The following is a 68,670-nucleotide window of genomic DNA, read 5'->3' on the forward strand; positions in this document are numbered from 1 at the left end:
TTCCAAATGTATGTGTGCAGTTCATATTAATACATATTAATGGGTAAATACACCGTGGCCCATCTACTGTTGCTAGCCCCAATTCTGATTTGTGCTCTGATATCTGCTTCAGTGATTTCTGCTCTCGTTAAAGCCTGGGTGTTCTGCTAGTTAACACTAAAAACATATTACCTACAATTGATCAATTTAAAGTGTGGGTTCACAGCTCCAATTCAGATGTTGGTCATTAATTGTTAAGAGATGTTGTTAAGAAAGAGTGTTTTGAACACTGATCTTAACCTTTCTGGTTATAACCTTTTTCAGTAAGACGTATAGTATCTTCCAAAGGGGGTGGAGTGAAAATCTTTACCAAGGAACACCTTCAGTGCTCGGTTGTCTCCACCAAGTCTGACCCCAAACAATTTGATTTGCTGGTTTTACGCATTACATTTCAAATAACTCTTTGTTGACTGTTGCTGGGTGTTATCGCCCACCATCAACACCAGCCTGTACCCTACCTGCCGTAAGCTCTCTCCTGGCCCCTGACACTAAGTCTGAATTTGTCCTGCTAGGTGACCTAAACTGGGACATGCTTAAACCACCTGACCAAGTCCTAAAACAATGGGACTCCCTAAATCTTTCTCAGATTATTACCAATCCCACAAGGCATGACTCCAAACACCCAGAAAAGGCTACTCTCCTTGATGTTATCCTCACAAATAATCCTGATATGTATCAGTCTGGTATTTTCTGTAATGACCTTATGTTCAGTTGTATTGTTAACAAATACGCCCCCATAAAGAAAATAAGAATTAAAAACAGGTTCAGCCCCTGGTTCGACCGTGATCTGGCAGAGTTACTCCACCTCAAGAATTCCATTTGGCAATTCGCTCTGCACATGCATACTCAGTCTGACTGGCTCTCGTTCAGGCATATTAGAAATAAGTGCACTCATGCTATCCATAAGGCCAAAGTTAGTTATTTTAAGGAGCAGTTCTCTCTCTGTGAGTCTATCCCCAAGAGGTTCTAGAAAATGGTTAAAGACCTGGAGAATAAACCCTCCTATTCACAGCAGCCCATTTCCTAAACGATATCATAACAGCCATTGGTAAAAGGCCGTACTGTGCAGCCGTATTCATCGACCTGGCCAAGGCTTTCGACTCTGTCAATCACCACATTCTTTTCGTTTTTTTTTGGTTTCTCAAATGACTGCCTCGCCTGGTTCACCAACTACTTCTCAGACAGAGTTCAGTGTGTCAAATCGGAGGGCCTGTTGTCCGGACCTCTGGCAGTCTCTATGGTGGTGCCACAGGGTTCAATTCTTGTGCTGACTCTTTTCTTTGTATACATCAATGATGTCGCTCTTGCTGCTGGTGATTTTCTGATCCACCTCTACGCAGACGACAGCATTCTGTATACTTCTGGCCCTTCTTTGGACACTGTGTTAACTAACCTCCAGACGAGCTTCAATGCCATATAACTCTCCTTCCATGGCCTCCAACTGCTCTTAAATGCAAGTAAAACTAAATGCATGCTCTTCAACCGATCGCTGCCCGCATGTCCAGCATCACGGTTCTGACTTAGAATATGTGGACATCAACAAATACCTAGGTGTCTGGTAAGACTGTAAACTCTCCTTCCAGATTCACACGAAGCATCTCCAATCCAAAATTAAATCTAGAATTGGCTTCCTATTTCGCAACAAAGCCTCCTTCACTCATGCTGCCAAACATACCCTCGTAAAACTGACTATCCTACCGATCCTCGACTTCGGTGATGTCATTTACAAAATAGTCTCCAACACTCTACCCAGCAAAATTGGATGCAGTCTATCACAGTGCGTGCCATCTGTTCTGTTACCAAAGCCCCATATACTACACACCACGGCGACCTGTATGCTCTCATTGACTGGCCCTCACTACATATTCATCGCCAAACCCACTGGCCAAACCCACTGGCTCCAGGTCATCTATAAGTCTAGGTAAAGCTCCGCCTTATCTCAGCTCACTGGTCACCATAGCAGCACCCACCCGTAGCATGCACTCCAGCAGGTATATCTAACTGGTCACCCCCAAAAACAATTCCTCCTTTGGCTGACATCCCTTCCAGTTTTCTGCTGCCAATGACTGGAACGAATTGCAAAAATCACTGAAGCTAGAGACTCATATCTCCCTCACTAACTTTAAGCATCTGCTGTCAGAGCAGCTCACAGATCATTGCACCTGTACATAACCCATCTGTAAATAGCCCATCCAACTACCTCATCCCCATATTGTTTTTGCTCCTTTGCACCCCAGTATCTCTACTTGCACATTCATCTTCTGCACATCTTTCAATCCAGTGTTAATTGCTAAATTGTAATTACTTCGCCACTACGGCCTATTTATTGCCTTTACCTCCCTAATCTTACCTCATTTGCACACACTATATGTAGATTTTTTCTATTGTGTTATTGACTGTACATTTGTATATTCCATGTGTAACTTTGTGTTGTTGTTTGTCGCACTGCTTTGCTTTATCTTGGCCAGGTCGCAGTTGTAAATGAGAACTTGTTCTCAACTGGCCTACCTGGTTAAATAAAGGGGAAATTAAATATAAAATAAAAACAGCTGCCCATGTCCTTTAATGTTGATGATGTGGTTGTTACTGACAAGGAGCACATGGCTGAGCTCTTCAATCACCACTTCATTAAGTCAGGATTCCTATTTGACTCTGCAATGCCTCCTTGCTGTCCAACATTTCCTTATCTCCCACCCCTTCTAATGTGACTATCCCTGATGCTCCTCCCTTTTTTCCCTCTTCCACACTACAAAGTTTCTGAGTCCGAGGTGCTAATGGAGCTCCACCAGATGGTTTAAACCCTTTCTTCTTAAAGGTTTCTGCCCCTATCATCGCCAAGCCTATATCTGACCTTTTTAACCTGTCTCTCCTCTCTGGGGAGGTTCCCATTGCTTGGAAGGCAGCCACGGTGCATACTTTATTTAAAGAGGGGATCAAGCTGATCCTAACTGTTATAGGCCAATTTCTATTTTGCCCTGTTCATCAAAAGTGTTGGAAAAACAGTCAATAATCAACTGACTGGATTTCTTGATGTCTATAGTATTCTCTCAGGTATGCAATCTGGTTTCCTCAGGTTATGGATGTGTCACTGCAACCTTAAATATTCTAAATTATGTTACCATTGCCCTTGATTCTAAGCAATGTTGTGCTGCTATTGTTATTGACTTGGTCAAAGCTTTTGATATGGTAGACCATTACATTCTTGTGGGCCAGCAAAGGAGTATTGGTGTCTCTGAGGGGTCTTTGGCCTGTTTTGCTAACTACCTCTCTCAAAGAGTGCAGTGTATGAAGTCAGATCATCTGCTGTCTCAGCCACTGCCTGTCACCAAGGGAGTACCCTAAGGCTCGATCCTAGGCCCCACACTCTTCTCAATTTGCATCAACCCCATAGATCAAGCAGTAAGAAGCTCTCTCATCCATTTATATGCAGATCAAATCAAATCAAATCAAATGTATTTATATAGCCCTTCGTACATCAGCTGATATCTCAAAGTGCTGTACAGAAACCCAGCCTAAAACCCCAAACAGCAAGCAATGCAGGTGTAGAAGCACGGTGGCTAGGAAAAACTCCCTAGAAAGGCCAATACCTAGGAAGAAACCTAGAGAGGAACCAGGCTATGTGGGGTGGCCAGTCCTCTTCTGGCTGTGCCGGGTGGAGATTATAACAGAACATGGCCAAGATGTTCAAATGTTCATAAATGACCAGCATGGTCGAATAATAATAAGGCAGAACAGTTGAAACTAGAGCAGCAGCACAGTCAGGTGGAAGTTGAAACTGGAGCAGCAGCATGGCCAGGTGGACTGGGGACAGCAAGGAGTCATCATGTCAGGTAGTCCTGGGGCATGGTCCTAGGGCTCAGGTCCTCCGAGAGAGACAAAGAAAGAGAGAAGGAGAGAATTAGAGAACGCACACTTAGATTCACACAGGACACCGAATAGGACAGGAGAAGTACTCCAGATATAACAAACTGACCCCAGCCCCCCGACACATAAACTACTGCAGCATAAATACTGGAGGCTGAGACAGGAGGGGTCAGGAGACACTGTGGCCCCATCCGAGGACACCCCCGGACAGGGCCAAACAGGAAGGATATAACCCCACCCACTTTGCCAAAGCACAGCCCCCACACCACTAGAGGGATATCTTCAACCACCAACTTACCATCCTGAGACAAGGCTGAGTATAGCCCACAAAGATCTCCGCCACGGCACAACCCAAGGGGGGGGGCGCCAACCCAGACAGGATGACCACAACAGTGAATCAACCCACTCAGGTGACGCACCCCCTCCAGGGACGGCATGAGAGAGCCCCAGCAAGCCAGTGACTCAGCCCCTGTAATAGGGTTAGAGGCAGAGAATCCCAGTGGAAAGAGGGGAACCGGCCAGGCAGAGACAGCAAGGGCAGTTCGTTGCTCCAGAGCCTTTCCGTTCACCTTCCCACTCCTGGGCCAGACTACACTCAATCATATGACCCACTGAAGAGATGAGTCTTCAGTAAAGACTTAAAGGTTGAGACCGAGTTTGCGTCTCTGACATGGGTAGGCAGACCGTTCCATAAAAATGGAGCTCTATAGGAGAAAGCCCTGCCTCCAGCTGTTTGCTTAGAAATTCTAGGGACAATTAGGAGGCCTGCGTCTTGTGACCGTAGCGTACGTGTAGGTATGTACGGCAGGACCAAATCAGAGAGATAGGTAGGAGCAAGCCCATGTAATGCTTTGTAGGTTAGCAGTAAAACCTTGAAATCAGCCCTGTATCAGATGATACAGTCTTATGCTCAACTGGCACTTCCCCGGATTTTGTGTTAAACGCTCTACAATAAAGCTTTCTTAGTGCCCAACAAACTTTCTCTGCCCTTAACCTTGTTCTGAACACATCCAAAATAAAGGTTATGTGGTTTGGTAAGAAGAAGGCCCCTCACCCCACCGGTGTGATTACTACTGTACCTCTGAGGGTTTAGAATTTGAGGAGTACCTCATACAATTACTTGGGAGTATGGCTAGACGGTACACTGTCCTTCTCTCTTTACATATCAAAGCTGCAGGCTAAGGTTAAATCTAGACTTGGTTTCCTTTATCGTATTCGCTCCTCTTTCACCACAGCTACCAAATTTTAAGTTGCCAATGCAACTGTTAAGTTGCATTGGCAACCGTTGTTCCTGTTTGAGTACATCTTTGGGCTTAAGGTCCTTGAGGGCTGTAGGCAGCAGAAAGTGTGGGAGCTTTAGATGGGATGATAGATGTCAGTCAGGGATGCCAATTACAGGAGAGTGGATCCTCAGCATATGTGCTAAATGGAGCAGAACGTCCATCCCCTGAGTGCACCACGGCAGAGCCGACGAGTGGCCACTTGGGACCCAGCCAAAGACCCACCCATCCCATAGCTCATCTCTGTCTCTCAGTGTCACTCTGTGTCTCTCTGTGCCACTCATATAAGTATGTAGGCCTACCATACCCATCTCTGAGGGACATGGATAAGCAATGGGTTTAGGGTGTGAAACTCATTGCGAGGTTCCAGCACAACTGCATCAGCCAAACACTGGCATCACTGTACAACTTGTATCCCACATTATCTAAGATATGAGGATGTATTAATCTTCAACACTCCATAATATGTCTGTGCCAGATAAGGTCAGGAATGCAATGGGTAGTTTCATAGTAAAATATTCTATAAAAAGAAACCAGCAGAGTAGCCCAGACTCCTCCAGCAGAGTAGCCCAGACTCCTCCAGCAGAGTAGCCCAGACTCCTCCAGCAGAGTAGCCCGGACTCCTCCAGCAGAGAAACCCAGTCCTCCACCAGCAGAGTAGCCCAGACTCCTCCAGCAGAGTAGCCCAGACTCCTCCAGCAGAGTAGCCCAGACTCCTCCAGCAGAGTAGCCCAGACTCCTCCAGCAGAGAAACCCAGTCCTCCACTAGAGAAACCAGCAGAGTAGCCCAGACTCCTCTAGCAGAGTAACCCAGACTCCTCTAGCAGAGTAGCCCAGACTCCTCTAGCAGAGTAGCCCAGACTCCTCCAGCAGAGTAGCCCAGACTCCTCCAGCAGAGTAGCCCAGAATCCTCCAGCAGAGTAGCCCAGACTCCTCCAGCAGAGTAGCCCAGACTCCTCCAGCAGAGAAACCCAGACTCCTCCAGCAGAGAAACCCAGACTCCTCCAGCAGAGTAGCCCAGACTCCTCCACTAGAGAAACCCAGAGTCCTCCACTAGAGAAACCCAGAGTCCTCCACTAGAGAAACCCAGAGTCCTCCACTAGAGAAACCCAGAGTCCTCCACTAGAGAAACCCAGAGTCCTCCACTAGAGAAACCCAGAGTCCTCCACTAGAGAAACCCAGAGTCCTCCACTAGAGAAACTCAGAGTCATCCGCTGGAGAAACCCACACTCCTCCAGCAGAGAAACCCAGAGTCCTCCAGCAGAGAAACCCAGAGTCCTCCACTAGAGAAACCCAGACTCCTCCAGCAGAGAAACCCAGAGTCCTCCACTAGAGAAACCCAGACTCCTCCAGCAGGGAAACCCAGAGTCCTCCACCAGAGAAACACAGACTCCTCTCAATCCGTTGTCTCATTTGCATTTTAGTCTCACTAGAGCTTGATCAATTCCACCTCTTCATGTGACACAGGGATAATGGGTCGCTGGTGCAGGCTGTGGCCAGGTACTCCTCTATAACTACCCAGGCTAGAGAGATAGGAGCTAGCGATGCTATCTGTGGACCACATTAAAAACAAAAGGGTGTCGTGAAGACGCCCAGTGGGAAGTGACATGAACTTGACACGAAGTGGTCTCATCTGATGCAGCCTACAGTCTCCTGTGGATTCTCAAGACAGGCCTGTGAGACAGTGAAAAAATGTTCATCGCTACTCTCCAGCCTGGAGTCTACAAATGTAATTCTACGACAGCAGCGATATCAGCCCAGATGCACTCCTTTTTTTGGTTGTTCATCAATCAAATGCCAAGCAGAAAAATCATCCAGAGACAGTACACTTGAGAAATCTGGCGCTACAGGACTTGACTGCAAATACCATAATATTTGTGATTTATTCAAAAATGCATTAATGATGCTTATTCTGAATATGCCATTCTGTCAGTGATATGATTTATCATACACAGTGAGGGCATGGTCATTTACTAAAGTATGACAGAATTAGGTTATTGAGCTGATTTCATTTCCAGAGGGAACTACCCCAGTGGGGGAAAAAAACATGATTTGCCAATTAACAATAATCTCTCCTGTCCTTTTCAGGGACATTACAATAACTGCAATAGCTTTTTAAAGCTAGAGGTTTAAATGAAGGCACAAAGTATGTCCATAATCATGAGTAAACTCTGTGAAAATTACAGAAAGTTAGTTGTTATATGCTCATTAGTTTGGTAAAGACCACACTAGGTTAACCTGTACATACAGTACTTTATGATAAATCACACTAATATGATCAGTTCATAATTGCAATGAAACAGACAAACGAGGATATTACAATAATCAGAATAAGCACCATTTGCTTTGACATCAACCGAATACAGAATATAAGGGAAATTATGATAATGAATTAGTGAACTATCAAGTGCATAAAGTAGGCCGTCATTGGAAATAAGAATTTGTTCTTTAACTGACTTGCCTGGTTAAATAAAGGTTAAATATTTAACCCAGTTTAAAAAAATAAATAAACGCCTGTAGTTAATGCAGAACAGGATGGTAAACAAAGTACATTATTTCCCGGCTGTCAGCAGAGCTACTGATGTGCCATTCAAACCCCTGCAACACAGTGAGGATGCTCTGACAAGGGGAAAATCAGAAAGATGACAAGTAAATCCTTAAAAATACTTATGCTGAAGATAATTTGTCATCTCTGCATACAACCATGAGTGGAATACCAAGTAGCTAGGCCGACAGCAAAATATATTTGAACATTAATTTTATGTGTATATTTTTGTAGTTTTTGGGTCATCTTGAAATGGGGGGCCATTTTAATCAGGCAAGGGGAAACTGCTTAAAAAAATATGGTTTGGATTTTGAGTTGAGAGCTAATGTATTTTGCTGACACATCTGCCTGGCTCCATCACAGAGCTTATGGTCTGGAGGTCCCAGCTGTATGCCAGCACAGAGTTCATGCTTTAGTGCGTTAGTGTGAAATTTTAGTGTGTTTGTGTGTGCGTGCGTGCGTGCTCGCATATGGAAATGTTCGTGTATGTGTTTGTTTAAGAGAGAGTAAAACCAAATTGTGTATGTTTTACATGGTTGGGACATGGGAAATGTGAGGGGGACTTGTGCTTTCATAGCTCCTGTCTTGTCTTGTACACCTCCATTTTTCAATTGCCTTCTGTTGCTGTAATAGGGCACAGAGGGCAGGAAGGTGGATTTGACCAAATCCATGTTTTGAAGACCAACATACAGTACCAGTCAAAGGTTTGGACACACCTACTCATTCAAGGGTTTTTCTTTATTTTTAAGGCCACCCTTTGCCTTGATGACAGCTTTGCACACTCTTGGCATTCTCTCAACCAGCTTCACCTGGAATGCTTTTCTAACAGTCTTCAAGGAGTCCCCACATGTGCTGAGCACTTGTTTACTGCTTTTCTTTCACTTTGCATTCTAACTAATCCCAAACCATCTCAATTGGATTGAAGTCGGGTGATTGTGGAGGCCAGGTCATCTGATGCAGCACTCCATCACTCTCCTTTGACATTTTCTTAAAGTGCAGTCACAAAAACCATGAAGTGCTATGATGAAACGGGCTCTCATGAGGACAGCCACAGGAAAGGAAGACTCATAGTTACTTCTGCTACAGAAGATAAGTTCATTAGACTAAACTGCACCTCAGATTGCAGCCCAAATAAATGCTTCACAGAGTTCAAGTAGCGGACACATCTCAACATCAACTGCTCAGAGGAGACTGCTTGAATCAGGCCTTCTTAGTCAAATTTCTGCAAAGAAACCACTACTAAAGGACACCAATAAGAAGAAGAGACTTGCATAGCCAAGAAACACAAGCAATGGACAATAGACTGGTGGAAATCTGTCCTTTGGTCTGATTAGTCCAAATGTGAGATTTTTGGTTCCAAACCGCCATGCCTTTGTGAGACGTAAAGTAGGTGAATGGATAATCTCCTCATGTGTGGTGGTTCCCACCGTGAAGCATGGAGGAGGAGGTGTGATTGTGTGGGGCTGCTTTGCTGGTGACAGTCTGTGATTTATTTAGAATTGAAGGCACACTTAACCAGCATGGCTACCACAGCGTGAAGGAAAAATAGCCAACAATTGCTCAGCATATGCTTCAAGAAAAGCATTCCAGGTGAAGCTGGTTAAGAGAATTCCAAGAGTGTGCAAAGCTGTCAACATGGCGAAGGGTGGCTACTTTGAAGAATCTCAAATGTAGAACATACTCTGATTTGTTTAACACTTTTTTGGTTACTACGTGATTCCAGATGTGTTGTTTCCTAGTTTTGATGTCTTCACTATTATTCTACAGTGTAGAAAATAGTCAAAATAAAGAAAAATCCTGGAATGAGTCGGTGTGTCCAAACTTTTGACTGGTACTGTACAAAGCGAAAAACCTAGCTATAATGTTACAAGCTGTATAACTGAATTTCCCATTCACTTGAAGGGAAAGATTTGTAATACATCCATATATGATGTACCCATACATGTGTTATTCATACAGTGAGCTTCATTTTCTCTCAGTTAATTGAAAATGCTGTGTTAATTATTGAATGGTATTCCTCAAGAACATCTGACTACTGCAGAGACTACTGATAAAATAGCCAAGGACATTTTGGTTACTTGTACAGCATGTTAGGCTACAGCAAAGAGCATTACAGATTGAAAGGCTTTTGTGAATGTTAATTTAGGAGCCTTGACCAGTGAAATAGCTGTTTCTCTTCCTTTTTCTGCAACAGTAATTTCTGAGCCTCACTTTGTTCTGTACCTGGACAGAAAGTGCTTATTTCAGGCAGAAAGCCTATTATGTTCTTCGTATTCAACATCCTGATACGGTCTCCTACTGTCAGTGATGGCTTTATCCCGTTCCCCCAAAAGCACATTACCATATGTATATGTTCAATGGAAGATAGAGCGAGTCATTCTATTTGCACAGCCTACCTTGCCGGCATCATTGCTATTGTCCAATCTTTAACTGAGCAAAAAAATTGAATGGATCTTGAATTATGTCGTTTTACCACTTTTTGGGGGAACTTTAACTATTTCTTCTTTCTGGATGTTTGTAAACCCTGTGATTTTCCTAAATAATGTTGCAGCACTCGTTGCCTGTCTTTGATAGAGTGGAAGATTTATATTACATCTGACGAATGAGATGCTGAAGTGACCAGCCCTTGTCAATACTGTTTACATGTCTGGACATGCATTCCTCTAATAAAACTGAACATATTCTCTCTGTTTTGTATTTTTTGAAGTTGTATTGTGCTATCTATTGTTCTGTGACAATATGACCATGGAACGAATCTCCATGGTGACTACCCTTAAATTCACCTGCAGTTGATTCAGTAAAGCAAGGGCTTCGTGTTGTACTATTCCTGATGTGCAGTTTAGCTCCCTTTCACTGACCTGCTGTCCCGTGTCTGAGAGGACTGGTGAAATGCTGAGTGGTCTGATTGAAGGTCCAGAGAGACCCCCCTGCCCAGATGGAATGAGCTAGCCTGTAATGAATGGGGTGTGGGGAGAATGGTTACTGCCTCCCTTGGGGGGGGGGGGTCAATTGATAATAAGGTCTTTGAAAGAACTTTCAAACATTTCTTCACATGTTGTCACCCCATTAGATAGCAGTAATTTTGGATTTCACAGGGTCTTGCACTGTTATGCCCCCCATGTTTATGCTTGCTTTGGCACATAACTAATTCTAATTTGACTGTATTACACTGTCTTTTAGTGGGCAAAGACCAAGTATATTTATATTGCAGTGTTAGCAGGTTCACTACATATCCGGGTTCGATTCCGGGCTGTGTTGCGACCGGGAGACCCATGAGGCGGCGAACAATTGGCCCAGCGCCATCCGGGTTAGGTGTGGGTTTGGCCGGCCGGGATTTCTGTGTTCCATCGCGCTCTAGTGACTACTGTGGCGGGTCGGGCACATGCAGGTGGACACGGTTGCCAGGTGTATGGTGTTTCCTCCGACACATTGGTGCTTCTGGCTTCTGGATTAAGCGAGCAGTGTGTCAAGAAGCAGTGTGGTTGGCGGGTCGTGTTTCAGAGAACGCATGGCTCTCAGACTTCACCTCTCCTGAGTCCGTACGGGATTTGCAGCTATGGTACAAGACTGTAACTACCAGTTGGAGAGAAAAAGGGGTAACAAAATATATACACTGCTCAAAAAAATAAAGGGAACACTAAAATAACACATCCTAGATCTGAATGAATGAAATATTCTTATGAAATACTTTTTTCTTTACATAGTTGAATGTGCTGACAACAAAATCACACAAGAATTATCAATGGAAATCAAATGTATCAACCCATGGAGGTCTGGATTTGGAGTCACACTCAAAATTAAAGTGGAAAACCACACTACAGGCTGATCCAACATTGATGTAATGTCCTTAAAACAAGTCAAAATGAGGCTCAGTAGTGTGTGCGGCCTCCACGTACCTGTATGACCTCCCTACAACGCCTGGGCATGCTCCTGATGAGGTGGCGGATGGTCTCCTGAGGGATCTCCTCCCAGACCTGGACTAAAGCATCCGCCAACTCCTGGACAGTCTGTGGATGGAGCGAGACATGATGTCCCAGATGTGCTCAATTGGATTCAGGTCTGGGGAACGGGCGGGCCAGTCCATAGCATCAATGCCTTCCTCTTGCAGGAACTGCTGACACACTCCAGCCACATGAGGTCTAGCATTGTCTTGCATTAAGAGGAACCCAGGGCCAACCGCACCAGCATATGTTCTCACAAGGGGTCTGAGGATCTCACCTCGGTACCTAATGGCAGTCAGGCTACCTCTGGCGAGCACATGGAGGACTGTGCGGCCCCCAAAGAAATGCCACCCCACACCATGACTGACCCACCGCCAAACCGGTCATGCTGGAGGATGTTGCAGGCAGCAGAACGTTCTCCACGGTGTCTCCAGACTGTCACGTCTGTCACATGTGTTCGGTGTGAACCTGCTTTCATCTGTGAAGAGCACAGGGCGCCAGTGGCGAATTTGCCAATCTTGGTGTTCTCTGGCAAATGCCAAACGTTCCTTACAGTGTTGGGCTGTAAGCATAACCCCCACCTGTGTACGTCGGGCCCTCATACCACCCTCATGGAGTCTGTTTCTGACTGTTTGAGCAGACCCATGCATTTTTGTGGCCTGCTGGAGGTCATTTTGCAGGGCTCTGGCAATGCTCCTCCTGCTCCTCCTTGCACAAAGGCGGAGGTAGCGGTCCTGCTGCTGGGTTGTTGCCCTCCTACGTTCTCCTCCACTTCTCCTGATGTACTGGCCTGTCTCCTGGTAGCGCCTCCATGCTCTGGACACTACGCTGATGTGCCATCCTGGATGAGCTGCACTACCTGAGCCACTTGTGTGGGTTGTAGACTCCGTCTCATGCTACCACTAGAGTGAAAGCACCGCCAGCATTCAAAAGTGACCAAAACATCAGCCAGGAAGCATAGGAACTGAGAAGTGGTCTGGTCACCACCTGCAGAACCACTCCTTTATTTTGGGTCTTGCTAATTGCCTATAATTTCCACCTGTTGTCTATTCCATTTGCACAACAGCATGTGAAATGTATTGTCAATCAGTGTTGCTTCCTTAGTGGACAGTTTGATTTCACAGTAGTGTGATTGACTTGGAGTTACATTGTGTTGTTTAAGTGTTCCCTTTATTTTTTTGAGCAGTGTATATATACAGTTGAAGTCGGAAGTTTACATACACCTTAGCCAAATACATTTAAACTCAGTTTTTCACAATTCCTGACATTAAATCCTAGTAAAAAGTCCCTGTCTTAGGTCAGTTAGGATCACCACTTTATTTTAAGAATGTGAAATGTCAGGATGATAGTAGAGAGAATTATTTATTTCAGCTTTTATTTCTTTCATCACATTCCCAGTTGGGTCAGAAGTACATACACTCAATTAGTATTTGGTAGCATAGCCTTTAAATAGCCTTTAAATTGTGTAACTTGGGTCAAACATTTTGGGTAGCCTTCCACAAGCTTCCCACAATAAGTTCGGTGTATGTTTGCCCATTCCTCCTGACAGAGCTGGTGTAACTGAGTCAGGTTTGTTGACCTCCTTGCTCGCACACTTTCAGTTCTGCCCACAAATTTTCTATTGAGGTCAGGGTGTTGTGATGGCCACTCCAAGACTTTGTTGTCCTTAAGCCATTTTGCCACAACTTTGGAAATATGCTTGGGGTCATTGTCCGTTTGGAAGACCCATTTGCGAGCAAGCTTTAACCGCCTGACTGATGTCTTGAGATGTTGCTTCAATATATCCAAATAATATTCCTCCCTCATGATGCCATCTATTTTGTGAAGTGCACCAGGCCCTCCTGCAGCAAAGCACCCCCACAACATGATGCTGCCACCCCGTGCTTCACGGTTGAGATGTTATTCTTCGGCTTGCAAGCATCCCCCTTTTTCCTCCAAACATAACGATGGTCATTATGTCCAAACAGTTTTATTTTTGTTTCATCAGACCAGAGGACATTTATCCAAAAAGTATGATCTTTGTCCCCATGTGCAGTTGCAAACCGTAGTCTGGTTTTTTATGGCGGTCTTGGAGCAGTGGCTTCTTCCTTACTGAGCAGCCTTTCAGGTTATGTCGATATAGGACTCGTTTTACTGTGGATGAAGATACTTTGTACCTGTTTCCTCAGCATCTTCACAAGGTCCTTTGCTGTTGTTCTGGGATTGATTTGCACTTTTCGCACCAAAGTACGTTCATGTCCAGGAGACAGAATGCGTCTCCTTCCTGAGCGGTATAACAGCTGCGTGGTCCCATTGTGTTTATACTTGCGTACTATTGTTTGTACAGATGAACGTGGTACCTTCAGGCGTTTGGAAATTGCTCCAAAGGATGAACCAGACTTCTGGAGGTCTACAATTTTTGTTCTGAGGTTATGGCTGATTTCTTTTGATTTTCCCATGATGTCAAGCAAAGAGACACTGAATTTGAAGGTAGGCCTTGGAATACATCCACAGGTACACCTCCAATTGACTCAAATGATGTCAATTAGCCTCAGCCTCAGAGGCGTCTCAAGCCATGACATCATTTTCTGGACATTTCCAAGCTGTTTAAAGGCGCAGTCATCTTAGTGTATGTAAACTTCTGACCCACTGGAATTGTGATACAATGAATTATAAGTGAAAAAATCTGTCTGTAAACAATTGTTGGAAACATTACTTGTGTCATGCACAAAGTAGATGTCCTAACCGACTTGCCAAAACTATAGCTTGTTAACAAGAAATGTGTGGAGTGGTTGAAAACGAGTGACTCCAACCTAAATGTATGTAAACTTCCGACTTCAACTGTATATAAAGTAACATATGATGGAAAAGTGACTTACAGAAATGTTTAACATTTTGGCAGACGCTCTTATCGAGAGCGACATACAGTAGCAATTTGGGTTAAGTGCCTTGCTCAAGAGCACATGGACAGATTGTTCACCTAATCAGCTTGGGGATTCGAACCAGCAACCTTTCGGTTACTGGCCCAACTCTCTTAACCACTAGGCTACCTGCTGTGTGCGTCCACCTTAAGCAATTCTAGCCAATAAAAGAAAATATACATAATGACACGTCACACTCAAACACACACACACACACACAGATACATTGATATTTAAAGGGCTTTGGGTCACGCAAAGAACCTACTATAGCTGACCCTATATAGCAACACATTTCACTGCACCAGTGTATGTGACACTAAAACATATATTTTTTTGTTTTTTTGTATAAAGTGCTGGTCATTTGTGAAATGTGTTTCTGCATGGCTGGGTAGTCAGTGGGCCTGAAAAATGAACAGTGTTCACGCTGATGATAGCGCCATTATGGGAACTCCTTGGAGAGGGACAACAGAAACTCCGGTCTTCCTTGCTGGCTGCAGCTATTACACTCCATCTAAATGGCTCTCTGGGGGAAGAGGATGATGAAGAGTACTAGAGGGGGAAGCAAATATTAAAAGACAATACATAAGACTTGAGTAGACCTAAAAGTTCAGGCAACAGATCTTGGGTGCCTCAATGAAACCATTAATGAGATGGTCTCATCTCAAGTCCATACAGGAATACGTGAAATGACTGTGATCAAATAATGACCCTAGTAATATCTGTTATTATAATGTCCTATTCAATCATACCGCTCTCTCCACCACCAATCTTTAATGAGAACATGGAGCTTATATTCCCCAAAAGTTCTTCAGTCGATGATGAAACAATTTTTCCTAGTAATGGGGGTGAATCCTGAATCCAGAATGTCCAGTCAACAAGTTTCCAAAATAAATGGGAGCCTAGCAAAACATGGCTAAAGGGCTGAGAGCACATTTTTTAATTAATTTAACCCAGAAGTAGCAGCTTGTCCTCCCACCCTGCCATCTGTGTGCTGGCCACCGGCCCGCTCCTCCAGGCAGACAGCAGGACCAGGTCGACCAGGCAGGTCCGCAACACTACACTGTGTTCCTTCTCACAGAAACACAAGCTTTACATTGACATGAGAGTGTCATACTGTTCTCTTGATGTCACTGTACAAACAGGCACTCTATGGTGGTGGTGAATTCCCTATGGGTCCTAACTGAGGATGAGGAAACTGTTGCTCTAAGCATTTTATTAAAATAGATATACATTTTTAATTGAATATTAAAACATACAGTCTACCTGCTCAACATTTACATTGCATTCAGTCATCTAGCAGACACTCCCATCCAGAGCGACCCACAGGAGCAACCTGGGTCTAGCGCCCCGCCCAAGAGCACATCGACAGATCTCCGACCAAGTCAAATCGGGAACCCGAACCACACGCCATATATCTTTCAACTATGCTGGGGTTAACATAGATTCAAATTGTATCTAATCAAATACAATCCACAGATTGTGAGTTGAAGATAGATAAATACTTTTACTAAGAGTATTCGTATATTAGTAATTGACTGAGCAGGTCTCTCCAGATCTGCCAACAATGCTATTTCTAGGGTCAATTTTAGATTAATGGTATGCTTTTTCAGCCATTCCTGAACCTGAGACCAGAAACAGGCTACCTGAGGGAAATACCAGAACAAATGGTCTATTGATTCTGTATCCTCACGATAAATTATGAAGAGCTGCGATGATTGTATGTCACCGATATTCAATATTTTTTTGGTGGCAAGAATTCTGTACAATAATTTTAGCCGAAAGGCACGAAGTCTTGAATCTTGTGTAATTTTATATATCAGCTCAAACACCCTGTGCCATGGAATCGGTACATCAAAAATCTCTTACCAGCTGTTTTGCACAGCTGCTCAGGTGCCAACCTCCTGGTCCTTAAATTAATCTGGTATACTTTCCTATTTATGCAATTTTTGTTCCTCTGACAGTTTTGGTCCTTTATATTGGGCAGACAGACCAGTTTCTTACCTCCTCCCGCTGCCACCTGCCTCCTCCATTTTTGGGGTAATGCTATAATCGGTTGTAATATTGGATTGAGTAGACCTTCCCATACAATTCCAATAGCCCCATAAAGGACGTAATTTTACCATTACAATTTACAATATAATTTAAAAAGAAAATACCCTTTTATTTTAGCGAAATACCGGTCTTTTATCAACCAGCACATTTGAGTTCAACCATAATATTTGTTGTAATATATTTTCTGGGGATGAAATTACAATTGTAACCAGCTCTGCCATGCTAGTTTGAAAAAGAGAGATACTTTGAACAAGGTTTCAATTTTCAATTAATTGAAAATGAGACATGGAAATCTGCACAAAGGCAAAAATGCAATTTTTAACAAGGGATGAGCTTTTCTTAGTAATCTACTTGAAAACCATTTTGGGTTCAAGTAAAACTTTTTTATTCGTGAAGCTTTTAGAGAGAGGGTTAGTGCTTTGATATTTAATAATCTCAGTCGAACCAGTTCATATTCATTAAATAGATAGGCACACTTTATCTTGTCTGTTTTAGCATCCCAGATAAAGCTAAATGTTTCTAGTTTTCTATTGGAATTCATTGTGGAGAGCTCATTTATATATTTTGTGATATGAATACCAAGTATGTCTACTTCACCGTTAGCCAATTTTTTAGGTAAACTGTAGGGTAATGTAAAAGTTGTGTGTTTTAAAGATATATACGTTCAATATACATATACATATTTTATGTTTTAGTCGAGAGACATTGCATGGACCTAGAGTTCCGACTTAATATAAAACTTGAGTCATTGCCATACATGGATGAGTTTATTTTTAAGCCTTGGATTTCTAATCCTCTAATGTTGTTATTTGATCAAATTTTAATAGCTAGTATTTCGATGGCCATTGCGAATAGATATGGTGACAGCGGATACCCTTGTTTAACTCCTCTTGACTGTTCAAAACTCTCTGAAAAGTAGCCGCTATTTACTATTTTACACCTGGGGTTGCTATACATTACATTTCGCCATTGAGTAAGAGACTCACTGAAATTGATTTATATAAATAATCCAGTCTGACTGTATCAAAGGCCTTTTCAAAATCCACCTTGAAGAACAGGCCTGGCTTCTTAGATGTTTTGTGGGGTTCTATTCTGTCTGTTTCCTAGTTGTGTTGTAAAGTTTTGACTAACTTAAGAGCAATCAGATCAGAACCAGAATATCAGTTGAATCCAGTGTATATGGTAACTTCCATTCTATTGGACAGACTTTCTCTTACTAACTATAACTTTCAGAACATTCCCAACTAAATGTACAAGAGCATAGTTACTCATCTAATGTGTGGCTGAGACAACTTACGAAATGAGAGAGATTTTTTTTTGTCAATAATGCATGCGTGGGCCTCCTGGGTGGCGCAGCGGTCTAAGGCACTGCATCGCAGTGCTAGCTGTGCCACCAGAGATTCTGGGTTCGAGTACAGGCTCTGTCGCAGCCGGCCGTGACCGGGAGGCCTGTGAGGCGGCGCACAATTGGCCCAGCGTCGTCTGGGTTAGGGAGGGTTTGGCCAGCAGGGATATCCTTGTCTCATTGCGCACTAGCAACTCCTGTGGCGGGCCGGGCGCAGTGCACACTGACCAGTTTGCCAGGTGTTTCCTCCGACACATTGGTGTGGCTGGCTTACGGGTTGGATGTGCATTCTGTCAAGAAGCAGTGCGGCTTGGTTGGGTTGTGTTTCGGAGGATGCATGGCTCTCGACCTTCACCTCTCCCGAGTCCGTACGGGGGTTGCAGTGATGAGACAAGACTGTAACTACTACCAATTGGATACCATGAAATTAGGGAGAAATAAGGGGTAAAATAATAATTTTAAAAAGATATATAATAATGCATGTGTACTGACATTTCATGAAGGTAGGATGATCAAAGAAGACTGGCATCCACCAGGATGTGCACTTGTTTAACGTAAGGTCAGCAAATCAAAGCCCTGATGATCTTCGGTAGGAAACCAATTCCATTGATCCTGAGGTTCAAACTCCACCCACCCCGGAACATTAATGGGTGAGCTCAATCAAGTGCACCTACACCTACAATAAGCATGTAGAAGTCACTCAGGTTTAAATTAAAGCACCTGCTGTCAGAACATCAGCTTGTGAACACATTGTCCAATGTTAACATAGCAGATATAACTACAACCGCTGCCTCATGCTGACAGACAGACGGCTCACACTCTGATGTTCACTAAGTCCAAAGCACCATTAATTCTCAGTGTACATGATTTGACAGAACTAGCTTGCCAGGGGGATCACGCTCTCGATCTGAAAGCAACTCTCCATATAACCTGACCTGCAATCTCCCACAGAATACCTGTTTGTTCCTCTCAGATACAGTACATCTTCCATTTTACTTCATTAGTCTGGATTTAGCTCTAATTGTGTAACTGCAGAAAATATTGATTTAAAAATAGATGGATGAAAAGCTGGCTTTCGGAAGGCAGGAAACTGCCAATTTTAATCAATTCCAGGAAATCCACTTCCATGCAGCTTTTTTCTGTAAATCATCCTGATCCACAGATGAAATTGCTTGTCATTTCAGGGATTAGGATGTTCCAATCAAATGACATCTCCAAAGGCCCTGTGTGTGAGTGAGACAATAGAAATTCTATAATTTCAAAATTGCTCCCAAGTAGAGTTCTTCACGGTCTGAAATTCATATTTTCTATTGGGATCGGATCTGGATCTGATTATCCTCTGGTCTGTTTGGGTCCAGGTCCAACTTTTTGGACCCGAGAAGTCCTCTACTTCACAGCCCCTCAATGTAAACTGCACAGTACATCCCCAAGGAGGTGTCACACATTAGTCTGCATCTTTACTCTGCTGCTATTAAACAATATCATATCTCAGTCATCTACATTATAGCACACTTCAAATCAAATCAAATTATATTTTTCACATGTGCCGAATACAGTGAAATGCTTAACCAACAGTGCAGTTTTAAGAAAATACCTAAAGAAAGTAAGAGATAAGAATAACAAATAATTACAGAACAGCAGTAAATAACAATAGCGGGGTTATATAAAGGGGGTGCCGGTACAGAGTCAATGTGCGGGGGCACCAGTGTCGAGGTAATTGAGGTAATATGTACATCTAGGTAGAGTTATTAAAGTGACTATGCATAGATAATAACAGAGAGTAGCAGCATCTTAGAAGAGGGGGGGGGGGGGTAATGCATATAGTCTGGGTAGCCATTTGATTAGATGTTCAGGAGTCTTATGGCTTGGGAGTAGAAGCTGTTTAGAAGCCTCTTCGACCTAGGCTTGGCGCTCTGGTACCGCTTGCCTTGCGGTAGCAGAGAGAACACTCTATGACTAGGGTGGCTGGAGTCTTTGACAATTTGTTGGGCCTTCCTCTGACAACACCTGGTATGGAGGTCCTGGATGACAGGAAGCTTGGCCCCTGTGATGTCCTGGGCCGTATGCACTACCCTCTGTAGTGCCTTGCGGTCAGAGGCCGAGCAGTTGCCATGCCAAATCTTTTCAGTCTCCTGAGGGGGAATAGGCTTTCTCGTGCCCTCTTCACAACGGTCTTGGTGTGCTTGGACCATGTTAGGTTGTTGGTGATGTGGACGCCAAGGAACTTGAAACTCTCAACCTGCTCCACTACAGCCCCGTCGATGAAAATGGGGGCTTGCTCGGTCCTCCTTTTCCTGTAGTCCACAATTATCTCCTTTGTCTTGATCACATTGAGGGAGAGGTTGTTGTCCATGCACCACACGGTCAGGTCTCTGACCTCCTCCCTATAGACTGTCTCATCGTTGTCGGTGATCAGGCCTACTACCACTGTTGTGTCATCAGCAAAGTTAATGATGGTCTTGGAGTTGTGCCTGGCCGTGCAGTCATGAGTGAACAGGAAGTAGAGGAGGGGACTGAGCAGGCACCACTGATGGGCCACCCGTGTTGAGGATCAGCATGGCGGATGTGTTGTTACCTACCCTCACCACCTGGGGGTGGCCCATCAGGAAGTCCAGGATTAAGTTGCAGAGGGAGGTGTTTAGTCCCAGGGTCCTTATTTTAGTGATGAGCTTTGAGGGCACTATGGTGTTGAACGCTGAGCTGTAGTCAATGAATAGCATTCTCACATATGTGTTCCTTTTGTCCAGGTGTGAAAGTGCAGTGTTGAGTGCAATGAGATTGCATCATCTGTGGATCTGGGGTTTCTGGGACAATGGTGTTGATGTGAGCCATGACCAGCCTTTCAAAGCATTTTTATGGCTATAGACGTGAGTGCTACGGATTGGAAGTCATCTAGGCAGGTTACCTTAGTGTTCTTGGGCACAGGGACTATGGTGGTCTGCTTGAAACATGTTGGTATTATAGACTCAGACAGGGAGAGATTGAAAATGTCAGTGAAGACAGTTGCCAGTTGGTCAGCGCATGCTCAGAGTACACGTCCTGGTAATCCGTCTGGCGTGAATGGCCTTGTGAATGTTGACCTATTTAAAGGTCTTACTCACATTGGTTGTGGAGAGTGTGATCACACAGTTGTCCGGAACAGCTGATGCTCTCATGTATGTTTCAGTGTTGCTTGCCTTGCCTCAAAGCGAGCATAGAAGTTAGTTAGCTCGTCTGGTAGGCTTGTGTCACTGGGCAGCTCTCAGCTGTTCTTCCCTTTGTAGTCTGTAATAGTTTGCAAGTCCTGCCACATGTAGTACATTTCAATCTTAGTCCTGCATTGACGCTTTGCCTGTTTGATGGTTCTTTGGAGGGCATAGTGTGATTTCTTATAAGCTTCCCACTCCTTGAAAGCGGCAGCTCTACCCTTTAGCTCAGTGTGAATGTTGCCTGTAACCCATGGTTTCTGGTTGGGGTATGTACATACAGTCACTGTGGGGACGACGTCATCAATGCACTTATTGATGAAGCCAGTGACTGATGTGGTGTACTCCACAATGCCATCGGACTAATCCCGGAACATATTCCTGTCTGTGCAAGCAAAACATTCCTGTATTTTAGCATCTGCTTCATCTGATCACTTTTTTATAGACTGAGTAACTGGTGCTTCCTGCTTTAAATTTAGCTTGTAAGCAGGAATCAGTACGATAGAATCATGGTCAGATTTGCCAAACGGAGAACGAGGGAGAGCTTTGTTCACGTCTCTGTGTGTGAAGTAAAGGTAGTCTAGAGTGTTTTTCCCTCTGGTTGGGTTCGGGTTAGGGTTAGGGTTAAAACTGACTTTAGTTTCCCTGCATTAATGTCCCGGGCCACTAGGAGAGCCGCCTCCGGATGAGTGTTTTCCTGTTTGCTTATGGCGGTATACAGCTCCTTTAGTGCGGCTTTCGTGCCAGCATCGGTCTGTGGTGGTATATAGACAGCTACGAAAAATACAGATGAAAACTCTCTAGGTAGATAGTGTGTTCTACAGCTTATCATGAGATACTCTAACCTCAGGCGAGCAAAACCTCGAGACTTCCTGAGATCATGCACCAACTGTTGTTTACAAATATACATAGGCCCCTGTCCCGTGTCTTACCAGAGGCTGTTGTTCAAACCTGCCGATATAGTGTAAACCCGCCAGCTGTATGTTTTTAATATCGTCATTCAGCCACGACTTGGTGAAACATAAGATATTACAGTTTTTAATGTTCAGTTTGTCCCATTTATTTTCCAGCTATTGAACGTTAGCTAACAGTACGGATGGCACAGGGAGATTAGGCACTCGTCGCCTGATCCTCACAAGGCACCCCGATCTCTTTCCGCCAAATCTCTGTTTGTTTCTCCAGCGACTGGGACCGAGAGACTGAAAAACAACTTCTATCTCAAGGCCATCAGACTGTTAAACAGCCACCACTAACATTGAGTGGCTACTGCCAACACACTGTCAATGCCACTGACTCTACTCCAGCCACTTTAATCATGGGAATTGACGGGAAATGATGTAAATATATCACTAGCCACTTTAAACAATGCTACCTTATATAATGTTACTTACCCTACATTATTCATCTCATATGCATACGTAGATACTGTACTCTATATCATCGACTGCATCCTTATGTAATACATGTATCACTAGCCACTTTAACTATGCCACTTGGTTTACATACTCATCTCATATGTATATACTGTACTCGATATCATCTACTGTATCTTGCCTATGCTGCTCTGTACCATCACTCATTCATATATCCTTATGTACATATTCTTTATCCCCTTACACTCTGTATAAGACAGTAGTTTTTTTTGGAAATTGTTAGTTAGATTACTTGTTCGTTATTACTGCATTGTCGGAACTAGAAGCACAAGCATTTCGCTACACTCGCAATAACATCTGCTAACCACGTGTATGTGACAAATAAATTTGATTTGATTTGATTTGAATGAGGGCCTGTTTGTGTGTTTGCAGTATATCCTTCCCGTCCATCTCATTAAAGAAAAAATATTTGTCCAATTCGAGGTAAGTAATCGCTGTTCTGATGTCCAGAAGCTCTTTTCGGTCAAAAGAGACAGTAGCAGTAACATTATGTACAAAATAAGTTACAAACAATGCGAAAAAACAAAACAAAATAGCACGGTTGGTTAAGAACCAATAAAATGGCAGACAACCTCTCCGGCTCCGTCTTTCTAAAAGCAAACAGGGACTTGACTTTGAAGTCTGTAATCTTAAAACGACTCATGATGGAGAATGAGTTGCAGTGTAGCATCCACTTGGACTTTCCCTCTGCAGGCTGGCCAAGTTCTATTTGTACTTTTTGCCATACAAAGGAAATGATGCTAAATGTTGGAAAGTGGAGTAAATTGCTTTTCTTTGACAGCCTACTGGGAGTGCAAACCTTAGACCGTTAGCTGTTATGAATTACATTGGCCTATTTAAATGAACTTTCTGTTGAATCCATCAGAACGTAGGTGCTTTTGTTTGAACAGTTTTCTGTCCAAAATAGTGAGTGGCCCACTTCCTCTCACTGAAAGGTTGTCCTTTTATTAGACTGGACGTTCGGATCTGGAATGCTGCGTAGGCCTACATACAGTACATTCAAGCATACACAGACACACACACACGTTTGTGCTGGGTCACTATATGATTTCAAGAATAGTTTTTTTCTCTCTCTCAGCGCTAATGGTGCTCTCTCTCTCTCTCTCTCTCTCTCTCTCTCTCTCTCTCTCTCTCTCTCTCTCTTTCTCTTTCTCTTGCTCTCTCTGCAGTCAAATGAAACACATCAGTCTTTCTTCCACTTCTGACGTGAGATGTCATGAAGGTTATCCTGCACCTGCAGAGCCTGAGATCAATGAACAAACAACCACAGAGATGCACTTCCTTTCTTTTTCCAGAACGACATATTTTTATTCTTTGGAGCAGATAGTTCTAGAAGAAAAAGTTGAATACTTTAACAAGATCAATAATAAGATGTCTGTGCTGTGGTTGTTTTTGGAATGTTATATAGCAGGAGATATTTATACTCTATGAAGTTTAATCCAAAATTGGAACCTCAGTTTTGGTCAGTGAACCTATAACCTACCCCCTGGGCATAGACGTCAGTTCAACATCTAGTTTTGATTTACATTTGGTTGTGAATTCAATGTGAAATCAACAATCATAAAATCACCATGTCATTGGATTTAGGTTAAACATTGGGTGAAAAAATAATAATAATCCCTTACGTTCATGACTTTTTTCAAATCCAATTAGTTTTCCATGTTGATTCAATGTTATCACATTGACTTTTTTGTTTGAAATGACATGGACATAACGTTGATTCAACCAGTTTTTTTCCCCAGTATCTTCACTCTGAGGCTAGAAGATGTGAAATACAATGCTCCTTATGGGAAGCCTGGGTGTCAGCATCACAACAGAAGCAGTGCATTATAATACAGTAACTCCTGCTTCAGTGTGGCCTTAATTACTGGAACATTAACTGTAGTAATTAGGCCAAGCACATAGCAGGTGAGACAGTGGCAGTTGGAAGGTTGTCTGGTGTCGCGCCATTGTCATTAAAGAGGGTTTGTGTAAAAATTATAACAGGCTGTCACACTGTTGATATACAATGTCTTACTGGGTTTCTAGGTTAATACTCAAGTGTTCTGCAAAATGAAACGAAAATAGCATGGCTTTAGGACAAAAATAACCTTTACATATTGAAACCCTATTTGCTTAGCTTTTGAGCAAGGTCGGTTCGTTGAATGTAGTTCATTCACCTAATAAGGATCAATGACACAGCCTCAATACCCTTTAGGACCCTTAACACCTCTCAGCAAATTACACCTGACCTTAGAGTGACGTTTGTCAGCAGCAGACATTTAAACTAAAAGGGATGACAAACAAAGGGGCCAAACTCTAAAATTGAGCATAGATGTCTGGACATGAGTCATGGATGCCAAAGTAGTTCTGTGAACAGTGAAGTTTCATTGCGACATGATTAATCAGATGAGCAGTCTGGATTAGTCTGAGTCGGGTCTCTGTTGGCAGCATCTGTGGTCTTGCTGAGACCAGATAATGCTTCTTGAGCAGATGTCCTTGTTTCATAAGCACAGATAGCAAAACAAGGTATTCCAGATGGTCTCAGAACACAACCACTCATAGCATTAGAATCACTGTGCAACAACTTGCTAGTCTCAGCGAGCCTCTTCCAACATATGGGTGTTAAAGGGATATTTCAGCCAAATTATGAAATTTCATATTTGTTTCCTTACTTTGAAAGCAGTCTACGGACAAGGAGGGACTGCAAAAGAATCCACACTATGGGTTTGTTTACCTAGCCACTGCCACCAACTGCTAATAGTTACTGGGAGTCCTGTCCTGCACAATGGCATCCCATTAAAGATAAGACATGGAAAGATTTTCTTTGACTAATTGCTGTCCAGGTGCCGACTAGGTGCGCTAGTCAGTCACACTCAGATCCAGCCATTTAAACAACTACATCAACTACACCAACTTTTACTACACCAACTTTAAACATCTGCGATCTGAGCAGCTAACCGATCGCTGCAGCTTACATAGTCCTTCGGTATATACTGTAGCCCACCCAATTTACCTACCTCATCCCCATATAGTTTTTAGTTTATTTACTTTTCTGCTCTTTTGCACACCAGTATCTCTACCTGCACATGTTCGTTCATCTGATCATTTATCACTCCAGTGTTAATCTTCTAAATTGTAATTATTCACTCCTATGGCCTATTTATTGCCTACCTCCTCATGCCTTTTGCACACAGTGTATATACATTTTTTTTCTACTATGTTATTGACTTGTTTATTGTTTATTGTTTACTCCATGTGTAACTCTGTGTTGTTGTCTGTTCACACTGCTATACTTTATCTTGGCCAGGTCGCAGTTGCAAATGAGAACTTGTTCTCAACTAGCCTACCTGGTTAAATAAAGGTTAATTAAAATACACAGGAACGATTCCTGTTCTATATTTATCCAAGCTGAAGCAGGAGATTAGCTCGTACTGACCACTTCACATGAGAGTGACATAGGCACTTCAACAGCTGCCATCTCCATCTGTAATAAGACCGCAGTCAGCACGTCAATATTGGCTAATCTCCTATACGACTGGCTGGATGGTGGAGAATTTATTAAGAGGCTCCTACAGCCAATGGTAATGACTCAATGAGCAACGTTAAGTCTGGCAACTGTTTTGAAAATCATCTCTTAAACGTCTCAAAATGTTGCTCACTGTCTTAGAAAATGTTTTACAAAATCTAAACTCTACTCAAATAACTTTATTGTAAAAAGTCATATTTAATCTGATTAGCTAGATAAAGTGGGTTAAAACCGGTAGAAGAAAATAAATCCTCTGTTTCTTAACTTGCCCCACTCAATGGCCAATTTGAAGATGGAAAAGAATGTAGCTGAGGGTCCCGATAGTACCTCTAAAGTACCTGTAAAGACCTTCTGTTTGAGCAAACATTTAATGTGGCGCTGACACCATCGCCTCGCTGCTGATGGATGGTGTCGAAGGAGAACAATCTCCATAGAAAGAGGTCAGCTGAGTTTTGTGTGTCAATAAAAACGTCCAGGGACAGATTGGGCTGTAATGAAGAGCCATCTCAACATGAAGAAAAAGGTAGGGCTCTTCTCCGGCTGATAGATGAGCTAACAGGGCTGCTAAAAGATCACGCTAGACAGCCAGGTTAACTCTCACTGCAGGGAACAAGGGTTTGGGGTTTTATTAGCTAAGTTGAATGCATGGGAACACAATCAGTCTAGACTGAATGGCTGCAAGTGGATGCTGTTCAAAGGAATTTCTGCAAGTTTACGATGATCTATGCAGCCTCCTGTATGTTCACTAGAAATGTTGACTGGATGAATGACCGATTGGGTTCTAACCTGGGTCTCCTTTGCGTCGGGTGACACAAGTGTTAGCCCTCTAAGCTAAAGCCTAATCATAGTAAGATCAAGAGAAATGCAACATTCAAATAATGCAACCATGGATATACTGTACCTCACCACAAAAAATCTTGAGAAGAAACAGATTTATTGTAAATATGATTTTAGATGTGTACAATACAATGGAGTTTGAGCTTCCCAACTTGCACATACATTTATGACAAGTAATATTTCATTTTGTTAGGATACAAAATCAGTTGTGCTTCATGAATAACATGATCCACTGACAAAGAGCACCATCGTCTTCCCACTCCTAAAGGGTGGAACCAAGACCACTAGCTGCATCATGAATGCAATTCAGCCTCAGCCAGGGGCACAATTTAGTTCAATGAGGATTAGGTGGAGAATGTTTTGATTTAGATTGAGAAATGAGCAAAGTTTGGATGTAAATAGTTAAATAATTTCATAGGACATGATTTAGAGTCAATTGTCATTGTGCTATTACTTTACAGTATGCCATTATGTAGCATGATGACCAGTCAGCTGGAATGTTAATCTACACGTCATGTACATGTTTTATGCTATTATATCAGTGGAAGCTATTTGAGTGAGGGAGTTCTACTTCACTACTACACATATAAGTGTTACTCTAGGTTCCCTCCATGACTGGAACAGTATAATAGGTGCACTCTATCTACAATCAATGGAGCGGTGGACTTCTGCACATGTTTTAACACTGAGAAACCAGATACATTTTCTGGTGATTATACTTTTTTTTAAATGAACTCTTGTTGGATATGATATTGATATTGAGAGGGTCCTTTGAAGTGGAACAGTGATTTCATATCATGCTATACGGTATAATATTAGGCATCAATCTGTTCCTAGACCAGTCAGTATTTGGACAATTAAATCAGGTGCACATTTGTTTTGGACACAAGGCACAGACTTATTCTATGGCCCTACCAAAACATCACCTTAACTATGTACTGTACAGCCATACTAAATACGTCTCTATATTTATGACCTAAAGAATCAGCCCTTTTGCAATCAATGCAAATTTGCAGTATTTTTCCTTACCATTTTCATTGTTGGACATTGTTTTGTATAGATAAATGTAATACACAAATATGCATCCATTTTTTTGCATCACATCATTGGTATTCTGAAGTCTTCTGTATTATTGGTGCAAATGTTGAACTGATATGCATTGCATATATGCCAAAAACAGCATATATGACGAGTCTAGTCTAGACAATTCTCCAAACAAGTGTCTTGAAACAACAATACAACGTGTTGCAGTTTGTGTGACTGTGAGTTACGTCAAGCAATAGCAAAATAAAGGTTTGAACATATTTATTATGAGAAATGAGATGGTGCGTTGGTTGTTAGCATATTGCAGCAATCTACAGTATTGGTGCATTACGATTCACTGACAATGTGATAACACACTCAAAACATATAGTTGTGTGCCTGACTATACAATACATACAGTATCTGGTTCAAATGTGGTTAAAAATACAAGCACGTATTGTATAGTAGGCCTTAGCAAATCAGTATTGAGGATTGTTCCCGTCGTCTAGTTTTTCGTACTGTACCAACCACAGAATAAAAAGACTTTTTGTCCACCTCTAATGCTTTCCAAAGTTCTAAAAGTAGGGAATGTGACTCACGGCTATTCTTACCAGATCTCATGTGGTGAGTAAGAGAATGAGCGTCAAGCTGCTGGCTGTCACTCCTCCAGCCATTAGAGCCACTTTGTCACTGGCAGACAGACTAATGGACAGTTGAAAGCCATGGAATGTTGAGAGACATGATTAAGACATACGGACAAAGTGTGGGCTGCTCTTGAATCAGTGGGCAGTGACAAACGCAACACATGGCAAATTGCATCAGAAGCCCTTTATTTAAAAAGCTTGTTTTGGTAAGTGTGGCATGCTAATGCACTGTGTTGCTCGTGTGGGCTCCCAAGAATGGAGTGTTGGGAGAAAAATGTACTATTTTTCATCTGATGACGCACAACTAGCCCAATGGAAAAGACAGGCACATCTTGACCTGTGTGTTTGTACATGGGTACTCCCAGGTGTTTTAGTAGGCTACTCCAGATATTCAAAATGAACACATTTTATTTTTATGTGTATAACTTATAAAGTTGATGAAACTGTAGATTTTCTTTTTTTTTAATAATAATAAGAAAAATAGGGAAACCATTTTTTAAAAACAATTATTAGTACATAACGTATTGCAATTTCTCTTTTACAGAAAGCTAGTTTGATTTGTGCATGCAATGACATCAACTCATGGTGATTTCAGAGGACCTTCTCTGTCTTAATTCAGGGCTTGATCTCATACTAAATGAAATCCATCCACTCTATTTACTCAGGCTGTACCTTTTTATGGCTGTTTCAGGAACATCTACTACCCTTTAACATCTCTCTGGGTAGCCATAAAGGAGCCCTCAGTAGTTTTCTACTGCCACAACAGTCTGAGATGGGGGGCCTGGCTCTAGGCCATGTAAAGATTTGGTAGTATTGATGGAGGTGGGTGAGAAACAGGCACCACTGCACAACATTAACTCCCAAATTGATTAGCATGGGATTATCATAAATATATGGGCAATATATTCACAAATGTATTGGCAGTGACGTTACATGTATGGAAAGGACACAATTCCTTCTGTGTTTTCTCTATCATTGTTCTAAGGTACCAAGGTAAACGCACACACAATGCATTGTCGAATGGAAACAGAAATAAAGAATGTGAAATGATAGATGTAACTCACCGTTTTCAACTGACAGTTATGGACCTGTTTGCAAGATGAAGACATTTAAGTAAATTCCACACCTTAGACAATGGTTTATAAGACGAGCTCTTTGATTTGAACAGTATTTCATAGTTTTCTCAGAGAAAGGCACAGCCCTAACACCAGAGAGAGCAGAGTAGGGTGTGTGTAACGTTGTGGCTACAGAACTGGTTTGGTCTCATCCACCTCATGCCCTGTAGTTTCTGAAGGAGAATATACAGTCCATATCTGAAATTGTCACTGTTTCCCGATAGATGTAATCATGAGCCCGAGGTTCCCGAGCATGAGCATTACCAACAAGTCCCCCCCCCCCCCCCCACAGTATATACACTACACAACATCTGAGGAAATGTCAATCAATGTTGAGGAGAACAATGTATCCCTTTACACTCCTCTGCTCCACTGCGTCTAGATCTAAACCTACTGGCTTATCCGCGGCGGATTCAATGGAAACTACATGAGATGATACACATTTTCAGGCCCTTTGAGATCTCAGTTAATACTGACAATAGGAAAAGTCTATTGCCACTGGGCTTTTGTCCAGTTCCAGTCTCTTCCACCGCGGCATGGCTCCAGGCTCATCCTGGCTAAATCTGTCCCATCAGAGGTCAATCATTACTATGCTCTGCTCACATATGTTAGTCTGACTTGCAGTATATGATTTGTTTCTATAAGTTGCAATATAATCACCAATACAGTGATGACCGAAACCTTGGAGGTTTGGAGTATGTTGTTGTGGTCACTCTCCCCCCACTGGCAGGAGTCCCACACATGCCTGTCACATGCACAGTCAGCCACACGCATTAGTTGACACACAGCATCCCTAGAGAGGGGCACTCAATCCAGGACCGCTGTTCTACTTCAGCCTCTACAGCAACCTTCTGACCAACTCTCTCGCTCTCTCTCTCGCGCTCTCTCTCTCGCTCTCACGCTCTCTCTCTTTCTTGCAGCTGGGGTTATAGTGGTTATGGTGGTGGGGTGGGCTCTCAGATCAGACAGTCACTTCTGTCTTGCTGTTGCTGACAAAGTAGGGCTGCGGGGGCATGTAGTGCTGGCTGCGCGAGGTGCTGTGCATCTCGTTCACCTGCTCTATGGTGCAGTGTTTCTTAGTGCCGTGGCTCTGCCGGCGGCCCACCGTCTCTGAGCCGTCCCAGTTCTTCTGCATCCCCGGGTTGGCGATGGTGTTGGAGCCATAGGCCAGGGTATGGGAGCTGCTGCTGTGGCTGCTGTGGCCCTTGGTGCTTTTGGACTTGTGTCCGTTCTGCTTTAGGGAAGGCTGTAAGGGAGGGCTGTAGGGGTTGCTGGGCTCCTGCTCTATGCGATGCATCGGGTGCATAGGGAGACTGCCCTTGGCTGCCATCTCTACCATGTGCCGCCGGTTGGTGTAGAAGTTGTCATTAACCTTCTCCGCTGGAAACAGACATACACACATACACGAGCAAAAAAAACATAAATGAAAAAATATTGGAATGACAGCCATTTTGTTAATGTCATGCACAGACAATAGCAAATGTTCAGGTCTTAGCTTTGGTGAGATTTATTTAGATTAGTTGAGATATTGAAGTATTTGAGTATTTTGGACTGTTTCCAAATCTATATTTATGTACATGCCATAATAATCCTAAACTGGGATAGATTACATATTGTCATGTGGGGTGAGGAACAGTTGAGAAAATGGTAGCTAAAAGTTTTTTAAAGGATACTGAGGTGAATAGTACATTTTGCCTGAGCCGTGTTGAATGTTGTTGATATGTCTTGTATATCATCATGCCATTTGAATATAAATGTAAATGATTTTCCCAACAATGCCATTATCATCTGGAAACATGCAGGCTTTGGCTAATAGTAAACAACCCCCTCCAGACTGGTTGGGGAGTTTGCTCTTTTCAAAGCTGGCTGTGTGCACAGTTGTATTGTAATATGCAAATGAATATGTCCCTGAGCATTCTGGAATGTTTACTTGATTTCTATAGTATATTTAATATATCCTTTAACTATCGGACATAATTTGCCCATAACAGCCACTGACATTGTTACATGGTGTCATTTGACATGTCCAGTCTGGTGCAGACCTGTTCTGAAAACATTATCCCCTCACTAATTGTGGAGCAACGCCATACTCTACAGCATTAGTCATTTCCCTGTGTGACATTTCAGGCTTTCTAATTAAATGTCCTGCCGGTGACCTTTAATCTGTTATGATACCCTGGTGGGCGGAGGGAGAGGCAAACGGCCTCAGCCTCAATGTTCTGGATCGGACAACGCCATATTAGAGTGAGACTCGTCTCAAACAAGAGAGGAGCAGTACAGAGCTCCCTCTGCACAATGTGCTTTCATAGCGTACACATCAATGGCCTACAGCTTAATACACATCAGAGAATCAGAGAGCAGGGAGGGGACCACATTGGTTCATATAGACTCAACCCAAACAGTTTAATAAGTTTCCCCACAGGCACTCATTCCTCTGTTCTTCCTCCCATCCCCTAGTCACCGGGCAGCTCTCATTAGATACAAAAGTTTGGGGTCACTTAGAAATGTCCTTGTTTTTGAAAGAAAAGCACACTTTCTGTCCATTAAAATAACATAAAATTGATCAGAAATACAGTGTAGACATTGCTAATGTTGTAAATGACTATTGTAGCTGGAAACGGCAGATTTTTTATGGAATATCTACATAGGCATACAGAGGCCCATTGTCAGCAACCATCACTCCTGTGATCCAATGGCACGTTGTGTTTGCTAATCCAAGTTTATTACTTTAAAAAGGCTAATTGATCATTAGGAAACCCTTTTTCAATTATGTTAGCACAGCTGAAAACTGTTGTTCTGATTAAAGAAGCAATAAAACTGGCCTTCTTTAGACTAGTTGAGTATCTGGAGCATCAGCACTTTGGGTTCAATTACAGGCTCAAAATGGACAGAAACAAAGAGCTTTCTTCTGAAATTCGTCGGTCTATTCTTGTTCTGAGAAATGAAGGCTATTCCATGTGAGAAATTGCCAAGAAACTGAAGATCTCGTACAACGCTGTGTACTACTCCCTTCACAGAACAGCGCAAACTGTCTCTAACCAGAATAGAAAGGGGAGTGGGAGGCCCCGGTGCACAACTGAGCAAGAGGAGTACATTAGAGTGTCTAGTTTGAGAAACAGACGCCTCACAAGTCCTCAACTGGTAGCTTCATTAAATAGTACCCGCAAAACACCAGTCTCAACGTCAACAATGAAGAGGCGACTCCGGGATGCTGGCCTTCTAGGCAGAGTTCCTCTGTCCAGTGTCTGTGTTCTTTTACCCATCTTAATCTTTTATTTTTATTGGCCAGTCTGAGATATGTCTTTTTCTTTGCAACTCTGCCTAGAAGGCCAGCATCTCAGAGTCGCCTCTTCACTGTTGACGTTGAGTCTGGTGTTTTGCGGGTACTATTTAATGATGCTGCCATTTTGAGCCTGTAATCGAACTCACAAATGCTGATGCTCCAGATAAACTCAACTAGTCTAAAGAAGGCCAGTTTTATTGCTTCTTTAATCAGGACAACAGTTTTCAGCTGTGCTAACATAATTGGAAAAGGGTTTCTTAATGACAAATTATGTGCTTTTCTTTCAAAAACAAGGACATTTCTAAGTGACCCCAATCTTTTGAATGGTAGTGTATGTTTCACCACAGTCTTTGTATCCCCTAATGATCCATCTGCAGTTTGACGCCTCTTCACTAGATTAGCAGCAGTCAGAGAAGTTTCATCTGATTGTCTATGATGTCACAGAGAGAATCTGGTGAATGTTCCACATGCCCGCCGCCACACCATCCTCTGTGGGATTGTGCCTCTGCAACTCTGACAGCTGCCATCTCATCCAGCCCCATTTATGGCGAGGGGCTTTGAAGTTCCTTTAGTTGAATCAGGCAGAATCCATAAAGAGACCCCTGTTTAATTAGGGTGATAAACACTATCAAATATGTCTCCATCACTTATTTTAATTCCCCATCAGAAGCAGAGCTGGTTTCTGATGCCTGTCTCTCTGGTTTATTAATCAGAGCGTTTATCAGCTCTGCTAGCTCACGCGCCTGTTTCTCCTATTGGTGTACGGAGAAAACGACTGACTGTTTGAGCATCAATCAGTGTAAAAAAAAAACTTTGAGATAAAGTCAACATGCTTAGACATTGCTTTCCTGTGAGCCTAATTAATCATTCCCTTTTTCTAAATTTCAGAGGCATTAGTTCAGCACCATGGCATTTAGCTTCAAATGGAGAGGCAAAGATAACAGGGAATGTCTCTGACATAACTACATGACGAGGAAATCAACAATATCCCCTGGCACACGACAGCCATACATAAATTAGAATCCCAATCTAATTCACTGTCTATGGCATACACACAATACTGAACTTGCAGAGATCTTCATGTAGACTTGTATCCTAAATGAATGCATCAAAGAGAAGGCTGCTTGCAGAATTGTCATGTTCAACTCAATTATAATTACAGCTTTCTTGGAGAATGGCATGAGAAATAATTAGCCTAGTGTTTACAGCCAGAAGAGTGGCAGGCAGATCCAAAATGTCTTCAGACACCTCCCTAATGGGGCTCCCGCTCCTTTATAAGTTAGCCAGTTCAGATTGTAAATGTCTGTGAGAAATCCAATTCTGTGACCTTACAAAATCACTGGGGGGGACAGCGGGAGAGAATAATTGATTGCTAGATTTTGGTTGATAATTTCCCAAACCTTGGATTTAGCACTCAGGGAATTGAGAGGTGAGGCATAAGACACATTGCAGTAAATAATGCTTTTCCCTGGTGCAAGGGGTGGGTCAAGCAGTGATGTTTAATTTATTATAGTTTCCCTCTCAAAATGTTATAGAAAATCTATTTTCCAATATAATGTTGAAGGATAACTGAAGAGACATGGTTTCATGATCCTAATATCAGTTCTGTGGTCAATACGATCTGACTCTCAATGTAGACCTTCACTAGTTGATTTTGGTACTGTAACAGTGACTGTCCAACATTTCACAAGGTTCCTCATTCATGATTTGCAGCAGCAAAACTATAGGTGATACAGAACTGTCTTTCTTTTTAAACGTTTTTCATTGCCGCCTAAGAGCAACAAAGGCAAAACAATGGACAAGCCTTGAGACATGAAATTGGAGAGACAAATTCACTTACAGTAATTTTCCTAAAAGGTAGGCTATTGTCCTCCCTTTCTGAAAGGCAAAATTCCACATCTGTTATCCTGTCTAATTTGAAATAAACCGTTTACACAGTGTAAATATTTTGGTTGAGAGCCTCTCTTTCTTTGAGGTTTTTCTTTAAACGGAAAGTGTGACATAAACAGTGTCTCTCAGTAAGTAACCATACAGCATGCTAGGATGGAGACGGAGACCAGGCTAACTGATCATTCCAGCAGGCAGCAGAACATATCTACACTAGCTGCTTGTTTTTTTTCATCATTTGAGATCTCCATTGTGTTAATTAGCCCACATTTAATCATGTAATTTGAGTGTGATTACATGGAAGTTCGACACTTCAGAGGCGTATGCTCATTTGAGATCTCGGCTGATATTTATAATCCTCACGTCCTCTTTTATGAGAGAGATGCCTTCAATTTAACAGATGGCCAAATAAATACTGTACCATTCCCATCCATTTCAGTGGAATGGTTTCCCTTTCTCACATACTATAGGTGTGCATGGCATGTGCAGTACCAGTTAAAAGTTTGGACACACCTATTCATTAAACGGTTTTTCTTTATTTTTACTATTTTCTGCATTGTAGAATAATAGTGAAGACATCAAAACTATGAAATAACACATGAATCATGTAGTAAGCAAACAAATAAGAATGGCGCCTTTTTTGGATGGCTGCCTTTTTATTGGCTCTTAACCAACCGTGCTATTTTGTTTGTTTTTAAGCATTTCACTCTAAGGTGTAGACCTGTTGTATTCGGCGCATGTGACAAATAAAATGTATTAGATTTGATTTGAAAAGTGTTAAACAAATCAAAATAGATTTTTGATTTTAGTATTCTTCAAAGCAGCCACCCTTTGTCTTGATGACAGCTTTGCACACGCTTGGCATTCTCTCAACCAGCTTAATGAGGAATTATTTTCCAACAGTCTTGAAGAAGTTCCCACATATGCTGAGCACTTGTTGTCTGCTTTTCCTCCACTCTGCGTTCCAAGTCATCCCAAACCGTCTAAATTGGGTTGAGGTCGGGTGATTGTGGAGGCCAGGTCATCTGATGCAGCACTCCATCACTCTCCTTGGTCAAATAGCCCTTACACAGCCTGGAGGTCTGTTTTGGGTCATTGTCCTGTTGAAAAACGAATGATAGTCCCACTAAGCGCAAACCAGGTGGGATGGCGTATCGCTGCAGAATTCTGTGGTCGCCATGCTGGTTAAGTGTGCATTGAATTTTAAATAAATCACAGACAGTGTCACCAGCAAAGCACCCCACACCATCACTCCTCCTCCTCCTCCTCCATGCTTCACGGTGGGAACCACACAGGCGGAGATCATCACCTACTCTGCGTATCACAAATACATTGCGGTTGGAATCAAAAATCTCACATTTGGACTCATCAGACCAAAGGACAGATTTCCACTGGTCTAATGTCCATTGCTCGTATATCTTGGCCCAAGCAAGTCTCTTCCTATTATTGGTGTCTTTTAGTAGTGGTTTCTTTGCAGCAATTCGACCATGAAGGCCTGATTCACGCAGTCTCCTCTGAACAGTTGATGTTGAGACGTGTCTGTTACTTGAACTCTGTGAAGCATTTATTTGGGCTGCAATCTGAGGTGCAGTTAAGTCTAATAAACTAATGCTCTGCAGCAGAGGTAACACTAGGTCTTCCTTTCCTGTGGCGGTCCACATGAGAGCCAGTTTCATCATAGCACTTGATGGTTTTTGCGACTGCACTTGAAGAAACTTTCAAAGTTCTTGAAATTTTCCAGATTGACTTACCTTCATGTTTTAAATTGTAATGATGGACTGTCGTTTCTCTTTGCTTACTTGAGCTGTTCTTGCCATATGGTATTTTACCAAATAGGGCTATCATCTGTATACCACCCCTACCTTGTCACAGCACAACTAATTGGCTCAAATGCATTAAGGAAAGAAATTCCACAAATTAACTTTTAACAAGGCACACCTGTTAATTGAAATGCATTCCAGGTGACTACTTCATGAAGCTGGTTGAGAGAATGCCAAGAGTGTGAAAAAATGTCATCAAGGCAAGGGGTTTGAAGAATCTCAAATATAAAATATATTTTGATTTGTTTAAAACTTTTTTGATTACTACATGATTCCATGTGTTACTTCCTAGTTTTGAGGTCTTCACTATTATTCTACAATATAGAAAATTGTTTTTTTTAAAGGAAATCCCTTAAATCAGTAGGTGTCTCCAAAGGTTTCACTGGTTCTTATATTGTACTGTGAAATATATGCATTTCATTAGATTTGAAATTATGATTAAATTATATATTACCCCTTTTGATTAGCTGATGAAATCTGATTAGCTATTTTGATTATGAAGTTAATCAGAGAAGCAGCTCAGCGCTTATTCCTGTATTCCCATATCCGCAGATCTTAGAATGAGCAATAAGTGTGTCTCTTACCGACAGCCTTCAGGGAGGCGTACTTATTGAGCTCTTTCCCAGGTTGCTGTTGCTCATAGGGGCTAGGGATCTGTCCCAGGGAAGGGTAGGGGTGGGGAGGAGACCCTAAGCCTGGCATTAGTGATGATCCTGGACCCACACTGTTCATCTGGTTAGCCTCTGTAGGGAGAGAAAGAGAAAGATGGCAGAGAGAGAGATGTCAGTCTGACAGAAAAAGTAAAAAATGTCATTAAATATTGATGTTCCATCTGAGTGATTGAGATTATGGTACAATGTAGTTCGATTGTGCACTGTTGTATTGTTTTCCCACTTAAGTGAGGCAATATTTTTTTTAACCTTTTACTGCAGTGGGCTAAAATCAGGGTCACACAGTGTTTCTTGGTAGTCTTAAACATATCTACTTTGAAACCTCACTCATATGGCTATGGGCTTAAAAAAATAAAACACCATGTCAGATATAGTTGAAATGTATTACATTTTGAGTTGGCATCCCAATATTACACTTTATATACATCACATAAGACCATTGACATAGAAACACCAGATTTTTGGTTACTTAAAAAAAATGTTTTTTATAGATTTTGAAATTATGAAAAATATTAATAACATTCCACCCATGAGGCCACTAGCTAATTTGGCTGCATGAATTTTTGAAATCAGTGATTCTTCCTTCCTGTCAGTGGTGAGATGTAAGAGCTGGTGTCTCCCAAGAAAGCTGTGGAAGTCGAGACCTGATAGTGTAAGCTGCCTATGTGGGGTCTATCTCATTGACCTGCCAACACAATTGTTATATTCTCTTCATGTTAGCCCCGGGATACAAATCATTAACCGTCCATCGCTCCGAGCTAGATGGCCCTCTAGCCAGCTCATTGTGCTAATCCTCTCCCAATCGAATTGCTTTGGTTTCCTCCAACCAAGTCTCAGCCAAAACCAACAGCAGCGTAGCTCAGCCCCCAGCTGATATGTCTCTCAATAGGCCTGATAGAAATCAATTTGACGGATGGATAAGAATGGACAGAGGTAATTGTTTCAGATCCTTGGTAACATTGCACCCTGTGCTGGTTGGCCCTCCCTGGGGACTCAGCTGGAGAGAGAGAGTGTGATGACTGCTCTTTATAAAATGGTACTAATCCAGCATCCAGCATGCAGACATCTGCTTAATTGAGGAAAGCATGGAACCATGGCAAATTGGCTGGCCCCCTGCCTGCTGGCATGGCAGAGCAACCAGATGTTGTGGGCATCATTTTCAACTGGCCCCGCAGGACCCAAAGGAGATCAGGAGACAGCAGACTGCACCCACGCCCAGGTGTCAGTTTGGGGGACGGTGAACCTTAATAACTCCAGGAATACTACAGTAGCTATCTACAGTAGAATATCAATAACGTAAAGTTAACTAATAGCTCAATATTGATATGGTGTTTGGCTGTAGCGGTTACTGATTAGTCAAGGTAATACTGTACATCCATTCAGTTGGTAAGAAGAGGGGTGGGGGCGTATGCCTTATGGCCAACGTGACATGGTGTGATGAAAGAAACATACAGGAACTCAAATCCTTCTGTTCACCTGATTTAGAATTCCTCACAATCAAATGTAGACCGCATTATCTGCCAAGAGAATTCTCTTCGATTATAATCACAGCCATATATATCCCCCCCCAAGCAGACACATCGATGGCTCTGAACGAACTTTATTTAACTCTCTGCAAACTGGAAACAATTTATCCGGAGGCTGCATTCATTGTAGCTGGGGATTTTAACAAGGCTAATCTGAAAACAAGACTCCCTAAATTTTATCAGCATATCGATTGCACAACCAGGGGTGGAAAGACCTTGGAACATTGTTACTCTAATTTGCGCGACGCATATAAGGCCCTGCCCCGCCCCCCTTTCGGAAAAGCTGACCACGACTCCATTTTGTTGATCCCTGCCTACAGACAGAAACTAAAACAAGAAGCTCCCACGCTGAGGTCTGTCCAACGCTGGTCCGACCAAGCTGACTCCACACTCCAAGACTGCTTCCATCACGTGGACTGGGAGATGTTTCGTATTGCGTCAGATAACAACATTGACGAATACGCTGATTCGGTGTGCGAGTTCATTAGAACGTGCGTTGAAGATGTCGTTCCCATAGCAATGATTAAAACATTCCCTAACCAGAAACCGTGGATTGATGGCAGCATTCGTGTGAAACTGAAAGTGCGAACCACTGCTTTTAATCAGGGCAAGGTGTCTGGTAACATGACCGAATACAAACAGTGCAGCTATTCCCTCCGCAAGGCTATCAAACAAGCTAAGCGCCAGTACAGAGACAAAGTAGAATCTCAATTCAACGGCTCAGACACAAGAGGCATGTGGCAGGGTCTACAGTCAATCACGGACCACAGGAAGAAATCCAGCCCAGTCACGGACCAGGATGTCTTGCTCCCAGGCAGACTAAATAACTTTTTTGCCCGCTTTGAGGACAATACTGTGCCACTGACACGGCCTGCAACGAAAACATGCGGTCTCTCCTTCACTGCAGCCGAGGTGAGTAAGACATTTAAACGTGTTAACCCTCGCAAGGCTGCAGGCCCAGACGGCATCCCCAGCCGCGCCCTCAGAGCATGCGCAGACCAGCTGGCCGGTGTGTTTACGGACATATTCAATCAATCCCTATACCAGTCTGCTGTTCCCACATGCTTCAAGAGGGCCACCATTGTTCCTGTTCCCAAGAAAGCTAAGGTAACTGAGCTAAACGACTACCGCCCCGTAGCACTCACATCCGTCATCATGAAGTGCTTTGAGAGACTAGTCAAGGACCATATCACCTCCACCCTACCTGACACCCTAGACCCACTCCAATTTGCTTACCGCCCAAATAGGTCCACAGACGATGCAATCTCAACCACACTGCACACTGCCCTAACCCATCTGGACAAGAGGAATACCTATGTGAGAATGCTGTTCATCGACTACAGCTCGGCATTCAACACCATAGTACCCTCCAAGCTCGTCATCAAGCTCGAGACCCTGGGTCTCGACCCCGCCCTGTGCAACTGGGTACTGGACTTCCTGACGGGCCGCCCCCAGGTGGTGAGGGTAGGCAACAACATCTCCTCCCCGCTGATCCTCAACACTGGGGCCCCACAAGGGTGCGTTCTGAGCCCTCTCCTGTACTCCCTGTTTACCCACGACTGCGTGGCCAAGCACGCCTCCAACTCAATCATCAAGTTTGCGGACGACACAACAGTGGTAGGCTTGATTACCAACAACGACGAGACGGCCTACAGGGAGGAGGTGAGGGCCCTCGGAGAGTGGTGTCAGGAAAATAACCTCACACTCAACGTCAACAAAACTAAGGAGATGATTGTGGACTTCAGGAAACAGCAGAGGGAACACCCCCCTATCCACATCGATGGAACAGTAGTGGAGAGGGTAGCAAGTTTTAAGTTCCTTGGCATACACATCACAGACAAACTGAATTGGTCCACTCACAGACAGCATCGTGAAGAAGGCGCAGCAGCGCCTCTTCAACCTCAGGAGGTTGAAGAAATTCGGCTTGTCACCAAAAGCACTCACAATCTTCTACAGATGCACAATCGAGAGCATCCTGGCGGGCTGTATCACCGCCTGGTATGGCAACTGCACCGCCCTCAACCGTAAGGCTCTCCAGAGGGTAGTGAGGTCTGCACAACGCATCACCGGGGGCAAACTACCTGCCCTCCAGGACACCTACACCACCCGATGCTACAGGAAGGCCATAAAGATCATCAAGGACATCAACCACCCGAGCCACTGCCTGTTCACCCCGCTGTCATCCAGAAGGCGAGGTCAGTACAGGTGCATCAAAGCTGGGACCGAGAGACTGAAAAACAGCTACTATCTCAAGGCCATCAGACTGTTAAACAGCCACCACTAACATTGAGTGGCTGCTGCCAACACACTGGCAATGACACTGACTCAACGCCAGCCACTTTAATAATGGGAATTGATGGGAAATGATGTAAATATATCACTAGCCACTTTAAACAATGCTACCTTATATAATGTTACTTACCCTACATTATTCATCTCATATGCATACGTATATACTGGACTCTATATCATCGACTGCATCCTTATGTAATACATGTATCACTAGCCACTTTAACTATGCCACTTTGTTTACATACTCATCTCATATGTTATACTGTACTCGATATCATCTACTGTATCTTGCCTATGGTGCTCTGTACCATCACTCATTCATATATCCTTATGTACATATTCCTTATCCCCTTACACTGTGTATAAGACAGTCGTTTTTTGGGGGGAATTGTTAGTTAGATTACTTGTTCGTTATTACTGCATTGTCGGAACTAGAAGCACAAGCATTTCGCTACACTCGCATTAACATCTGCTAACCATGTGTATGTGACAAATAAAATTTGATTTGATTTGATTTGATTTATTCATGTTGCACATGTAAACACAACTCTCTTCCATGACTGATGTCCACAGCCCAATGTGAGGAACAATACCAGGACCTAGAGAGAGTAGAGTCATTGTAGTAGACATTGTAAGTGACCATAAACTGCTGCTTGGGCATGTTGAGAACACTAATGAGTTTTCAAAGTACAAGCAATCTGTTGAGCAGCAGATTGAACCTATGGCACGAAATGCCGTTAGTAACAATAGCTTCCTATGTATGACCACACATTCAACAAGTAAAATAGAATGGTCCAGCACTGCTTGAAGTTCTGGATTCATTTGAAGGCTACCTCAAATTGTAAATAACACCCTGTTAGAAAATGGGAAATAATGATCTGACTTCTTATGGGCCCTGTGTGTGTTATTCTTAGGTATCCTGTGTGTGTTATTCTTAGGTATCCTGTGTGTGTTATCCTATGTTATTTTCTCTCCTTCTCTCCTCACAGGTGGCAATCATCACTCCCCAATCAGTCACCAATCAATCATCAATCAGAAGACACACCTCCTATTGCCATTACCCTATCACATTCCCTTTCCCTTGGTTTAAAAACCCTGTCCCATGTTTCCTCTAGAGCTCAATCTCTCTGTCAATCTCTCTATGTCATACATTCTCTCGGTAGTGCTCTTGTTTGTTTTAGCACCTCCATATCACCTTGTCCCCACCTGTGATGATTGTTTTTGTTATGGTGTTTGATGGTGGGAAAAGGGGGAACCAAGACATACATGGGCATACATTACCCGTAGGAATACTTTGTATAAAAACACTAGTTAGAACTGGGTGGACCACCCACTGTATTTTTGGTTAGTTAGTTAGCTGTTGTTGAAATAGGCGAGTCTAGCTTAGGGGTGTTTTGGTGCTTATAGTTTCTTTCCTTGGGTCCAGCTCATCCCCTTTTCCTGCCCCCCCCCCCCCCTTCCCCCCCATTACCGTGTTTTCTAATAAACCATGAGTGTTTGGCGGTAATTTAGTTGTCTGTGGTTATTTGGTTCTCAGTCTTACTTTTTCACTATTATAATGTGCATGAGTTATGTTACGGGTCTCGTTACCATCTCCCCCTAGACTGTTACGGGTCTCGTTACCATCTCCCCCTAGACTGTTACGGGTCTCGTTACCATCTCCCCCTAGACTGTTACGGGTCTCGTTACCATCTCCCCCTAGACTGTTTCGGGTCTCGTTACCATCTCCCCCTAGACTGTTACGGGTCTCGTTACCATCTCCCCCTAGACTGTTACGGGTCTCGTTACCATCTCCCCCTAGACTGTTACGGGTCTCGTTACCATCTCCCCTAGACTGTTACGGGTCTCGTTACCATCTCCCCTAGACTGTTACGGGTCTCGTTACCATCTCCCCCTAGACTGTTACGGGTCTCGTTACCATCTCCCCCTAGACTGTTACGGGTCTCGTTACCATCTCCCCCTAGACTGTTACGGGTCTCGTTACCATCTCCCCCTAGACTGTTACGGGTCTCGTTACCATCTCCCCCTAGACTGTTACGGGTCTCGTTACCATCTCCCCCTAGACTGTTACGGGTCTCGTTACCATCTCCCCCTAGACTGTTACGGGTCTCGTTACCATCTCCCCCTAGACTGTTACGGGTCTCGTTACCATCTCCCCCTAGACTGTTACGGGTCTCGTTACCATCTCCCCCTAGACTGTTACGGGTCTCGTTACCATCTCCCCCTAGACTGTTACGGGTCTCGTTACCATCTCCCCCTAGACTGTTACGGGTCTCGTTACCATCTCCCCCTAGACTGTTACGGGTCTCGTTACCATCTCCCCCTAGACTGTTACGGGTCTCGTTACCATCTCCCCCTAGACTGTTTCGGGTCTCGTTACCATCTCCCCCTAGACTGTTACGGGTCTCGTTACCATCTCCCCCTAGACTGTTACGGGTCTCGTTACCATCTCCCCCTAGACTGTTACGGGTCTCGTTACCATCTCCCCCTAGACTGTTACGGGTTTCGTTACCATCTCCCCCTAGACTGTTACGGGTCTCGTTACCATCTCCCCCTAGACTGTTACGGGTCTCGTTACCATCTCCCCCTAGACTGTTACGGGTCTCGTTACCATCTCCCCCTAGACTGTTACGGGTCTCGTTACCATCTCCCCCTAGACTGTTACGGGTCTCGTTACCATCTCCCCCTAGACTGTTACGGGTCTCGTTACCATCTCCCCCTAGACTGTTACGGGTCTCGTTACCATCTCCCCCTAGACTGTTACGGGTCTCGTTACCATCTCCCCCTAGACTGTTACGGGTCTCGTTACCATCTCCCCCTAGACTGTTACGGGTCTCGTTACCATCTCCCCCTAGACTGTTACGGGTCTCGTTACCATCTCCCCCTAGACTGTTACGGGTTTCGTTACCATCTCCCCCTAGACTGTCACGGGTCTCGTTACCATCTCCCCCTAGACTGTTACGGGTCTCGTTACCATCTCCCCCTAGACTGTTACGGGTCTCGTTACCATCTCCCCCTAGACTGTTACGGGTTTCGTTACCATCTCCCCCTAGACTGTTACGGGTCTCGTTACCATCTCCCCCTAGACTGTCGGGCCAAAAGGGATTCGTAACAGTAATATACAAACAATATTAAGTAACTGTTTATTATTATTATTATGATTAATCAAAAGACAGGTCATTCAGATATTATTTATAGTGAACAAGTATTCATTAAAAAGAGTAAATGAAAAGGAGTTATCTTGGCTGTACCTTTTGAGACTGAGATAAATGACGAACTATAAACGTCTGCTTTAGAAGATAGAGATGAGAACCTCCAGTTCATTACTCATCTCACAGATATGAACGTTCAGTAGTAGAGGAACTGGCAACATTTACTCCAGTGTGAATGCTTTTTTGATATATAGTTGTTGTGTTCTTACTACGACACAAACCGTAATAAATTATACTCGAAACAGAGATAACGTTGACATGACTTTCTCGTTCAAACTCAAGTTCGAGCACAGTGTGTTCATGCGCAGGCGCAGTACTCAATTAGTATCAATGCTCTAGGTTCCACAATAACAACATACAGTCGTACCTATGATAAATGCTGTATAGTAGTATCACATATACTTAACAATAATTATGGCCAGAATTCAATCATATATGCAGTGTGACCACCCTCCTTTGCTTCCCCAATCATGATGATCAAAACAGGCTGTCAACTTGTATGTCATACATAATAACTGGCTGTGATGAATGGCATATTTGCGGAGGCACACTGAGGCCAATTAACAACTTAACGACTCGTTTGCAAGTAAACAGGTCAACATGTTCTGAGAGCAGATTTCTCTGGCAAGTTTACACTTCGGTAGATTGCCAAAGGGAGGATAATAAGGTGAAAAGGACATACAATCCCCATTACTTATGCCCCAAATCTTACCAAGCAGTTCGCATTATAGGATTTACATCTGGATTGAACTGTATGCTACTGTACACATGCATCTCTCTGCTGCACTGATGGTATGAGGGGAGAATACAGACATGACGATCGCTGAGTAGTCAACATCAATGTTTGTAATGATTGTGATGATAAAATACAGGTTAAATCAAATAAAAATGTCTTATCTGGAAGATCTGTTGCATTATAATACCTAATTTTATTGTTGCCATGCAACATCTAATCAGGCACACACACCAAAGTGTGAAAAGCAAAGAGCCTCTTTTGCTCGGTTTCATGTTAGTTAGTCGATAAGGAGGTCAGTGGACGTGGAACCCTGTTTGCCAGTGCTGCAACTAGTGCACAATATTCCATTCTAATTAGCTTCACAACTAATATACTAAATACATTTGCATTTACACATTTAGCTCAACACTATCATCTGCTTTGCGTTTACACATTTAGCTCAACACTATCATCTGCTTTGCGTTTACACATTTAGCTCAACACTATCATCTGCTTTGCATTTACACATTTAGCTCAACACTATCATCTGCTTTGCGTTTACACATTTAGCTCAACACTATCATCTGCTTTGCGTTTACACATTTAGCTCAACACTATCATCTGCTTTGGACAGCAGACAATGAGCCGTGAAAGAAATGGATCAAATCACATCTAGGCAAAAATGGTTCTGTCTGGGAAAAGACTGATGCCAAGTGGACTGAAATAGATGTTCTGATTTGAAACCGGGTCTTGGTAGCAATGACCATTCGTCAGGGAAGAGATGTCAGCTATCGCTGAAATGTCAGCAGAGCTTCTGTTCTCCTCGTCTTCCTGGCTGGCAGGCGATTTGATTGGATTCTAGTCTATTTTTCCCAGACAGTTACTTAATGAATATGCCAGCTTTAGTTACGCATGCTTCCTGGCTCAAGACTCAGCAGCAGCCACTGGAAGGTTTCTCTTCTCCAGATGATGAACACAATCATCGCTGGATCTACAGGTCCGAAAGGCTGAAGGCAGCAGCGATGTAAGCAAAGATGTCTAGTCGGACTAGTCTGACAGCCGGGCCAAGAGTGCTGTAGCCAACAGCAGGTGCATTAATCCATTTTGGTTGGAGAGGAAAGAGAAATATGTTTCACGATAAGAAAAGTTGCATGATCTTTCAGAAGTTCAGAACCAAAATGTAGGAATGGACGGCATGAAATCAACGTATCCCCAGAAAAAACAGCATCAACTGCAAAATAAAATTGCAGTTCAAAATCAACTTTTGTTTTCATAAAAATAAATGATGAAATTGACCCTCTATGTTTATTTCATGCTTATCCACAGGGGAATACATGTGAAGAACGGGAAAAGAAACTACCCTAGCAACTTGCCCACCAGATTTGTACCTAAAGGTTCCATGAGGGTTACTGACTATGATAATCAGAAACGTTGGAAATTCTTATGAAATACTGCACTGCCTCCTGGAAACATATTCCCCCGGCTGCACAGTGGTCCCAATAGATACGCTCCAATAGGAGATGGTTCGGAACAACAGGGGAGTAGAGCTTTTTCTTTAGAGGTCTGGAGGGACCCCAGCATGAATGAATGATGATTGTTGAAACATTCCAGTGTTTTCTGTGGAAAAAGACAAGGGTTTAAAGAGGAAGAGACCATTGCACAGAACTACAATGTACTTTAAAGAGAGGAGAAGATGCTTTTGAATGAAGAATAGGGAAGGTGTTTATTTTCCTTAGCGAGTCCAATTAATATGAAAGAGGATAGTGTAGCAAGAGTTCAAAAGTGGGAGGATAAGGTCAGGGACAGGAGGCGTGAACCAAACATGAAACAACTGTCAGCACCACTTCAAAGGGACTAATGTACTCTCCTCTGCCACTGAAAAATAAGAGATGGTACAAGTTTAACATGATTACTTTTTTAACAAGTATCAACTTTTAGAATCCACTATGCCATGGTGCAGCCTCTCCATGATAATAAAAAATATAATAATAGTGAAATAGGCTAATTAGAAGCTAATTTCCCACCGGTCAAATAGATGTTTCTGTGCTGTGCTAATTACTTTGTAAAGGAGCATGAAATGATCTGTGTTGTCTCATTAAAAGACATACAGGGAAGCTTTACAGCTCTTTCACTACACCTGCTAATAGCGGCTCAGGTATGGCTCTGTGACTAGGTGAAAACAATGAGTGGTTTTTAAGAATCATTGTTCCCTGAAATTACCCCACCTCTGGAAATGTGGAAATCTGAAGTACAAGCTGTAACTTTGGCATTGAGCTGCTAATTTAAGGAGTAATACATCTGTCAATCCATTGTCTGTTTACAATGGATAAAATCCCATTTCATCTGCCAGACATTGGTCCTCTTTACACACAGTTCCTTCTAAATTACTGGAGTCCCACTTCAATTCACTTTCCAACTGTCTGCCACTGGTTAGAAGTGGTCCATTTGTGAAAACTTTTGTAAGGTTAAAGACTCAAAGGTTGTTGCTGGAGAAGTGAATCAACACTACAGATACAGATACCTTCCAAGAACTCATAAAAAATGCAAGAGTTTATTTTGGGAGCTGGATGCTACAATGGGAAGGGCACTCTCATTCACAGGTTATTTCCAATTGGGGAGTGAAAGTCTGCAGAAGGATTTTGTCCTAAGACCTCCAATAACATGTACTGTATAATTTATTAGCAATACTTCATCATATTTGATGCACGCTTGTAGTTTCATCAGATGATTTGGCATTGCTTTGTTGCATTGAAACATTTCAGATTCAATAAGAATGTACAGAATATAATATGAATACTTCCAATGTGATTGTGATTTCAATGCTTTGCACAGTTTGTCAGTATTTGATGTTGATTTTCACAAATGAATTTGTCTAGAATAGTCAGTGTGACATTTAACACTGAGCCTCTCGCAGAAACCTACCTCTGCTAGACGGATTTACAGGGTATTAGACAGTGTGCAAGAAGAAAGTCAGTCAGTCACTCTTATTTGCCCTGATGGAAGAAGTCTATATTCCATGTAAATGTGTGTCTAGCCCCTGGCTTTTCTTCTTTATACTCAAAGGTTGGACAAGCTGAGCGATTAATAGCCAGGCCTTGAAGATTGATGAGAAAAACCTTTGACTCACCAGGGTAAAATATGACTTGACAGGTCATTTTATAGGTTGAATTTCCTCAGTTGTAATTTACATAAAATAGGCATATGCAGGGATGGAACATAACCGATCTGGGTGCAGACGATGGCATAAAAACAGTATCTGAATTCCTACAGACTGAGGAAAGCCATTGTCTGTGTAATCCAATCTGACAGGTGGAGCTCACTGTGAGGTAAAGCAGCAGAAGAATCAATACCGCCTCCTCTCTTCTCCTCTCTTGGAGCATTGTTCACTCCTTCTCTTTGCTCTACCTGCTTCCATTACCTTAAATTCATACGCATTCATCAGCTCACCTCTGAAATGTAGCCGACGCTTCCAGACTCGGGAGTGTTATTGAGGGCAACACTTCACTTTGTAAATGTTGGTGTTTATGGCTTGATTGGCAAATTAGGTGAACAGGTTTCTCTCCAGAGGCAAGTTTGACTACGCCAACTAAGTAATGGAAACTCCAACTTACAATGGCCTGTCTCCATAGTTCATACATTAACCAGTTGGCAACACCCACATGAGCAACAGTTCATACTCCCATTATTTATCTGCTGAGGGAGAACAGGCTCTGCTGCACTCACATAAAAAGCCGGCATGAAATTAACATTTAATGAATTTATATTCAGGCACTAAGTAAATCTAATGTATAAGCTTTGTCTTGTTGTATTACTGAATGAAATTGACGTTCCCCTATGCTAAGAGTATATTGGATGGACAACACAGTTATTTTGTCAAACTTGTTCATTACAGTGGCACCATTGTGTGTGCTTTATGAATGGATAATTCAGTAAACAGTTAGGTAAAAATACAAGCACAGAATAACGATTTGCAAAAGGTACATTAAATATAGATACAACATATTCACTATTTTGTGCATTAAGATGTGTGTGCTGTGGTCTGGGTGAACTACTTAAAACCCTACATGATGGTGGGTTTGTGTGCACTATTTGTGATAATGGTACTCTCCATGCCACCAGCTGGGTCAAAGTTGTCTGTGCATGGAAGTGTGTGTTTCATTCGTCTATAGTACAGACACAAATGTGACTTCTGCACAATAAATAATATGCCCACAGCAATGCAAAAGCTAATCACTATCTGCTCATCCAAGTGCTTGCATAATGCCATGTGCTACTTATGGTACATTAAATCATTAATTTAGACGAGAGAGAACTTCATTTGTATTCCATTAGTGGGAGTAAACCCTCATCTCACTTTTCAACCTTGTTGTATCAAGCTTCTCTTCTCAACCTGCGAGCTTGACAAGGTGTTATCATTCATGTCAGGTACCAACAAAGATATAGAACTACAGTATTAGTGTGCAGCACCAGTACTTTTAAAGGTTTGGCCCTTAGGCGGAAGCTTAACTAAAGTGTCTCAAAATGATCACAGCATTCTTTTGTCTAAAACCATTCAGCAAGGCATATATAAAAAGAAATAGATACAAAATGCCCTGTTAAAAAACAGGCATGTAACTGGAAAGAAAGGTGTTGATTTGTAACCGTTTTCCATTCATTGTAGGTAGTAGTAATCCATTTAAATACAGTTTCCTGTGAAACTGTCTTGTGGGGAAAGGGCCTGCCAGACCGTCCGGCCGTGTGTGTTGGCAGCAAGGGAGAACTTTCTTCTCTTCCTGCTGGCTGCCTAGAGAGAAAAGAGGCCAAGTGGCCACAGGTGCCCCTTGCTCACACAGGCAGGCCTAGAGGAGAGGGACAGGACAGTGCGTGTGGCCAAGATGGCCCCAGCAGCACACAGGACAGAAGTGGAGTGTAGCCTAGCCGCCAGCCAGCCAGCCACCCACCCAGAGGAGAGGCAACTAGAGGAGAGGGAACTAGAACAAAGCCCTGTCTGTCTGAGAGGATTGTGTCATCTGTGACGCTGACACATGTGAGAACTCTCTCTGGACCATTTCACTCAGTGCCAACCAGGCACCCACAACCCCTGCCATAGAGGCAGTATCTATCCTAGGGAGGCAGCCCAGGCATGGGTACACTTGACAGTGCCAGACATGGCTAGGGGACGAGGAGGGGAACAGGCGCAGGACTGTGCCCCATAGACACACCACTCTACCCCCTGCCCAGAAGTGAGTCAAAGACACAGAAGCAAAACGCCAGGGAGAAAATAACCATTTTAGTGGAGCTGTTGTGCAGTCAAAACAACAGCAGTCCTCAACACATATGGGAAGGAAGCACAAAGCGTTGTCTCCCGACAATGTATTCTCAAGGCTATAATCTCAGGGATATAGCAGACTATATTCTGTATACAGGGTACAGGATTTTGTCATGTGTTTCTGAAGGCTTTTTCTGTTGATTGGGGGAAGGACACTTTGTATGCTTTGTATGCTAACAGGCTTAGTTGTTCTATTGTAATATCTGTCCGTTGTAGCTAGTTGATCTAATGTTACAAATCCATCTGTGCTGCCCTGTTTTCCTGAATCTCACATACTACTGCAGCCGAACAAGGGGATTAATCTCCTGAACGCTTACCAACCAACTGAAGAGGGCTCAGTCACATAGCTTGTGCTGCTGTTCCTGCCGGTGCAATTATTTACCTCTCATCTCCAGTTCACAAAATTAGATACTTGTGTCTTTGTTTATCTCGTAACAATATAGTCTCTCTCTGTGTGTGTGTGTGTGTGTGTGTGTGTGTGTGTGTGTGTGTGTGTGTGTGTGTGTGTGTGTGTGTGTGTGTGTGTGTGTGTGTGTGTGTGTGTGTGTGCGCGCGTGCGCGCGCACACGCGTATATGAAAGCCACACCTTGATGTCCTCAAATACATCAAAACGACAGTGACGGTGATAGATTTTCCAGTGGGCGAAAACAGAGCACAACCCATTTAGTTGCAACCAGATGCCAACCTGCCATGAAAATTGAAATAACATGGGAGGTATGTTGTTGTACAACTGAGGCATTATCTACAAAGAGAGAACTACCAGACCCAGTAGAGATGTAATGCTACTGTACTACAATGACTGAAGGTTGACTGGGTATTACTATGCTGCTCCTGAACTCAAAGTGTTGCTCCTGAACTCATGGTCTCCTGGACTAATAAAGTCTGGTGGTTTTGAGGTTGTAAGATACATGGTTGTGATTGTTTGGGTTTCTCTTCTGACAATGACCATTTCTTTCCCCCAAAGCATCCATTTGTTACAAGAAACGTCTGGTCGTCTGTTGACATAAACTACCTCTGTCTTTGCTGACCTAGTAATAATTACAAAAGAGTAATGGAAGAACAGTAATTTTCACAACCACTATGACAAGCATTGTATGGTCAAAAACAGCAATATATTTTTCAGAGTGATGTGTTTCCTATGGTATTGTAGATTGTGGATACTATGATATTCATCATTTAGCTGGGAGTAAACTTAAACACTTAACACTTAAGAGGGGCTTGCCAACACTAGCCAACAAAGAAAAGATGACCAAAGAACCCTCTTTAAAGAGTAAGTGAAGAAAGACCCCTTTGAAGCTGTGACCATTCTCAGTGGACATTAATATTACATTACATTGGATGTGATAGAACACCCAACAGGCCCTCTGTGTAATTTCCCAATCACCAGCCAGCAAGGAGGCAGAGTATCCTGAGTAGTGTGAGGATATTCAGAACAAGTGATCTAAGGTATCTGCAGTAACCCCCCCATGTTATTGAACTACTCAAAAATGCCATTAGGCAGTCCTAAAATAAATCCTTGTCATTGGTCATACATGAGGGTATTGGTTTTTGGGGTCTGATCAGCAGTCCGGTATATGATAAACCTACAGCTTACTTTTAAAATACATTGTTGAACATGGTGTGTTGTTTTAATGTACTGCATAGGGAGGGATTCATTTCATCTTTTTCGGATCACATTTTGCTGTAGGTTTAAATGTAGCTTACTAATAGCTGTACTATGACCCATCAGTGAGGCAGCCATAGGCCACAGCGCTGAAGCTCCCATCCCATCGCTAGCTGCTCCTGAGCCCCTGATTTCCACCACCTACCTGTCAACATGTCGGCTGGCTGGTAATGAATGGATCATTATTCCAGGAGGGGGCACGGAAGAAAAAAAGGGGTCTCTGTTTAAAGAATGATTAATTATTCGCCTGTCATGGCAGCACCAAGAACACCAGAATTCATTAAAGTGAATAATAATCATTTCAGCTGAAGGAGAAAACTCATCTCGTAGGCATACCTTGAGGTACAGTAGGCTTGATGTTCAGGGCACTATATGCCTGTGACAACCAGGCAGACGTTTTCTGAAAGATACTACCTTGTCCACACATTTCCGTACTCTACTTTGGTGCGTTTCGATGTAAGAGGAGAAAGTGGCAGCATTAACCAAAGAAAATGCTTATTCTACAGTTGATGTGATGAAAACAAAGAACTAAGCTGCCTATTAGGAATGTTCATTCATTATTAGTATTTCCCTCAAAGAATGATTATTATGATATTTAAGGGTGCCTCAAATGTCTATATGTATAGTTTTCCTCAGGGGAATTTCCCTAGATAAAAGTATTTTTTTATCAGTTCAGTCTGAAGTTGAAAGGGGCAGAGAAAAATCAGTGTCGGCACAATTGTGTGAGATTGCCAAGGATACAGGCATGCACAATCCTATAGGAGTTGACAGTGTAACAGCAAACTGCAAGTGTATAATCAGGTCCTTTTGCCACTGTGGGGAAATGAATTCAGTCAGATATAATGTATTCTGCCTCTTAAATTAGTGTAATTAAACAACAATCACTTTTTTCTGCTCCTGTCTATTTGATCTACAACAGCAAAAATCCATGGACAGGCCACTTGGTCGTCATACCTTTGTTTCCATGGAGATGTTATGAATATTGGCACCATATGTATTAGTTCCATCATGTGGCATAAGGGAATCAGAATGGAAACCACCTGAGCCATATACAGTGTCTTCAGAAAGCGTTCATACCCCTTGACTTTTTCCACATTTTGTTGTGTTACAGCCTGAATTTAAAATGGATTAAATTCATATTTTATTTGATATATTAATTACACTTTGTATGGTGTATCAAAGTACCCAGTCACTACAAAGATACAGGTATCCTTCCTAACTCAGTTGACGAAGAGGAAAGAAACCACTCAGGGATTTCACTATGAAATGTACTTTATATCCTGAATACAAAGCGTTATGCTTGGGGCAAATCCAACACATCACTGAGTACCACTCTTCATATTTTCAAGCATGGTGGAGGCTGCATTATGTTATGAGTATGCTTGTAATCGGTAAAGACAGGGGAGTTTTTGGGGATAAAAATAAATAAATGGAATAGAACTAAGCACAGGCAAAGTCCTAGAGGAAAACCTGGTTCAGTCTGCTTTCCAAAAGACACTGGGAGAAAAATTCACCTTTGAGCAGGACAATAACCTAAAACACAAGGCCAAATATACACTGGAGTTACTTACCAATATGACATTGAATGTTCCTGAGGCGCCTAGTTACAGTTTTGACTTTAATCGGCTTGAAAATCTATGGCAAGACTTGAACATTTCAGTCTAGCCATGTTCAACAACCAACTCGACAGAGCTGAATAATGTGCAAATATTGTACAATCCTGGTGTGCAAAGTTCTTAGAGACTTACCCAGAAAGACTGACAGCTGTAATCGCTGCCAAAGGTCATTCTAACATGTATTGTCTCAGGGGTGTGAATACCTATGTAAATGAGATATTTCTGTATTTCATTTTAAAAACATTTGCAAAAATGTCTAAAAACATGTTTTCAGTTTGTCATTATGGGCTTTCTGAAGGGTCTGTATAGCATGTATGATCTGAAGCACTGGAAACCACTGACTCTTGTATAAAAGAGGGGACTTTGTATTGTGAATGTCAAAGCGCTTTAAAAAAATCATAGCCATGGTCCAATCATAACACAGTTCTTTCATAATCAATTAAAGGTCTGACGAGGGTTAATGAACGTTTCAAAATTGGTCTTTGAGACAAAGGCCTCATTACTTGAATGTACTGAGTACTGAATGTATTGGGTCTACGGCCATTGCAATGGAAGAAAGCTTTCCCACTGGGCACAGACATCAGTGTCTGATTTTGATATACATTTGGTTGAGTTATCGACTAACTTGAATTACATGTGAAATAAACCAAAAATGTCACCCTGTCTTTGGATTTAGGTTAAAAGTTCATTGAAAAAAAGACTAAATTCCCTGACGTTGATGACTTTTTGCAAATCCAATCAGTTTTCCACGCTGATTCAATGTCATCACATTTGAGTTTTGGGGTTGAAATGACTTGGAAACAATGTTGAATCAACCCATTTTTGCTAAGTTGGTTGCAATTACAAAAAAGGACAATTTGCAGATAAAAACATCAAGAAAAAACACATTCTTTTTAATTAATAGATACCTTGATATTGACACAAGTAAGCTCTTTCAATTGAATCCTCAATGCAGCAAGTGTTCAGTGTAATATAACATCAGATTGAAAACCCAGGAGGAGATGTTACTCAAACACATGCAGCCTCACATTAACCTAATTACTTGTGCTGCCACCTCTTCAGAGCGCTACTCTCTCACAAGACACAGTTCACACACAGACAGTCCTATTTGGCAGTCAATGTATGCCATGGGGTGTCACATACATGGACATCAGCCTCACTAGATTAGATACCCTGCATAATTCACATCTAGTGGAATAGCCTGTCTAAGTGAGAGCTTCTGCTAGCGCAGTGTGCTTGCTTTACATGTGTGATAATGAGATTCATTCACCAGAATAACACTCTTCAGGCGCCTCAGTCTAAAGGGTTTCATTCCATTCCGATTCTATTGATGCTGTATTAGGCACATTTGAAAATCAATTTGAATTAAACTATTTCCCTTGTTCTGATTGTCTTTTTATTTTTTTACACCACTATAGCAACCCTGATTATGCTCTCCAGTCTAGTGGCTGAGGTTTCTTACTATTCTGGCTGAGGTACAGTACCATGCTACCATAAAAAGCCCTGTCAACTTCCTGTCTTGATGTCTGTCTACTAAGCTGTACCCAGTGGGTTACCTAATTCAAAACAATCACACACTGTGTTGCTGACTGAGAGTATGTGCCTGCCAGTCAGTCTCAGCACTCGCGGCTTTAAGCACTTTAATGGCATTTCAGACTGGAGAACCTCAGTAATGTAAAGTTTTTTTTAGTCCCTGTGCTCTATGAAATGGCCCTGCTCCCAGCACAGTCACACACCCCACTCTCTGGGTTATTACCGCTCAGCCTGCATGGAGATGGAGTCAGCTCTTTAACAGCACAACACCTGGGTGTCTCCTCTCGCACACCTCCCTGCGCCTCTCCACATCTTCAACAGGGAGCTCACTGGGTGAGGCTATTCACACGGATACAATAACCCATCACGTCTTCTCATGAAACAGCAAGACACTGCTCTGCCTGTGTGACTTTTTACAAGAGAACAGTCAGTGTGGGAACTAGTGTGAATAGCTGCTCAAAGAAACCTGTGCTGTCATCCCACTTTATTGAATAAGGGTCCCAGTTAGCATAACTAAACAACACTACCTCTGTTCCAATACAGCACACACCTTAATAGTGACAAACTGCTCCTTCTGATTCTATAATGCCCACATTATACCAAACCAATAAAAAACAGCATGTTGAATTCTAGTGGAATCACACACTGCTTTCACCCAATCCCTGGCCTTCTAGGGACACCTGAAAAGCTCTGTCACACTAAATGACACATCCCTTTTGTGAGCCGACACAGTGGAGATTGAAGAGGTCCTTGTTGCTTCAACTTGATGTGACGGACTAAGAGAGATAGTGTTGTGTGTGGAGGAGGTGGGAGGGCCACTGACAAAGGAAGAGATTACCCAGAACCCACGTCTCCACTCATCTACCCTCTCCAAACCACAGTGCTATTGTGTGAAAACGTATGGATCCTTCCCTTTACTGTGAGGAGAGACAATGCCAGTGTGTGTCCATGCAGACCACCTGATGGCAGAACTGGGTCTCCAATCCCTTTGGTAATTCCTACCCAAGGGATGCGAGAGAAATATGCCAGATCTTCACGCGAATACAAGCTACAAGCTTCAATTATCGGTGGAAGCTACACTCAAGAATCAAAGTGAAGGCTCTTGACCCAGAGCTGCCTCATCCACTTCAGTTTTTGACAACAAACAAAAAAAACACACTGCTGCCATATGCTTATGCCGTAAACATAAAACTAGTATTCCCATTATTATTCTCTCCAAGTTGGATTTGTCCGTCTCACACAAACAAACAGCTTGTTTTTCATGTCAAACATTGACACTCCTTTTCAGCAGGAAAAATGCACTGCCATAAGTAAACATGTCACTTTACTTCTCTCCAACAACAGACAGCATGCGTTACAATCACTTCCAAACAAGCAAATGGGGAAAAGTCTGTCCATTGCCATTAGTTGCTAAAGCCTAGACTGTGTGATTGCAACCGGCAGTCTGAGACATGCGATGCATAATAAAATAATACATCCTGCATCATCCATGTGAGCGAGTGAGTGAGCGAGTGAGTGAGCGAGTGAGCGAGCGAGTGAGTGAGCGAGTAAGTGAGCGAGTAAGTGAGCGAGCGAGTGAATTCTTGCGGGTCTGTGTATAGATGTGTGCCGGCCTGTTTGGGAGAGACTAAAAAGAGAGGGATGAGAAAGAAAGAGCCAGTTGTAAGAGATGGGGAGCAGTGCAAGACTTATACTACTGTTAGTCAGCGGCGGTTGATGATGATAATTATCCCAGTGTGTTAAATGATTACTGAGGCTGTGAGTAATTGCTTCAGCAGCTCACAGGACTCTCCAAAATGGACTTCTTTCACAACTCTCGTATCTGGAGCAGCTAAATCAGGCGAGCCAGGAAGGCAAAGGGTGGTGGCGAAGAAAGCCTTTTGAATTTCACAGCTGCCTCACTACAACCACAAAGACCAATCGGAGACTGTTGGGCACTTCAATAGGACTCCAGCATAGAATTGATGAAAATGAAAATGTCAACATTCTCTTGCGTGATAAGGTTTACTGCTAGTGGCTGTTTAGAAACATTGTGTGTGTGTGTGTGTGTGTACAGAGGTAAAGATTGTGCATGATTGGTCTGATCACAGCAGTCAGATCCTCAGTCTTCTGCAGATGGCATCCTGTTTATACCATCTCTGTATCTCAATCATGACCATACCCAATGCATTGCAGAGCTTCACATAATACACTATGCATCTTACCACTGGTTGTACTTTCCAATGTGTGTCAAACTATTGTTGTAGTGGCTACTCTCTATGACATGAGACATTGGATGGAAGAGGCCTACTTACGGAGACTGTTCGCAGGTACCCTGTTGGCTTGCATGTTGTCATAGTGCTGTCCATGCACTCCAATGTCTTCTGAGTGTTCTCCTGGACCAGGCTGGCGCATCACCTGGGCTAGAGCCCTGACAAAAAACACAAACACCTCAATCAGCTGGTTCACTCAATAATAAAACGTGGCAAGGAAATCAAAAAGGCTATGAAAACGAGCAAAATGACAGGAGCTCAAACGCTGTAAACCTCAATATTTATCGGAAATCCTTACAGGTCTTAATGTTTGAATAATGTAGATTACATCAAATCAATTATTCTCATGCTTGTAGATAAACTACGAATGACCAATTATCATATGCTCGAAGGGTTTTCGTTTGATATGCACAGTACCATTTATGCTATATTGGGTTAGTGGGATCACCTTCCTTTGTGCATTGATAATATAGTTGAGAATTATGACAAATCACAATAGGGATCACAAGGCATGTTGAGACAAAGGAAACCCACTGAGCACAGACGTCAGTTCAACGTCTAGTTTTGATTTACTTTTGGTTGAGTTGTCAACTAACGTGAGTTCAACGTGAAATTAAAGTCATCACATTGAATCTTTCTGTTGAAATGACATGGAAACAACATTGAATCAACCAGTTTTTTGAGGAAGTGAACCTTAAGTTTGCTTTTCCTTTAAAAAGAACAATGAATCTAATTCAAATGATAAAATCTAGGGCAGTGAGATATTTAAAAACAATTGCAGGTGTAATGGAGTAAAAAAGTGGCTTTTAATGGCACCATGTTGGTAGATGACATCATGGGAGATGAGAGCATGGCTCATCACACACTATTACCTACAACACATATGGTTTTACCAGGACGTAGTGAGCATGGCTCATCACACACTACTCCCTACAACACATCTGGTTTTACCAGGACGTAGTGAGCATGGCTCATCACACACTACTACCTACAACACATCTGGTTTTACCAGGACATAGTGAGCATGGCTCATCACACACTACTCCCTACAACACATCTGGTTTTACCAGGACATAGTGAGCATGGCTCATCACACACTACTCCATACAACACATCTGGTTTTACCAGGACATAGTGAGCATGGCTCATCACACACTACTACCTACAACACATATGGTTTTACCAGGACGTAGTGAGCATGGCTCATCACACACTACTACCTACAACACATCTGGTTTTACCAGGACGTAGTGAGCATGGCTCATCACACACTACTACCTACAACACATCTGGTTTTACCAGGACATAGTGAGCATGGCTCATCACACACTACTCCCTACAACACATCTGGTTTTACCAGGACATAGTGAGCATGGCTCATCACACACTACTACCTACAACACATCTGGTTTTACCAGGACGTAGTGAGCATGGCTCATCACACACTATTACCTACAACATATCTGGTTTTACCAGGACGTAGTGAGCATGGCTCATCACACACTACTACCTACAACACATCTGGTTTTACCAGGACATAGTGAGCATGGCTCATCACACACTACTACCTACAACACATCTGGTTTTACCAGGACATAGTGAGCATGGCTCATCACACACTACTCCCTACAACACATCTGGTTTTACCAGGACATAGTGAGCATGGCTCAAGACATCAACGCAATTGGACAGGTATTCACAGTCACTCAAAGAAAATAGGCATTGCCTATGATTGCCAATCAAATTGTGGTCAGTAGAACTGACTGAGCATGTATATTTATTCTATATTTTAACACTTCCCACTGGTCAAAAATTGGTTGGATCATGAATCAATGTTGTTTCCATGTGTATGTGACCAATAAAATCTCATTTGATTTGATTTCAACCAACAAATATATGTGATATGGGAAAACTAACTGAATTTGAAAAAGGTCATCAAGGTAAGGACATTTCGTATTTATTTCACCCAACTTTTAACTGAAATGCTTTGTTGATTTTTGTTGTTGATTTCAACCAAATGTAAATAGAAACTAGAAATTGAACGGACTTCTGTGTCCAGTGGGTTATCACCTAGTTAACAAAACAGAATATTGAATGCATCGAAATATTTAAGGAAACTTCTGACACCCAAATAAAAGTTAAATTCCTGCATTCATTTAGGCTATCCAAAGTTGTTACTGCATTGCGCACAGGGACTGCTGATGTTGTTTACTGTACACACACCTTGACATGTTTTCTCTGTGTGGACGGTGCGCCTTTTCAAGTCCAAGTTTTGTGAAAATCCCAACGAGGGCCATTATGGCAACAACTCCACATATTATATACACAATTAAGTTTGTCTTATCCTTTGTGGGATCGTGAGTGGGGTCTTTTTTCTTAGGCGGGGGTCTGCCTGTCATCATCCACGGCGGCGTGTCATAGTTTTTGCAGGTGGTCTGGTCCAGCCGCGAGCTTGTAAACTCACAGCAGAATCTGAAGCCACAGGTCCCGCAGCAGTACAGGTAACTGCCCGTCTGGCACACAAACGGCGGATCCCACTGGCCCATCACATCGTAATAACCCCGGCACCTGTCCTCTGTATGCGGACTCTCCGAAACGCTATTCTCTCTGTTCAATTTTGACTCGTTGGTACCCGTTGGTACCATAATAAAGCCGTCCAGCTTCTGCCCTGGCTCGCCCTCCGCGTCGCATACAAGAACTTTCACCAAAAAGTAGCCAAGCAACAACCCCGCGCTTCTCATCATGTGCGTCCCTTTGTTACTTTTCTTCTCCACTGTAGACGAAGGAAAGGCGATGACCAGGTATCATAACAAGCTTGTACGCATAATCCAAGAACATGAAACACAGCCATCCGCTATGATTATCATGATTACGCAACGCAACTTCTGCGCGTAATTGTCCATCAGCGCACGGTGATGTTGTATGGCAATTTGTGTAAATGTTATATCTGTTCCAATTGCTTACAACAACAAAAAAACTGATGCGACAACAACACTTTTACAGTTGCTACAGGTATCTTGAATAGGTTTAAATCATTTCTCTGCGCTGCGCCACAGACATCCTCCGGTGACTGTCGGAGTCCTTATTGGTAGTTCACTCCAGGCAGTGGAAATATTACCGAACCAATTACCGAACGAGTGAGGAGGAAAAAGGAGGTGGAGACACTTGTGGTAGGTGGGAGAGAGACATGTATGCAATCTGTTTTTATACAGAACAACATACTCATGCTCAGATTTCAATGTTTTCATAGTAGCCTACTGCAGGCTACAGAAAAAAGATATACTGTATTCAGACACTACAATACTGTCCGAATTGTTTTTTATTTCTTTGCCTATAAAGTCACAGGGTGCATTGAAATGATAGATTTGCAATGTTGCTGTTGTCTGTCAAGTCAAATGGAATTTCATGCATGTTGTATTTGACTGCTATTTGTGGCCAATATATCGCACCCTATTTGTTTCATTATGTATTGTTCAATAGGCCACAGCTATGAAAAGAGCCTATAGGCCAAGCAAACAAGGTGTGATTAGTATTGTTGTGACCTTTGTCATTGTATTGCTGTAACTGTATTGCCATTTGAGGTGATAAAATATACATAATCAATACATTTCGTCTGACTAATGCATTTCATTTGTATACCTGTACATTTTGGAATTCTGAATGTATTTCCCTTGATTGTACCACACACAAAAGGGCATGATCATATCATTATTTCTGTAAGACTTTTACTGTGGGTGTTAAAACCTCTAAAGCGCTTGATTATTGAGAACAACTCCCTAGTCAAAACAATCCTATAGGATTCCAATAGAAAAATATAGAACCTATCCTATAGGATTTTATTCCTATACAATCCTATAGGGGTCCATTTGGAGTGGTTCCAATAGTTTTTATTTGATTGGAATCCAATAGGAGTTTTTGACTAGGTAGATGTTCTCTACATCAAAGTGCTTCAGAGGTTTCAACACTCACAGTCCTAAATAAATAATTGCATGATCACGCTATTTTGTGTGTGGTACAATCAGGGGAGATACAATTACATTCAGCATATCAAAATCCAGTGGTGTAAATACTTTCGTTGTTTTTTCTGGTATCTGTACTTTGCTTTACTATTTATATTTTTGACTACTTTTACTTCTCTCCATTCCTAAAGAAAATAATGCACTTTTGTACTTCATACATTTTCCCTGACACGCAAAAGTATTTGTTACATTTTGCACGCTTAGCAGGACAGGAAAATGGTCAAATTCACAGACTTATTAAGTGAACTGCTTCTAATCTGGCGGACTCACTAAACACATACTTCATTTGTAAATGATGTCTGAGTGTTGGAGTGTGCCCCTGAATATCCGTAAATTGAAAAATAAAAACTAGAAAATGGTGCTGTCTGGTTTGCTTAACCCTTGTGTGTTGTCTTAAGGGTAAAAAATGACTCGCCACGATGTTTAACAGCAGAGAAAACCCCCTTAATTATATATTTTTTCAACTGGAAATTTGATGACTTTTCCTAGTGACCCCAACATGAGAAAAAGTGAAACATTGCCTTTGTTCATATTTCCATGAACGCTGTTCACCACCAGGGTACAAAGATTGTCTTAGGGTCATTTTTGACCCAGTAGTTATAAAATCATTTACACGCCACAAAAACCACAAACACACACCTACACACACACACACACAATGAGAAATTGAGATGTGTGCTACTGATTGAACTCAGACAAAACTAAAACGTTCTTGTGCATGTGCAGCATCTACCCTCCACGACTCCACACATGACTGTAGTTCACAAACAAAATAAAAACAATTTCAGACAAAATAAAAATAGACAAAAATGTCTTGAAAGTGTTGTTTACTAATGGGGAATGCAGTCAGACGCTATAAAGGTGCTACAGATGACAGTCCCCCCCCCCAGTTCTCTTTTTGCTGAAGCCATGAGTGCACATTTCAGGTCGTAGATCAGATTTTTTCAGTTGTCCAGGAGGAACAAGAGAACAATGATTTAGAAGAGGAGGTATCTGAAGAAGAAGATGGGAAGAATACAACCCAGAGCATGATGCATCATCTTCAGATGAAGAAGAAGATGGGGAAGAATACAACCCAGAGCCACGATATATCATCTTCAGATGAAGAGGAAATCCCCCAAGCTGAAAGAGACACATTTTTGTCAAAGAACAGCAAAATAACATGGTCCTTGTCACCATGTGACAACCAGGGCAGGATGGCAGCACAAAATGTCATAAAGATGACCCCAAGGCCCACTAGACATGCAGTTGCCCATGCCCAGGACATCGCCTCAACATTCTACATGTTCATCACATCAGCCATCGAAACAAAATCATCCTGGAGATGACATATTTGGAGGGTTTCCGTAAATATGGTAACAACTGGAAAAGGATGGATGAGATTGACCTGCGTGCCTACATAGGGCTGCTAATCTTAGCGGGTGTGTATAGGTCCCGAGGCGAGGCTACATGTAGTCTCTGGGATGCAGAGAGTGGAAGGGCTGTACCACGATGTCACTGAAAGTCTTTCACACTTTCTCAAGAATGCTACAATTTGATAACCGTGAGTCAAGACCTGCAAAACATGTGAGAGACAAACTGGCGGCCATAAGAGAGGTCTGGGAGAAGTGGGTGGAGCATCTACCATACCTCTACAACCCTGGTTCTGAAGTAACAGTGGATGAGCAACTGGTTCCATTCAGAGGTACATTTTTATGTTCATATCTGTAATGTAACTGATTTTCACAATTAATTTTATTATGTATTGCTGTAATATCATTGATTTATTGGATTGTTTTCTGTGACACTGATACTAATAACTGATAGTAATCTCTTTTGTCAAAAGGTCGCTGTCCTTTCCGGCAGTATATGCCCAGCAAGCCAGCAAAGTATGGCATCAAGATATGGGTGGCCTATGACGCACAATCCTGCTACGCTTGGAAGATGCAAGTCTACACAGGGAAGCCAACCAGTGAAGGCCCGGAGAAGAACCAGGGGATGAGGGATGTGCTTGATGTGACAGATGAACTGAGGGGGCACAATGTCACGTGACAATTTCTTCACTTCTTATGAACTCAGCCAACAGCTCCTAAAGAGGAAGATCACCATGGTTGGCACAGTTAGAAAGAACACGCCTGAGCTCCCCCTGCACTCCTCACAACAAGGGGGAGAGAGGCATTCTCATCAAAGTTTGCATTCACCCCCACCACCACTTTAGTTTCTTACCTCCCAAAGAGGAACAAGAATGTGGTCCTCCTGAGCACACTGCACAAAACGGCTGAGATCAGTGATCGCGAGGAGAGGAAGCCAGCCATCATCCTGGACTACAACCACAACATAGGAGGCAAGGACAACCTGGACAAGGTGATTGGAACTTACAGCTGCAGGAGGATGACTGCCTGCTGGCCCTTGGTCATCTTCCAAAACATCATTGATGTGTCCTCTTACAATGCCTTCATGATATGGAACAAGATCAACCCTACCTGGATGCCTGATAAGCGGAACAAGAGGAGGGTGTTCCTGGAGCAGCTAGGAATAGCACTGGTAACCCCACATATTCAAAGAAGGGAGCACCGCCCCAGCACAGCAGCCTCTGCAGCACCTGAGGCTGCAGCTGGGGCAGGCAAGAGGAGGAGATGCCAATTATGCTGCCAAAGAAAGAATGTAAAAACAAATACTATGTGCTGCACATGTGAGAAATACACCTGCAAAGTCCATGCACACACACTTGCATACTGTCCTACATGTGCTAATTAGAGTTGATTGATTCATGTTCTTCACATTTTCTTTGGATCTATTATCTTATTTTATTCTTATTTATTGTTGCTGTTTATACATCTTATCGGTGGGGGCAATGGTTAAAAAAATGGGAGAAGACTCATATTTTGTAGTTGAATTCCTCATTGTACAGTATATAAGAACATATTACTATGTTGCACAAAAAGTTTCCCTTCAATAAAATTCATTCAAAACTACTTTCTGCACATTTCTGTTACTTTCTTAGGCTATAGAAGTGCTATCCTTTGCTAAAGAAAAACGTGGGTTTACACCTATTCAGTACCTTTAGCAATAATAATAATAATAAACCTCTACTTTAGTAAAGAAAACAATTATGACAGGTGTGTTGTAATAAAAATGTGTGGTGTCCACTGATTAAATGCAGTCTTTCTGCATTGTGAAGAGGGAAAACCCACATATTCACAAAGTTTGTGATGAATGACAGGTTGTTTCTTCATGCAAAATAGATTTGCGGTTTAAAATTCAATCAAGCTGCATTATTTTAGGGGTTTGGTGAAGGTGGGTCATTTTTGAACCTCAGGACAAGGGGAGTATACAGAATGTTAAGACTACACAAAGGGAGTATACAGAATGTTAAGACTACACAAGGGTTAATAATAAGGAATTTGAAATTATTTATACTTTTAATTTGACTTTTGATACTTAAGTATATCTGAGCAATTACATTTAGTTTTGATACTTAAGTATATTTAAGACCAAATACTTTTAGACTTTTTACTCAATACTATTTTAGTCATTTTCATTTAGTCATTTTCTATTAATGTATCTTTACTTTTACTCAAGTATGACAATTTGGTACTTTTTCCACCCCTGTACAGTCATACAAATCAAATGCATTCACAAAATTGTGCCCCTAACCGATAGGATTTTATTTTAGAATCCTATAGGAGTCCAATAGGACTAGTTCCAGGGGGGAATCCTATACTGTACGTCAAATGTTTGTTTTTTTAGGAGAGTTTTTTTTTTTTACAGGACAGATGTAAGTAGAGGTATGGAGACAGATATAGAGAGGGGTACAGAAAGTGCTTAAGGGCACAGACAGTCAGCCGAGCCTTGGCTCAAACCCCTGTTGCCGAGGGGGCATGTGGTCCGGAGTCGGGAGCTTAGACCGCTACACCAGACTCCAGCACACTGATAGGACATTTCTGTAAGATTAGGATCCTATAAGAATTCAATGTTTTTTTCTCCTATAGGATTTCTATTCATTCTGTCGATCAAAATTGTATAGATATTTACATTACATTCAAAAGGATTTATTCTCAAATCTTGGCTATACACTATAACTTCACTGCTTAATATAAGGAGCACCCACCCTCCAAACCTTTTATAAAAGTACCTACAGTATGAATGTGGACAGTAACACATGTGAACTACTGTATAATAACATCATAATCAGCGAATATTGAACTACTACTATTGCAACTTTAAATGGTGACCTTATAGTGGGGAACCGCCGGTAATGTCCCCTCTACCCAGTAGCTGTCTTGTGAAGTCCCATCCCCCCCCATGGTCCAAGGGACATAACTTGAGTAAACATTTGCATCTGGTGCATCTGCATCACACATTCAAGTTATTGTGCCAACCAGTAACAACAATAGCTGTGAAACCTACTGAGATTGTTTGCAAGGTTCTTTACATGTGTGTCAAAATGGTGTACTATGTGGGATTACAGCCAAACAGCATAGAACTTGATTAACAATTTGATGTAATCTTAATGTGGCACAGGTCATCATATTTACATTGTTCACAATATCTGGATCAGGTGTGACAAGAGGTCACTAGATTGGAACTGGTAGTTACATCCAGGAGGGAGATAGGGAAGCTAGGGAGGGAGCACCTTCTAGGGATGGAGGGAGGGTGGGGGGGGGGACAGTTCTGGGGGGGAGGGAAGGATGCGGGGAGGGGTACAACCCTGGGAGAAAGGGAGAGAGGGAGGAACGGAGGGGAGGGAGCTAGGCAGGTAGGGAGGGAGAGGGGGTGGTACAACCCTGGGAGGAAGGGAGAGAGGGAGGAACGGAGGGGAGGGAGGGAGGCAGGTAGGGAGGGAGGGAGAGGGGGTGGTACAACCCTGGGAGGAAGGGAGAGAGGGAGGAACGGAGGGGAGGGAGGCAGGTAGGGAGGGACAGGGGGTGGTACAACCCTGGGAGGAAGGGAGAGAGGGAGGAACGGAGGGGAGGGAGCTAGGCAGGTAGGGAGGGAGAGGGGGTGGTACAACCCTGGGAGGAAGGGAGAGAGGGAGGAACGGAGGGGAGGGAGGGAGGCAGGTAGGGAGGGAGAGGGGGTGGTACAACCCTGGGAGGAAGGGAGAGAGGGAGGAACGGAGGGGAGGGAGGCAGGTAGGGAGGGACAGGGGGTGGTACAACCCTGGGAAGAAGGGAGAGAGGGAGGAACGGAGGGGAGGGAGGCAGGTAGGGAGGGACAGGGGGTGGTACAACCCTGGGAGGAAGGGAGAGAGGGAGGAACGGAGGGGAGGGAGGCACGTAGGAAGGGACAGGGGGTGGTACAACCCTGGGAGGAAGGGAGAGAGGGAGGAATGGAGGGTAGGGAGGCAGGTAGGGAGGGACAGGGGGTGGTACAACCCTGGGAGGAAGGGAGAGAGGGAGGAACAGAGGGGAGGGAGGCAGGTAGGGAGGGACATGGGGTGGTACAACCCTGGGGGGAAGGAGTTGGGGGGTCTCATTATCTTCAGGTTGTTCTTGTCCTCTACTTTTCCCAACATAAAGAAGGTAAAGGGAACATTCTGTTTTTTGTATGCAAAGCTGACTATTATACATTAAATGACAGAAATGCTATTATCTTTGTGTTAATGTACCTAAAAATGTCATTTCCTTCCTTTTTATTTGCATATAAGCACTGTATAGATGCTGTGCATTCAAAATGTTGTGTTATTATAACATTGTATGTAGTATTTGATGTTATATTGTAATGTCTAATTCAAAGACAAGACGTTTCCTGAATAAGAATCAAATCAAATAACTTAAGTCTCCCTATAGGACTGCGAGAATCCTACAGGATCCAATAGGATCTCTTTTGATTTCCAATAAGAAAAAAGTAGTCCAATAGGATTCCGATTGGATTCTGATAGTTACACTATCATTGTGTAACTATCAGAATCGAGGACTTTTGGGTGTAACTATCATTACTAGGGCTTTGGGTGTATCATCCTCATAGCAGTTGGACACAAAAGGATATTTTAGGACGGTTTCATTACTTTGTAATGGGTTTGTAAACAACTGCTGTGGAGCTGTGACATTACTTCCCAAGATAACAGTAGGCTACTATAGCACCTTATTATTCAGGTTGGATGGGGGGTTGTCATGGGCAACGGCCGGGTCAATGAGACACTTCAAGTGGTACTTGAGAGTCACTATGGGAGATCATTGAGTACATATATTGCCATAGAAACCAGGTGCATAATAAGATAACAGTTATCATCTTCCTCTCCCATTACCTTACCAAGAGTTTTTCTCCAGGCTCTGTCCATTACTACATTTTTCCAGCGGGGAACCGCGAGGGCCTTCTAGGCCTTCCGAGGTCTAAGGATTTATGATTTTTTTTTAAATATTTTTTGTATTTCTATTTCATCTTTACAAATAATTGCTATGATCTTCTAATTTCATTTCTCCAGTTTGTGTTGGAAAGAGAAGGGTTAATACTGGAAAAAATATCCAATCAGGATTTTCTTTGGGGGTCTTTCGGTAGAAAAATCTAGCTAGTTCAGCCAGCCATTGACTAGGCCTCCAGAGGCTGGAAAAAAGGCCTCTGCCATTCAACACTGACAGCGCAAGATAAAATAATCAGTGGCTCGAGCGGTAGATTTCCTGAGCTAGTAACTTTAGCTAGCTTATGTTGTAGTAGTGTGACAATGTTAGTTAGCTTGTGTTGTACTAGTGTAACCATGGTGATGGCGGCTGCAGCAGCTGTTATCAACTTCAAGGTGGATGCTGTTGCTAATTTTTTTAGCATCACCCTTTCCACGATTAACTCTCACACTTCTTTCAAATGTAGTTTACAAATGATCATCATTTGGTGAGTGGCACTGTTTGTTTTTGCAGCTCGCATGCTGTTAGCTATCCCTTTGAAAGTAATGTAACATTGTTGCATTTAAACATTAGATCACAGTTGAGTGGAATGAACATTATAAAATATATTTGCAATGGGAAGTAACAGCTGATTTGTTCATTTCATTTTGACCTACTAGAGTGAATGGGCTGCTTCTCTTTAACATTATTTGATGCTGTGTGTGACTGCTGTCACCTGTTTATCTGTCTCTCCTTCAGCGCCATGGAGTGTACAGGTTTTATGGTCGTTGTCCTTTCAGCACCATGAGCCTGTCACCTTTGAGGTGACACGGTTGTTGTTGCTATTGGTGTTAATGTGATT

General features: G+C 42.7%; 1 protein-coding gene across 1 annotated transcript; it reads right to left on the reverse strand.

Moving 5' to 3' along the window:
* Positions 1-27,013: 27,013 nt before the first annotated feature.
* LOC109897607 (protein shisa-9B) lies at positions 27,014-60,551 on the reverse strand. Its single transcript, XM_020492124.2, has 4 exons — positions 59,714-60,551; positions 57,533-57,648; positions 37,286-37,444; positions 27,014-31,091 (listed from the first exon to the last, which is right to left on the reverse strand). The coding sequence occupies exons 1-4, from the start codon at positions 60,232-60,234 to the stop codon at positions 30,673-30,675; spliced, it is 1,215 nt and encodes a 404-aa protein (XP_020347713.2). The 5' UTR covers positions 60,235-60,551; the 3' UTR covers positions 27,014-30,672.
* Between the last annotated feature and the right edge of the window lie 8,119 nt (positions 60,552-68,670).

Source organism: Oncorhynchus kisutch, linkage group LG10, assembly GCF_002021735.2.
Source record: "Oncorhynchus kisutch isolate 150728-3 linkage group LG10, Okis_V2, whole genome shotgun sequence".
NCBI classification, from domain to species: domain Eukaryota; kingdom Metazoa; phylum Chordata; class Actinopteri; order Salmoniformes; family Salmonidae; genus Oncorhynchus; species Oncorhynchus kisutch.

Coding starts and splice junctions, on each gene's coding strand:
- LOC109897607 (XM_020492124.2), bottom strand. CDS start 60,234: ATGATGAGAAGCGCGGGGTTGTTGCTTGGCTACTTTTTGGTGAAAGTT. Junction 37,445..57,532: donor GGTACCTGCGAACAGTCTCC/GTAAGTAGGCCT, acceptor CTCTCCCTACAG/AGGCTAACCAGATGAACAGT. Junction 31,092..37,285: donor CGCCTCCCTGAAGGCTGTCG/GTAAGAGACACA, acceptor GTCTGTTTCCAG/CGGAGAAGGTTAATGACAAC.